General features: G+C 44.4%; 1 protein-coding gene across 1 annotated transcript; it reads left to right on the top strand.

Moving 5' to 3' along the window:
• Positions 1-23065: 23065 nt before the first annotated feature.
• On the top strand, positions 23066-56101 carry ATP1A1 (ATPase Na+/K+ transporting subunit alpha 1). Its single transcript, XM_049879994.1, has 23 exons — positions 23066-23345; positions 33713-33817; positions 34470-34529; positions 36823-37026; positions 37629-37742; positions 38177-38311; positions 38420-38537; positions 38980-39248; positions 39779-39977; positions 40753-40862; positions 44711-44845; positions 45423-45615; positions 47225-47400; positions 48325-48461; positions 49246-49396; positions 49964-50132; positions 50305-50459; positions 50859-50982; positions 52271-52416; positions 52539-52669; positions 52980-53081; positions 55194-55285; positions 55717-56101. The coding sequence occupies exons 1-23, from the start codon at positions 23334-23336 to the stop codon at positions 55743-55745; spliced, it is 3066 nt and encodes a 1021-aa protein (XP_049735951.1). The 5' UTR covers positions 23066-23333; the 3' UTR covers positions 55746-56101.
• The last annotated feature ends 15776 nt before the right edge of the window (positions 56102-71877 follow it).

Genomic DNA, 71877 nt, shown 5'->3' with positions numbered 1-71877 from the left:
TCCCTAATGACTGATGCTGTTGACTATTTTTTCATGTGCTTATTGGCCATTTGTATATCTTTTTAATGTGTATTATTTTTACAACCATTATACTATTTTTTTGTTTGTTTGTTTACCGGCATCTGACCAGCATAGAGTACATTGTTAGTGTGACTTCCTATAACTTACACTCTGTACTTCTACTAATGCAGTCAAAAGGTTGGGCTATTTTTTTGTTTGTTTATTTTTGCAGGCATATTACATCATAGGCTCAATTAAGCCTGCAGTCAACTAAAGCCCCAGCTCCTGTTCACATTGACTGTTGTGGTGCTGGGTTTTTCGCATTCTCTATTTGGGCAATTGATTTTATTGAACCTAGATGCTGGAACTAACATTTATCCCCACTGAATTTTATCTTGTCAGGCACCTAATATTACCACCTGTAAAAATAATATTTTATCTTAATTCTTTTATCTCAACCCCCTTCTGGGCACCAAAAAAATCCAAGGTGAATTTTTAACATTTATATTTTTTATCTTTTCTGAATAAAAATGAATTTCCAGAAGCAACACAAAGACTCAATTATAACACATCACAGTTTGTTAAAAAAATAAACATCCCAAACCCAAAACTAACATGGGAGAACGAAAAAGCTCTATATTTTTTAATGTTGGTAAAAGTAAGCACTGCCATTCAAGTTTACTTTATGGTAATAGCCACTTTTAATGAATTTATATTTTAAAAATGAGATTGATGAGAAAATATATACGATGTCACTGAAATGTAAATATTTTGTATGATTGAAAATTTTTATTATATTTTGATTCTTTCTAATTTTACTTAGTGGGAATTTTTTTCTGCAAATTCTGAAAGTGAATTACTGTCACCTTTTTGTATTAACTACTTTACCCATAACCCATTTCTGTGCTATCTGTTCCTTCTACAGTCTTTTGGGTCTTCCCAAATCACTCCAATTTCCCCCTTGTCATGGATTGAATTGTGTCCCCAAAAAATATGTGTCAACTTGGTTAAGCCATGATTCCCAGTATTGTGTGGTTGTCCTCCATTTTGTGATTGTAATTTTATGCTAAAGAGGATTAGGATGGGATGGTAATACCATCCTTACTCGGGTCACCTCACGGAGCCAATGTAAAGGGAGTTTCCCTGGGGTGAGGCCTGCACCACCTTTTATCTCTCAAGAGATAAAAGAAAAAGGAAGCAAGCAAAGAGACAGGGGGACCTCATATCACCAAGAAAACAGTGCCAGGAGCAGAGCGTGTCCTTTGAACCTGGGATTCCCGAGCAGAGAAGCTCCTAGTCCAGGGGAAGATTGATGAAAAGGCCGACAGAGAGATAAAGCCTTCCAATGGAGCTGACACCCTGAATTTGGACTTTTAATCTACTTTACTGGGAAGAAATAAACTTCTCTTTGTTAAAGCCATCCATTTGTGGCATTTTTTTTTTTTAGTACTAGATAACTAAGACACCCCTTTCCGAAGTTCTTATACAGAACTGAATCTCTCATTCTCCTCCATCCACGGCATACCCTCCCCACCTTGTGCAAGGCAGCTCTTTGTTTTATTTTCTCCCTTTCACCTTCCATCCATGATACCCATTTCCCTCTCTTCTCCAGCACCCACTCTGGGTTATCCAATGCATATCCTTCTAGTCCAAATTGTCTATGTTTTTTAGTTAAGGGTGTATCTATTAAAAGGTGTTTATATGTCCACGTTTTTTTAATTCACATAAATAAGATTGTGCTATAAATCTTATTTAATTTCTTACTTTAGTCTTCCTACACCATGTTTTTGAGAACTCTCCACGTGCTGTATGTACAGCTAGTTTAGTACTCCTCCCTGCCGCATATGAGTCCATCCAACGAGCACACCAAACGTACTCATCCATAGACTTCAGGATGGACCCTCAGATTACCTCCAAAAACACTCCCGTAAACATCCTTGTAAATTTACTGTACTCACACTGTACTCTATGTTGGTCAGAGAAACTTAAAGTTTATCCTTATGGAGAGTTTTTCTGAGATATGTACCCAAAAGAGAGATTGCTGATCATGGGATCATGCACATATAATTTCAATAAAAATCTCCAAATTTCTCCCTGAAATTTGGCTGAAGCAATTTACCTTCCCTTCAGCAGTGCAGAAGGTTTTGTTTCAACCCATTCTCAGTGGCACTTGGTATTATCTGACTTTAGAGTTTTTGCCAGTCTGACAAGTGTGAAGTAAACTCTCAAGGGTGTCCTATTGGGCTTTTCTCTGCTTGCTGATCAGGTCAAACGTAAGTGGTGGCATTTTGTTTCAAACCTTATTCCTCGTTTCTTTCTACCGTTTTTGTCTTTTTTGCATATTTACCATGTTCTTTACTAGCCTCTTTTCCTATATCTCTTCTTTCCTCCTCTAGGACTCCCACTTACCAATTGTCTCGATGAGCGACCTCTGTGTATTGCAGTTTCTTCATCTGTAAAATGGGGCTAATAGTACTTAGTTCATAGAGTTATTGTGAGGAAATGAATTAAAATATGTTAGTGCTTAGAACATTGACTGGCACACAGTAGATAGATGGGTGGATGGGTGGAGGGGTGGAGGGGTAGAAGGGTGGAGGGGTGGGTGCGTTCATGGGTGGGTGGATGGGTGGGGGAGTGGGTGGGTAGATGGATGGGTGGATGGATGGGTGGATGGATGGATGGATGGATGGATGGATGGATGGATGGATGGATGGATGGATGGATGGATGGATGGATGGATGGATGGATGGATGGATGGATGGATGGATGGATGGATGGATGGATGGATGGATGGATGGATGGATGGATGGATGGATGGATGGATGGATGGATGGATGGAAGGATGGATGGAAAGATGGATGGAAAGATGGATGGATGTTGTTGGGTCAACTCCAACTCATGGCAACTTTATGTACAACAGAGCACAACATTGCCATGTCCTGCATCCTCTTTACAATTACTGGCATGTTTGAGCCCATCACTGGAGCCACTGTGCCAATCCATCTCACCAAGGGTCTCCCTCACCTTTCTGGCCCTCTACTTCACCAAACATCAGGTCCTCCTCCAACACTGATCCCTCCCTTCCTGATGTTGTGTCCAAACCAAGCGAGCTATATAATATTCTGTGATTCACAGGGTTCTCATTGACTAATTTTCAGAATTTGATTGTCAGGTCTTTCGTCTTAGCCTGCCTCAGTCTGGAAGCTCCACTGAAACCTCTTCACCCCAGGTGATCCTGCTGTATTTGAAATACCTGTGGCATAGCTTCCAGCATCCCAAGCCTCCACAGTATGACAAGCTGACAGGCGGTACTGGTAACACACAGTAAGTACTGTATAAATGTTTGCTGTTATTAGCCATGTGCCTTTTGCTTGAGCATACCCTCTAAGAGCTCTTTCAAAGACGGCCATTGTAGTATAAACTTCTCTTGACCTTGTAACCAAAAGAGTTTTATTTTGCCCTCACCTTTACACAGTTGTCTAGATGTGGGTATAAAAGTCTATGGTGAAAGAGAAAGCCTCTTGTTTTGCCCCTGGGTATAACCCCACCCTTTGTTTCTCCCCCAAGGAACCTCCTGGTGCCTCCAGTAACTGCCTGGTCCATGGGGTGGACCAGGAGAGGGGACATTCAGGGACCAGGTGGCTGCCTGCGCTCATTACTATGGATTGCAGCACTGTCCTGGAGCTGCATCCCCTGCCTCCTGTTGGCACAGCTGTCTTTCTGCTCAGTGGGGCACCAAGCTGTCAACAATCTGCCTAGGAAAAGTTGGGGCAAGATAAGCACATGGCTGGAAGCTCTTCCTCAGTCCATCCTGGGTCAGTGGTCCCTGGACTTCTCCCACTCATGGTTGCTTTACCCACATCCTAGGGCCCCATCACCATCAGCCTCCCCCATGGGTTCCTCAGAGTTCTTAGGAAGTGCAGAGCATGAATTTAAGATCCATCAACCTCCATATAGTCCTGTGGCCTCTCTAGGGCTATGTTTCAGGAGAGGGAGCCAACAACTGTGGGATTCATCCTCTTGTTTGTAACCATACTTGTTGTTTCAACATACTTTGCTGAAAAGTATAGTAGAAATAAGTAAGAATCACTCTAAATTCCAAACTCATCTCTCCTTTCTGTGATGGAGATACTGGGAGGAAAGATGAGCAGAGAGTGAATTTGTATTCGTAAGAGGTAGAATACATAAGGAATGCGGTGGGGGTCCCTGAAAACCCTTCCCAGTGTACCAAAGTAGAAAGAGTAAAACGAAGGTATTGAGACTAACCTATGAGAATCATGGTACACATAGCTGCTCAGTCAAGTGCCATCTAAAGGAGAACCTTGAATTGATCTGCCTGGAACTTTACCAATGAGAAGAATGGATGTACTTTGGCCCTGACCTGACCTAATCCCTCAGTTCCAGTGAGTCCACACATTCTTGGGGTTATCTTTCAGATAATTAGCATGGAGTCATTTGAGATCTATACAGAACTTATGGCAACAGTCTTGAATGAATGAGTAATACAGTAAGTTACAAAGTTCTTAAAAGCAAGATTGCAGATGGTGGGTGGGGTTGGAGGGAGGATTTATAGAAAGTAGTAGTCAATTGTTAATTTTTTCCTTTGTTCCCACTCCTCTCACTCTATTTTTTGAGAATGAAGAGAACAGGAATGGAAAAGGAGTAGACGTCTAATGAAATTGCAATTTTTTTTTTAAGAAAGTAATAACACTAAAACCTAAGGTGAACCAGTAGGGGGTGTTAAAGATAAAATTACCACTCAGAAGTCAATGGAAATGTAGTTATAGGCAATTATTGTACGTTCTCTGTGTCCCTTGTAAGTGAATTGACCTTTAAAAATAAAATTGCTTGCCCTAAGACACCTTTCTAACATGGAACTGAAGCCATTCCCAGAGACAGCCTTTCAGTCAAACAATAGATAGGACCGCAAAATAAACAATAACACCTAAGAAGAATGAGCTCCTAAGAACAGTTAATTATGTGAGACTATAAAGGCAAAATCTTCCCAAAAGTAAAGACGAGAAGGTAGGAAGAGGTAGGAAAACTGGACGAAAGGTAACAGGGAACCCAGGGCAGAAATGGGAAGAGTGCTGACATATTGAGGGGGCAGCAACCAATGTCTTCAAACATTCTGTGTACAAATGGTTGAATGGGAAACTATTTTGCTCTGTCAACCTTCAGCTAAAGCACAATAACCCCCAGAGCCAGTGCTGTGGAGTCAATTTCGACTCATAGCGACCATATAGGACAGAGTGGAACTGCCCCATAGAGATTCCAAGGAGTGCCTGGCAGATATTAAACTGCCGACCCTTTGGCTGGCAGCCATAGGACATAACCACTACGCCACCAGGGTTTCCAAAGCACAATAAAATATAAAAATAAATAAATAAAATTGCTCTTGATTTTTTTTATTCTCATTTTCTGTGCTTCTGAGATTGTTTCCAACTTTGTCTGCATATTTTTAAAAAATCTCCAAATGCACCATTATAAATAATAATAATAACTAAAATCTCTTGGATTTTTAGCTTTCTCTTATATTTTTTAAAATGTTCATATTGTGTATCTCCCTGTGGAAGCATGAATAAACAAATAACGGCATTGCTATAAAATGGGATATCACGCAGCCATTAAATTGTATGTTTTTAAAGGATATTTTAAGATATGTGGAAATGTTCCTTATATAATCTTATGTTAAAAAACAAACAAGAAACGCAGGAGACAAGACCACACACAGAGAATGCTATTCATTTGTGTTTTATTATATTTAAAATAACTATTGTGGGATTAGAAGTATGATTATGGGTGAGTTTTATTTTCTTCTTTATACTATAAAGCTATTTCTCTATAATTTCCAGATTTTCTTCAATAAATATGCCATTCTTACAATCAGAAAAAAAAAGTATCCAAATGCTCAGATATCTTATCAATAGAAATTAATTTACCTGTTGCTGTTGTTGTTGAGAATACCACAGTAAAACATTCACCGACTCAAGTATTTCTACATACACAATTCAGTGGCATTGATTACATTCTTCAAGTTGTGCAACCATTCTTACCTTCCTTTTCTGAGTTGTTCCTCCCCTATTGACGCAAATTCACAGCCCCCTAAGGTTTCTATCTTTCAAATTGCTGTTGCCAATTTGATTCCATATAGGTAGTTCCTAAAAGAGTATAATGCTCAAGGCAGACCTTTTTCACTAATTAAGCTAAACAAACTATTGTTTGGTTTTAAGAAGATTTCAGGGGATATTTTCAGTTTAAGGTTTAAAGATTATCTCAGGGCAATAGTTTCAATGGTTCATCCAACCTCTATGACTCCAGAAAGTCTAGAGTCCATTAGAATTTGAAATTCTGTTCTGCATTTTCCCCCTTTTGATCAGGATTCTCCTGTAGAATCTTTGATAGAAATGTTCAGTAATGGTAGCCGAGCACCATCCAGTTCTTTTGGCCTTAGGACAAAGGATGTTAAGATATCTTTTTAAGGTAGAAAATAGGTATTACTATTTTATTTAAAGTAGAAATTCTGAAGTATCATGAAATACCCTGCCTCCAATTCTATAATTCATGACAAAGAACTAGAATCTGAAAGAGAAAGCAGCCTTTTGGATTGGCAGGATTTGTCCCCTGCCCTCTCAATGCCCCATTCCAGTTGAACAAACACAGTGAGACATGCATAAGGCCCATCTCTTCTTGGTGCCTCTTGGTCACTTGCTCTCAGAGATTACCTTTCTCTAGCCACCGAATGGAGCCCTGGGTGGCACAAACTGTTAAGCACTCAGCTACTAGCTGAAAGTTTGGAGGTTCAAAGCCTCTCTGAGGTACCTTGGAAGATAGGCCTGGCAATCTGCTTCCAAAAGGTCACTGCCGTGAAAACCCTGTGGAGCAGTTCTACTTTGTACACACAGGGTATCCATGAATGGAATTGACTCGATGGCAACTAACAACAAGAACAAAGCCACTGAATGCACCCAGACAAGGCTCAGAGAGTGAGCCTAAGTCTTCCCGTTCCCTGGTTCAGCTCTCTAGCCTTTTTCCAAGAGAAGGGAAAAATCTGACCTATCATAATTTTCAAATAACTGAATCTATCTGGTTGAGATCACTTCAGATACAAATGCTCTTAGTGCATGGCTATCTTCATATCTTTATATTCTCTCCTTGAACACTTTTTGAGAACAGGGACTGTGTCTATTCTTTTTCAAAGACTCCTAACCACATGCCCAATACAGAGACAGTATACTTGTTGTGGAATCTTCATAAACACTTATCAACTCACTAATCATTTGCTTTAGAACATTGTACCTTGAGGGCACTAGTTCAAGTTCAGACTTGATGGACAATGAATGCAACATGCACCATCTTCTTATCGTGTGAGAAGAATCATTCCTCAATGTGGAATCTTTAAATTTCCATTTGGAACATCAATACATCCGGTCATTTACTTTCAAGCAGCTCTTTTAATTTTTTGAAGTGCCAAATGGCAGCTATTTCTTTCTTTTGGTCATGAGAATCGATAAACAAAAAAATTTGATGACTTGGGTTTACCTATAGAGATTTGGCTTCAACTGGTCCCAAAGGAGGGCCAGTCATTGGTATTTTTTAGAATTTCCTTTGACAATTCTAATGCTCAGCCTAAGTTGAGAACTACTGGTTTAAACTGTGAATCTTTGTCTTTATGATATATTTAGTATCTGTGATTTATTTGATGCCAAATCTTTGGTCAAGAATGTAACATGCAATTATAACACAGATCCCATGGGAAAAAAAGGATCAGTTGTAGGATTTTTCCATGTGGCTTCCAGAAATGTGCTGCAGTGAGAAGCAAGTATCGGTAGATTTTTTTTTTTCCCTAATACCCAGGGGCGGATTACCCAATAACCAAGGTGTGCTTACTTCCTAATCTGTAGTTGACAACTTCCCATCACTACAGATTAGTAAGTAAACACAAGAAAGCCCGTGCTTCCCTTGTTTTCTGGGTTCTTCATCCCTGTCAGGGATTGCAAATTTGAAACAAGGCTTTGATTCTGTAGGAAGGTTCTGTGGGATTGGGAGAGGGACAGATGCCAGCTATACCTAGAAGTAGCATATTTGATGTGGTGAAAGAATGTGAACTTGTTCACTACAGATTAGCAAGTAAGTACAAATAAGCCCATGTTTACCTTGCTTATTGGGTAACCTGCCCCTGCAGTGACACCCCGATACCTTCAAAAGCAGTATCTAGGAGAGACCTGTTTTCTTGATTTAAGTCAGACCCAGAGGTGTCTCAAAAAAAACCAACATTTCATTATCAGTGCGATATGTTTAAGGTAAGAATAGTAGCCTGAAAAAGGAAAATGGGACTACCAAGGGAATCTCTAAAACCTGGCCTGAAAGAGGGAAGAGTTTTACTGCTAAACTAGCAGCCCTCACCCCCGGGGCCCTGAGGCTCATTCACCCCTCCATCCACCCTGCATTACTATCCAGCGACTGGACCCAGAATCAGTACCCTCCACCACCACCCTATTCCAAAGCCTGGGGGTCTGATTTTCTGCACATTAACCATGGATCCAGATGTGGGAGACTGAGCCTAATCTGATCAGAGTTTGTGGAGGAGCCGAGAGGAGAGCCTGTTCTGGTGTCTGTTCTGGGATAGATGGATACTGTGGCAGCAGAGAGAGAAACAAGAGTGGGAGAGGGAACAGATAGTTGGGAGACTGTCCATTTGGCAAAAAAGAAGAGAGTAAAAGAGACGGTAATTTCTCAGAGGCCTGGACAAATGCAGGCTATAAAATGTTAGTGACTCTAGTTCGATATCAAAAGAGCCTGTCAGACAGAAACTAGTTTGGAGGAGGAAATTGGTGAGGCTACTGCTTCAGGACAGGATATTATGGATGGAATAATTTTATGGAAACTCTTCAAATTTAGACAAGTGTTCCTTTACTGGATTAAGAAAAGAAGTCCTGAGGCCAAGGGAACATAGTGAGCCTGCTGGGAGCTGGAATAGGCTACTGAAGGCTGCTTTACCAATCTGGTTGCCATCAAGCCAATTTCAGCTCAGGGAGACCCCATGTGTGCCAGAGTAGAACTGTGTTCCACAGAGTTTTCAATGGTTGATTTTTCAGAAGCAGACCTCCAGGCCTTTCTTCCAAGGTGCCTCTGGGTGGACTCGAACCTCCAACATTATGGTTCGCAGCTGAGCACATTAAGCATTTATATCACTTAAGGAATTCCCCACTCTGTACCTCCATTATCTGCCCAAGGCTAACCCTAGCTCCACACCCAGGCCTGGGCCCCAAGCTGCTGCTCTCCATATTTTCTGTAGAATTCTTCTTCCCCATCTGCTGGCAGAGCAAGGAGAAAAGCCCCAGGGTGTAGGTGCCAACATGATCATGGTATGAGGCTGAACAGTCTCTTCCTGGGGACAGCCCATGCAGGTGTGATGGAGGCCCAGGGACTGCCATTAGAATGAGGTGAGGCTTCCCAGGAAAGAAGTAGGGGGGCTTCCCCTGAGCCTGGGAACCCTGCAAGAGATTTTCCATTGAATTTTTACGTTGACACCATTTTGGAAAAAAGGAAGATGCTTCCTTGAATTCTCTCAGATTCTAAGCTGTTGTGTATGTGTGTGTGTGTGTTCAGATACAGCTGTCTTGAGAAATAACTGAAGAGAGGTTGAGTGAGATTTTTAAGATGAGCCTATATGAGCATCCAGGGCATCGTAGAAAATTCTATTTTTAAGAAGCCCTCCCTTAAAGTATATGTTTTGTATCACACTCATCTTTGTTTCGAAGCAAAACATTTCTGTACTTTCCTAGTGGTCCTAAAGTGAAGGAAACAACATGGGGCAATGGAAAGAGAAGGGGCTGAGGGTCATGATCTGACATTAAGCAGCAGCTCTGTGACCTTGGAGAAATCCCATGCATCCTTTCAGCCTCATTTCCTGGTAAAAGGAGGAGGCTGGGCCAGGTTATTTCTGGTGTGGAATTCTCAGTCCATAAACTCAGTCCTCTGCAAAACCCCAACTGGCTGTGAACAAGATTTCTATCCAATGCACAGCTCCCCTCCCAACTCAACAGTCAAATGTTGCCTGAGGAAGTCTTCTAATTGCACTCAGTTCTGTTGTAGGCATTTCAGATGCATAGAAAATGGACTCAGAGAAAAAGACAGTGGCTTGTTGAAGACCACCCAAGTTCAGAACAGTTCTGTTTCTTCCCATATCAAGTCCTAGCCGACACTCCCTCTTGACGCCAGCTCAGTCCATGCATGTAAACGGGAGATGGACTTGGCCCAGACAGCCCTGCCTGGGGAGTGGCATGCAAAGCTTCTGGCTCCTGATATCTTGACATGTGATGACCTGAGGAACAAGACTGTTGTGTGCCATGAGCTGATTCCAACTCATAGCGACCCCATATGACAGAGCAGAACCACCCCATAGGGTTTTCCTAGGCTGTAATCTTTACAGGAGCAGATTGCCAGGTCTTTTCATCCATGGAGCTGCTGGTGGATTTGAATCACCAACCTTTCTGTAAGCAGCCAAGGGCTTAACCACTGCATCACCAGTAACAAGGCTACACGTCTACAAACCGTAGGTGCTGCCTGATGCTGCCTCCCTTCAGGGAAGACTAGAGGAGTGTCTGGCAACCTGAGAAAGCAGCTAAGAGGGGCAGGATGTAGCATCCATCCCATTGCAGAAGCCCTTGACATTGCTCCCAGGCTGCCCACCCCTCTCTGCACTCTTTGAGGAGCCGGAAACACGAAGCCTCTTGAATCCTCTAGGAGAGCAAGGTGATTTAAGTCACATATTTCTGTGACATGAATGTCCAAACAGGAAGCCAAAGGGAATTGACTTTTCATTTTTTGTTTTTGTTTTTTTTTTTAAGGGAGCATGTGGCTAGGAATAGACAAATCCAACCATCACTGATAGAATTCTAAACGTTTGCAGCCTAAGAAACCTACCATGCGTTGAGGTAACCTGATACAAAACACCCTTCACTGTTTAGAAATAAAGATTTCTGGACTGCTTGTGGAATGTAAGCCTGTGTTTAGAAGTCAGTGCAGGGCCTTAGCTGACACTTCCATACCTGGCAAGAGCTGCTGATGTGAACCAGGTGGCCTGCTTCAAGCAGAATTCAATTACCCAGATGGCAACTGTTTCTTAATTCAAAACTTTAACAGCGCTTCCCCTCCTCCCCCCATTATGATAAATGAGAGGGGGAAGAGAATAGAATGAGTCTGAGCACTACTGGTTTATGAGATTAGAGACAGGAGAGGGAAATGAGCGCCTGGCCTCCGCCAGCACCCTGCAGCTCCAGCCCGCAGCCTGAGCCTGCAGCACACTGCTGGTCTGAGTGACTCGGTTGCTTATTCCCAGAACAGGAGGGAAGGTCCTGAAACTCAGCCTCCTTTTGGGTCTGTTCTTAGGAAGCTGCAATAACTCTCCCTAACTAATTAGCGATTACATTAGCAGACTGTATCTCTTTTTGTATATTGAAGCAAAAAGGAAAAATAAGAAAAGGTTTGAAAGGTTGCAAATTACATTTGAAGATAATGCTTTCTTTCCCCTGGGGAAGTTGTGCTGCCTCAGCCCCTGCAGTCCAGATCACAGATATTCAGGCTTCTTATTCTGCAGGTGGAAATATCTAGGCTGGGCTGAAGTGCGATAATCTTAGTGGGTTTATTTCTCTGGTCCTCACCTGGGGTTTGTAGGTCCCTGGGTGGCTTAAATGGTTTGCACTTGAGTACTAACATAGACGTCGGCAGTTTGAACCCACCCGGTGATGTCACAGAAGAAAGGCCTGGAAGTCTGCTTCTGTCAAAATCGTTGTTGCTGTTAGGTGCCCTGAGTCGATTCCAACTCATAGAGACCCCATAGGGTTTTCTGGGCTCTAATCTTTTCAGGAGCAAATTGTCAGGACTGTCTCCCATGGAGTCACTGGTAGGCTTGAACTGCCAACCTTTCATTTAGATTACAGCCAAGAAAACCCTATGGAGCAGCTCTGCTCTGAAACACATGGGGTTGCCATGAGTTGGAATTGACTTGATGGCAGTGGGTTTAGTTTTTCACCTGGGGTTTGGTAATAACCAGAGCAGCTTGGACAGGTAGAGTGTTGACTGGGCTTTCCTCACTCGCCTCCGTGCACTCAGCTAGCCCTGTGTCAGTAGATGAGACTTTGTTGGATAAAGGAGGTTGGTGGGGGAAGAGGAATGCCAGTAATAAAGCAGATTCTGTTCTCACTCCCTTCTCCTCTAGACAAATTTTGGTGGCTGCCTCGATCCCTCCTTGGGCCTTGTCTCTCTCCCAGGCTGAGCAAGAATTTCTCCTTACACTTTTTGGACAGTTACTTTGTGACAAGCAATATTCTGGCGCTTCAAAATACATTATGTTAATTGATCCTTATATATCCCCTTGATGCAATTACTAATAAAATATAGAAAATGCTTCCCGTGGGAAGTAAAAAATTGTTGCTTGAAGGAGTTATTTGTTTGGTACCCTGTTAACTGATCACTATCATCACTATCAGCCCTCACTACTACCTCCATACCACCACCACCCCCCACCCCCACCTCCAGCACCACCCCCACCCCCACCTTCTCCACCACCTCCTCCAACACCACCTCCATCATCACCTCCACCACCATCACCTCCAACCCCCACCTCCAGCACCACCACGTCCACCATCACCTCCACCACCACTGCCTCCACCATCAACTCCACCACCAGCGCCTCTACCACCACCTCCTCCACCACCACGACCTCTACCACCACCTCTACAACCACCACCACCTCCGTCATCACCTCCACCACCACCTCCACTACCACCACCACCTCCACAGCCACCACCACCACCTCCATCATCACCTCCACCACTACCTCCATCATCACCTCCTCCACCACTACCACCTCCATCATCACCTCCACCACCACCTCCATCATCACCTCCACCACCACCTCCTCCACCACTACCACCTCCATTATCACCTCTACCACCACCACCTCCATCATCACCTCCTCCACCACCACTACCACCTCCATCATCACCTCCACCAAGACCTCCATCATCACCTCCACCACCACCTCCTCTACCACCACCACCTTCATCACTTCTACCACCACCACCACCACCACCTCCACCTCCACCACCACCACCATTCCACCACCACCACCTCCACCTCCACCACCACCACCATTCCACCACCACCTCCACCACCACTACCTCTACAACCTCCTCCACCACCACCACCACCACCTCCACCACCTCCTCCACCACCACTACCACCTCCATTATCACCTCCACCACCACCACCTCCATTATCACCTCCACCACCACCACCTCCTCCACTACCACCACCTCCATTATCACCTCCACCACCACCGCCTCCATCACCACCACCTCCACCACTACTAACTCTATCATCACCTCTGCCACCACCACTTCCACCACCATCACCTATGCCATCATCACCTCTACCACCATCACTGCCAAAACCGAGAAAACCCATTGCCATCGAGTCAATTCTAGCTCAGAGTAACCCTTTAGAATGGTAGAACTTCCCCCATAGGGTTTCGAAGACTGTCTTCTTTATGGAAGCAGACTGCCATGTCTTTCTCCCATGGAGCAGCTGGTGGGTTTGAACTGCCAACCTTCTGGTTAACAGCCAAATGCTTAGCCACTGTGCCACCAGGGCTCCTACCACCTCCACTTTTTTTTTTTTTCTAGTGCCATTGAGTCCAGGTGCCAAATGCCAAACTGACAAGTGCTTGTCAAAAAGCAAGGAGCTGAGATTTGTTGGTGCAGGGCCAACTTTCGTTTTCACTATCTGGACAATTGAAGCTAAACTATTCATTTAACTTGGCCTCTTCCTCCTTTATCTTATATAGTCTCAGTCTTTGTATGTGAGATTGGGAGACAGGTGGCTTAACATTTCTTTAGTCAGTGGAATTGCATCAAGAACTGGTCTCTAAGAGAAGTAGAGCCAAGAAAGTCTTTTGTCTATTAGAGATTTGATTTAGCAAAAAGCATGGGGAAAACTGAATAAAATATCCAAGCCTTCTCAGCAAACTGAACTACCTTTCAGGGCAGGGAGTTGTATGTCAACAAATTCTTAAAATTATGCCCAAATTCCAGTTCTTTTTAATCATATCCATCCATGTGAAATTCTCTTTTTGAGGTAAGCTGAGAATTAAGGCATGCTACATGTATTTGCATAAAAATGAAGAAAATTAGTATGCTATCTTAAGGACATACGGGGAACCACAGATGTTTTGGGGTTTTGAACTCAATAATATGATCAGAGGAGCTTTGATAAACGGACTGCCCGTGAAGGCTTATTTCAGGGCTCTGGCGCTGCCACCGAAATCTTTCCAAAGCACAAATCAGATCATGTCACTCCCTGGCTCCAAACCCTGCAGTGTGTCCCTATGGCCTACAGGATTAAGTCCAAGCCCTTAAAATGGCATCCAAGTCCGCCACAATCTGGACCCCGTTCACCAATTGAAGCTCTTCTCCTGCTGTTCTCCCTCTCACAACCCACACTCTGGCCCTTTTAAACCAGGACTTCAACCTTTTGTTTCCAGTTTGAACCCCTGCTGAGAATTTTCCTTTCCACCCCAGATATACTGAGTCAGAATCTACATTGTAACAAATCCCCAGGTGATTCTTACATCTAACTTCCTGGGAACTTGTTAGAAATGTAAATTCTCAGCAGGGGTTCAAACACAAAAGAAGGGTTACTCAAACCGGAAATGACAGGTTTCTGTGTTTTAAACTACTGGCCAGTCCTCCAACAGGCTGTTTGTTCTTGTTCTGAAGATTTTGCCCATGCTGATTCTTTTGTTTGTACCACCCCTCTGTACCCCCGCACACATACTCACACAAACATGCCGCCCCACTTGATGAACTCACCCATCTTTCAAGATCCACCCAGGTAAGCCTCTCCAGGTCTACAGGCGGAGCTGCCCACTTCTTTATTCGTGCCCCCACGATGCTCTGCATAGAAGTAACATTTCTTACCGTTACTAATGTCTCTTTGCATATGTGTCTTTTACACCAGATAGTGAGCTTTTTCAGGGTAGAGAATGTGCCTTGTCATAAGTATATACTGGCACCAAGCACTGTGCTAGGCTCAGAGTAGAAGCCCAATAGTGGTTATTCTGCTTTTTGCATGAACTAAAAAGTGTATCAGAGTTAGGGGTTGGAGAGGGCTCTTTATGAGATGAGAAGAAAGACAGGGAACCTTTTTGAGGTCCTTATCTGTAAGAGCGTGCATGTGGAGGTCACCCATCAACCAAAATGGCAGCCTCCAGAGTAAAACCCAGCTGTTAAAAAATGAATTGAGTTGGTTACTATTTTTGTCCCTGACCTACTTTGGGGGTACTTTCTACTGCTACTACAAAAACATCCAGACTTTTGCAAATGAACCAAACCACTTTTTAATGGTTTTGTATTCTCTCCTCTTAACGTGACTGTTAACTCTACTGAAAGGAAAATCTCTCCGGTCCCTGAAGCTCAGTGCTAGTGCAGGGGCATCTGTATTCTTAACATGTATTGTTCTTAGTAAGACTGACTTCCACAGAGCTTTCTCAATTGTTTTTCCCTGGAAGATTTTAAGTCCAAGAATAGTAAATCTATCCATCCCAATGATGGCATTTATTTCCTTAGTGCTCAGGGCTGTACTCCCTGAGAACAGGAAGGGTTAGACAACAGTTACCTCCTGCAGCCTCTTCTCTGTGTTGTGCTGGCCCGCACTGGGTCATAAGCGCTCCTGAAGCCATGCCTGCTGTCTGGATGCAGGTAGGACTCTGGCATTAGAATATTTTTCCATCCAAACCCCATCTTGCTTGCCACCTGATTTTTTGTTTGTGATGGCCCAGTAGTTGTTGATTTGTAGAAAATAAACAGTAGAAATCATTTATTTAAGGGTTAAGCTGGCATATCCAAAATATTTTAGTGACTGATTGCAGAGATGGGAAGCCAATAATAACACAGTCATCCATTTGTTGACATTTATTTGATTCACACGATTTTCTAAAAGTTTGAATTTAATTCAGATATCAATGACCAACGCAGAAGTTTATCAACTAAGATAAAATCTTCATTTTCTGATTGGGTGTGTTTTCCAAGGGTGAGTTCTTAAATGCCAGGATACTGTAACATTTATCAGTGTTTTGATTTGGGGTTGAGGGTAATAGAAGCTGGGGTGGGGAGAGAGCGCTAGAAGAGAAGACAGAACCCTGGTTCTTAATTTCAGGATTCAATGTGAAAATACATGGGAAACAACAAAAGAATCCTTTATTGTTGTCTTGTTTACAAAGATTGCTATTAATAAGAGGAAATTATTTAAGTGGCAGTTGTGTTAGAGGGATGCTGAGTAAAAGGCTAAAGAGAAACTACTTGATTATGCTGTGGGTAATAACAGCCTATGACAGGCACCAAATAAAATGCTAACTTTTTCAAATTTCCAGAGGCAAAATTTGCAGTCCCTGCCAGGCCTTTCTTCCAAGGCATCTCTGGGTGGACTCCAACCTCCAACTTTTTAGTCAGCATCTGAGTCTGTTAGCCATTTGTACCACCCAGGGATTCCTCAACAATTATTGTTGTTAGGTACAGTCGAGTTGATTTTTGACTCCCAGCAACCCCACGTGCCATAGAAAAACCACCTCGTAGGGTTTTCTAGGCTGTAGTCTTTACCGATTGTCAGGTCTTTCTCCTGCAGAGCCGCTGGGTGGGTTTAAACCAACAACATTTTGGTTCGCAGCTCAGCGCTTAACCACTGCACAACGATCATTAACAAGACAAAATGGGCTTAGAAGAATATTACCTCAAACCAAACCAAACCTGTTGCCGTCAAGTCGATTCTGACTTACGACAACCCTACAGGGCACAGTAGAACTGCCCCACAGGGTTTATAAGGAGGGGCTGGTGGATGCGAACTGTCGACCTTTCGGTTAGCAGCAGAGCTCTTAACCACTACGCCCCCAGGGCTCCAGAAGAATATCAGAGAGCTTTAAAAGGAATTAAGAGATGAGTGGAAAATTGGGCTTGGGAGGAAAAGTTATCGGAGTCTGAATTAGTTAGCCCAAGAAAACAAAGACATGCTGTGTTCACACTTTCTTTATTCCAGTGTGGTCTGGTAGAGGATTAAAGGGCTGGGAGGCAGAAGAACAAGGTTCTAGGCTGCATCTGACACTGCACAAATTTCATGCCCAGACCTCAGCTTTTCCATCTGTTTTTTTAAAAACATAATATTCAGGTATACTAGTTTTATTAAGAGTTGTTAGGAAATTCAAAAGAAACAAGGGGTACGAAAGTGTTTTAGAGCAAAACAAATTTTAATCCTGTTATCAGCTGACGGATTTCTGATGGTCAGTGATGTGTCTGGAACTGCGCTTTTTAAGCAGGAGGTAGTATATCTGCTGCTGGACAGGATTTTAAAAAAAAAAGGGCTTACCATGGCTGGACAGACATCAGCTAGGAAGAACTTCAGGGTGGTGAGCTGGCTTTCATTCAGAGAGAGCAGCAGCAAAGTACTTCCTGGGGAATAGATAACAGACAAAGATACACGCTTAATCAAGACCCAATTATTTTCTCCTTTCAATTTTTTGTTGCTATCATGCGTTTTCACTAATGGATGGCATGCTGATTAAAAGAACAATTCAGATTTTTATGGATTTTCATACTTATCTGGGATCACATATGTCCATGGGACCATGGATGTCGAGTCAATGATAAAATCTTTTTTTTCAATAAGTATTTTATTTCTTGAAAATTGGTAAAACATGAAGGCACCTGGCAGTGACTGCACATACATTTTATTCTAGTCTCCTTCTTCTTAGCTTTTTTATTATTTTTCATCAAACTTTTCAAAACATGGTACGATGCATTCTTCCTTACTGCAAAAGCAATACTTACAGCCCAAATAAATAAAGCCAAGGGATTTTTTTTTTTTTTTACCTGAGGAAGATTACTACTACACTGTATTCTTCATTACTGCAAAAGAAATACTGGTAGACCAAATAAATAAAACTAAAGGAATTTGTATCTAAAAATTCATTATAACAAAAGCAGTACTGAGAGCTAAGGAGCAGAATCAGCAGTCCTGAATACTGCCCAACTACTCACAGTGGTGCATTCCACCTGCTACACGTGGAGGCTATGACTGGGCCCTAAGATTGAATGCAGGGTAAGAATAACTTACAGGTATTCGAGTCTCTTGAAAAGTACCACTGCAATGCATTACGGCTTATTGCAAAAGGCATTATTTACTGTTCGGAAGCTAGAAAAACAGGGAGCCAGTGACACCTGGCAACAGCGAATGGCATAGGGAGAAAAGAGCTACTATGACTGAATGAAGACTGGGAATAGCTTATTCTTGCAATAAGTACGTTCTCACGAGAACATAGTAACTGGCAAACATAGTGAGGAGGCTTATCTCACAGAAATGAAGGCAAACCTGTCACAAGTTTAGAAAATTCACACATCCAAGAGACATCACCTAAGACAATGCTCAATCTACACAAAAATGAGCCTCCAATTTAGGGTTTTTGAGTTTCATACATTTCAAAAGGCTCCCGCCTTGAGGCTAAATGGGTTAAAATCCAGCTACCCCCTTCCCAAAGAACTCTATTATCCCAAAGAACTCTAGAGGCATCAAAAGTGGTTGGGATATCGTGTGTCCCAGGAGCCAAGAAAGAGTTAAAACTGTTTCCATGCTAACTCTAGTGCAAAAATAGGCCAAAAAAGTTTTCAGTCTTTCATATCCCTAAGCTCATTGATCTCTCAAAGGTTTGTTTCCTACGGAAAATGCTAACTTGGTGTAGGCTCCAACTCAGATTCTAAAGCTCTTAATTGCGATGGTGTGTTTATTCAACTCAGCAAGTACTTACTCCAAGTACTAGCATTCTTGGCTAAAAATACTGATTTGCATGATATTTTTCATACATCTGCTGACTGTTCACAATGACTGGGCCAACCCATAGTTCTGATCAAATCCTCCTAGAAGCCATCCACTCTTGGCAGCCTTAGGGGGTCTGTAAATGCTGAGTCTCTGGGCCAATCAGTTTAATTGTGCCCCAAGCTAGGAGCTTAAAAAAAGGGGTGATTTTATTTTTTTTCTTTTTAAGAAAACAAGCAAATAGAATAGAGAGGAAAAACTTGTGCCATCCTCTTCTGGAAGCCCTGAAATCCCCTGCCAACCATTCCCTGGACCTCAGTTTATTCGTCATAAAATGAGGAGAGTGTTTGCTCTCTAAGGTTCCACTCAAACGTTTTTCCTTCGATGAGGGAAGAAATCTCTTCCAAGAAAAGGACTTTTTCCTCTTTGGTCACCTATGTTCCAAGGTGCCTCTCTTGCATTGGAGACTTCTGCATCTCAGTCCTGGCCATGCCTTCTCTTTTTCTTAATAATTCCACAGAATTATACAGAGGCTCCATCTTTCAAGCAGGCAGGGATTCTTTCCATTACTCTTTTTGCAACTCCTGCTTCTTTCTCATATTTTTACCCTTCACCTCACAAAATAAGTGCTCAACTCCTGGCAATAATCTCTACCCATGAAAACACTCCTGAAGACTTCCCAGAAGTGCCTAAGCCATGGTATTTGGGTGCAGTGTTTAGAGAAAGACCCAACTTCGGAGGAGCAATAGTGAGGCCCTTTCTGACATTCCAAAGTGTTTCTTTTGGTAGGGCTGAAATGGAAAATGGCATTATCAAGCACCCTGAAAATGGAATGGGATTCACCTCCACAGTGGGATCAGGTGGGTCAGAAGGGGCCACTGGAAGGGCACTTCTATAAGATAGATGGCTCTCTACCTTAACACACTTCAGACTGATGAAGGGTGGGAATAAGGACAGGTCTTCTTGGTTATTAAAGAGGAGTGGCATGTGGAAACCTGTGTTTCGGAGGACGGCAACGTTGAAGACCATCATTATTCTCCCACCAGACCTTCCTTTATGCTCTTGTCAGAGACCACACTTTAGAAGTAGGAAGAAAGTTCCTGTTTTGAAATTGTGAGGCCAGTCTCCCCTGATCACTAGCTGAGTGGCTTTGTGAGAAGGTTGCTGATTGTTTCCCGCTTTGTAAAATGAAGTGCAAGCCCTTTACCTTGCAAACTTTGAGACGCCAAGGAGACTGCACATGTAAACATGCTCTGTGGAGACTAAGGTAAAACACAGATTTTAGTTAATGCTTCTTATATTAAAAAAAAAAAAAAAAATTTTTTTTTCTTATATTATTATGCCCTTTCCTCACCTTGGGACACGGCCAGAACTTCGGGGTCCTCCTGGAAGGAACGTCAGCAACTGTCAGCTGCCAAATAAACAGCTCCAGAGACAAAGAGAAATGCCTTGCTCTCTCAGGGTTATATCCTTGAACGAATTGAATTGACAATTTTACTTTGAAGGGAAAAAATGGAGATCAGTTGGCAGGAGAAATCCACATGGTTTAGACTTTTGCTTTATACTTTCATTGTTGCTATTGTTACTGTGGAAACCCTGGTGGCATAGTGGTTAAGTGCTATGGCTGCTAACCAAAAGGTCTGCAGTTAGAAGCCACCAGGTGCTTCCTGGAACCCCTATGGGGCAGTTCTACTCTGTCCTACAGGGTCGCTATGAATTGACTCGACAGCGACGGGATCGTTAGTGCAGTTTTCACATTCTGACCAGGGCCCAAGGAATAATTAATCCTAAGCAAGCGAACAGATCATTTAGCAATCAAGAATCTCTTCCTACAAGTCAGCAGTAACGGGGGCTGTGAAATAACAAAACCAAACAAACAAACCTGTTGTTGAGTCGATTTCAACTCATGGTGACCCCGTGTGTTACAGAGTACAGCAGCTTCATAGGGTTGTCTTGGCTGTAATCTTCATGGAAGCAGATCACCAGGCCTTTCTTCTGTGGCACTTCTGGGTGTTTTGAACCACCAACCTTTAGGTTAGAAGCAGGGCTTCAAACAGGTTTATTTCAGTTCAACCCCCTGCTGAGAATTTGCTTTTCCACCCAGATATACTGAATCGGAATCTACATTTTAATAAGGTCCCCAGGTGATTCTTATAAAGTTCTTATGTATATGTAAGAATTACCTGGGGATCTTGTTGAAATGTAGATTCTGATTCAGTATAAACTGGGGTAAAATGCAAAGTATCTACAAGGGGGTTGAACTGGAATAAATCAGTTCAAAGCACTTTGTGCCACCCAGGGACCTTTAATGGGGGTTATAAAAAACCCACCCAGTGCCGTCTAGTTGATTCCGACTCATAGTCCCTATAGGACAGAGTAGAACTGCCCCATAGAGTTTCCAAGGAGCACCTGGTGGATTCGAACTGCTGACCCTTTAGTTAGTAGCCGTAGCACTTAACCACTACGCCACCAGGGTTTCCTACGGGTGTTATATAAAATAGGGCAGGTAAATGTTATATAAAATAGGGCAGGTAAATAAAGCATTTTCAGGAACTCTAAAGGCAGAGCCTTGATAACACTGGAAATACCTTCTGTTGAATGAACAGTGTTAGGACTCTGTTTTGAATTGGGGGCTCTTTTCCCTAGCAGTCATGATTTTGAATTCAATTCTGCTCTCCAAAGCCCGGACTGATTTAACCAAGCCTGTAGATTTTTTTTTTTTTTTTTTTTGTAGATTACTGGAGGAGGTGCCAGCCCTCAACAATGCATTCTTGGGCAAGAGGAAAAAGGTTCTTGTAAGAAAGAGTTTCTTCTAAAAAGGTTTGAGAATTACCCTAATGATCTAACTGATAATACAATTGCTAGTTTCTCCTCTCTTCCGTCCTTTCTTTCAAGTTTCACATCCTTCTTTGTTCATGTTAAATTATTACTTGAGGTTCATAGGGCTGACTTTAACTTGCTTAGGAAGTTAATATTTTCCTTGCTTCTCTTAGGAATTCTCAGAGACTTGGAGTGACTTTCTCCTGCGAATCTTGTGCTTTCCCAGAGTGTACTTCCTGAAAGCATTGTTATTAATAATAATTTTTCCTTAAATGTTGGAGAATTTTAGCCACTGCAGCCTCTGTTAAGAAGCAGAAGTTATAACGAAGAGAAGCCCTGCTGAGCAGCCGGCATGGGCTCTCTGAGCTATTCCTAGGCCCCTCAGGACACTCCAGCACAGGTCCTATCAGAGCACCCAACGCTGCGCTGGAGTAGGCGCTGCTGTGCCAGCTCGAGAGGCACCACGCAGGACCCCAAACATTTCCTTTTTGAGACAGCCTCTGTTGCTTTTTTCTGTTGCTTAAGAAATGCATTTCTTTGGGTTTCAAGCTTTCCACCCTAAAAATCCCCAAACTGTACTACCAGATTTCATTTGCACAGTAGCATGAACGAATTCATAGGGCACCCTTCAGATTGCCATGTGGACACATGGATGGAAAGCAGGTGTGAGTGCGTGTGTGTGGAGGCGGTAGCAGGCAAGACGTGCTCGGGACCTCTGGTCAGGCCAGCGCAGACCACCTATTCGCCCTGGAACTGAGCGAGAGGTGGATAAAGGGGACCACGGGCCAGAGGAGGCAGCCAGGAGGGCACCAGGAGGCTGGGGAGGCCATGCGAAGGTGGGCGCCGGGGACCGAACTCCGGAGGCAGGCGGAGTCCTTCAGGCAGGCAGCGGCTGCAGTCACACCCTAGACCCCCGGTGTGTCCTTTAGGCCCTGAGGAGCTCCCCGACGCTCTGGAAAAGCCACTCCTCGCAAGGTTTCTGTCCTTGTCTCCAGAGATTCGGGGAGCCCAGTTCCAAGAACATCTTCGCACCACTGCGGACCTTGAGTATCCTGCAACGCAGGCTGGTCACGCAGGGCAGAGGGAGGAGGGGCGCGGGGGCGCCATGGCCTCCGAGTCCCGGCAGCCCGGTCAGTCTGCGCGCCCTGCACCCGCGCTACCGCGGCCTCCCGGGACGTGGCCACCTGCGCCCCGGGCCGGGCGCCCTGCTCCCAGGGGCCGGGACTGGCCGCAGCGGGCACGGCCCGGGCCGGGGACTGGGGCTTGGGGCGGGGGCGGAGCCAGGCCCGGGGCCGGTGTCAGGTTGCTCCGGTAACGGTGACGTGTCGCGGCGTGGGCGGGGCCAGCAAGCAGGTTCATATTTTAGGAAGTGGAGGCGGCGGCGCGGGCCGAGTTGCAGCGGGGTCTGGGGCGCAGCGCAGCGGCGGGAGGAGGCGGACACGTGGCAGTAGCCCCGGCAGAGCAGCAGCGGCGGCGGCGGCGGCGGCATCAGTCCGGGCCCCCGGCCGCTCTCCCTCCCTCCCCGCGGCAGCCCTAGCTCCCTCCTCTCCGCTCTCCAGGCCCCGCTCGCTTGGCCGGGAGCTGCTGCTTTCTTTTCTCTTTGATTCTCAAGCGACAGGACCCGGCGCCGGGCACAGACCACCGCCACCATGGGGAAGGGGGTGAGTGTCCGGGCGCCCGGGGAGGGGACGCGGGGAGCCCCGGAGGGGAGAAGGAGGAAGACGAGGAAGTCAGGAGGGCGCCCGCGGCCAGGACTTGGCGGGGGAGGAGGAAGCAGCGCGGCGCGGAATGGGTTGGCAGAGCAGGGAGGCTTAAAAGACGACGCACTTTGGAAATGGAGGGAGCGCAGTGAGGGGGGCAGGGCGGGGAGGGAGCGCAGAGGGGCCGTGTGTGGACCCCGACAGGGGCTCCGCGGCCCCGGAGAGGGGCTGCAGGCCACTGAGCTGGAGCGCATAGCGGGCCCGGGGCCCCGGCCGCTGGGCTTCCCGAGGAAGCCGCGGGGCCAGGAGGAGAGGAGCGAGCGGCAAACGGGCGGCCGGGGAAGGAGACTGCCGCCGGCGGCATCCCCGAGCCCTTATCCCCTCCCTCCGCCCGCCCTCACCTCCCATCTCTTCTCCTTCCTTTTTCCCTCCGCCCTCCCTGCCCAGAGGAAAGGCGCGCTCCTCCCCTTCCCCTGGGGCGCTCGGCCGCGCCGGTCGGGCCCCCTTCGGGGCTGCCGTTCCCGCCTCGGGCCGGGCGCCGGCGGGGCCCCCGAAGCGGGGGCAGCCGCGGGGTCGAGGTTCCTTCTCTTGGAGGCGCAGGGGTTTAGCCAGCCACCCGCAGAGGCATCCACCCTCCCCCAAAGAAAAAAACTGGCTTTCCTTTACTGCGGAGCCTGTCGAGCGGGCTGGTGCCAGAAAGGGTGTGTCTTCACCGCCCTAAAATGGCCTTTAAGGTATATTTTTGAGAGGTTTAATGAGGCACTTTCCATAAACACAGGATGCTTCCGGAACAACTGGAGTTGTCATCTGAAGCTTTGACAGTGGGGAGGGGCGTGTGGATTTTTTGGAGAGATGAGCCTCGGAGAACAGGCTGACCCACCATGGCCTCTGGGTACAATAAACCCAAAAGAGGACTGGAGGCTGCGGGAAGCCAGGGGCAGTTCCTCTGTACGTGATGGTGGGAATGCCCTTCTCCGTTTCCAGCGCCGACTAACCGAAGAGCCATCCCCAAAAGAAATGAGGGGTCTTGAGGGCAGGAGAGTGGCACGCAGCCCTGTGGGAATACCGTAACAACGCTTTCCTACAGTTGAATATCACGAGCCGTGATATACCTGTAGCCACAGCAGAAGACTACTGGGGCACTAAAGGGGCCAACGTGTAGTTAAGAGAAAACTTACACACAAGATAACCCCCCCCCCCCCGAAGTACCAATTTATCAGATAAAGATGATCAGGTCATGAGAATACTGGTGGCACAGAATCCACGCTGTCATCTTTTGGGCTTAGTACAGTGCCTGGCACTCTATAGGTCTTATGAAGGTCGGTCCTTCAAGGTTCCTCTGTTGTAGATTGTGATGGAGGCAGAAAATGAGGGTGCATTCTTTGGGCGCTGTAATTGGATTTTGGAGGAGGCAGTGAAAAGGCTTGGACCTGATAGGGAGAAGCAGGAATGCACAACTTGTATTGCTTTTAAAAGCACAAGATGTTAAGGTCAGGTAGGTTTAGGGAAAAGACCTGAGTGTGGAGCCTCTCTGCTCCTCACAGTGGGAATCGGGTTAGTGGCCTGTGCCACACCATCAAGCCTTAGGTCAGTCCTGTAAACAGCTCTTTAAAGCTCTTCTCTCTCTCTCTCTCTCAACCTCTCAAAAAAAGCTTCATTTTTTACGAATCCGTAGTTACTGATTGTGGGGGGACTGTAGAGATCATAGATACGTATGTGAGGCCTTGGAAGGTGAAGTGACTTGCTCAAGGTCAAATGACTGGTTAGTGACAGACCAGACATCCCTGATTGCTGAACAGCGGGTGTTCTCACAAACCTGAACATACATTTACTCCTTAACATTGCCTAATATGCGGGACTCTAAAGTTAGTCTTCAGATGAAAATGGGGTACTTGTGATATTGATTTAATGGGCCAGGGAGATGTTTGGGTAACTAAGTTGTGTCCATGTATCTGTCTCTTTCATAACCACACTCATGCACGGTACTGGTAAAGACAGCAAAACACCTGGGTCATAGTGGAGGTTCAACCCAGATTTAGTGGCTAGCAAACACTTAAAACTGAATTATGACTTGTTAACCTGCTATGTAGCTTGTCCAATGGGTTGTATTTAGTATTTGGGATACCTTTATACATTAAACAACTAAGTTGTGTTTGTGTGTGTGTCTGTCGGTCATGATTCTTTATGAAGTTGCCCCTTTTGTCCTCAGTGACTTATTGTGATAGTCCAAATGTTCAGAAGGATATTTTATGCTGAAATGTTGGGATTTTTCCACATGGGGATTAAAATGTGGGTGGAGTGGTGACTAAAGCTCTGCTGATAATTGGTTAACCAGGAAGCCTGTCCCAGCAGCTAATTTTTAAGGTCATTGTTAATGTTTTTTTCTCTTCCCACCTCAGTTTGGGGCCTAGATTTTGATGATATCTCAAATGATTTTTGTATCTCCTTAAAAATCTAGTCCCTAAGCTTTTGATAAGAAAATGAAAGAACAGCTCTTGCTGAATCATTCCTGGATGAAATAGGATTTTGTTGCCCCCCCCCCCTTTTTTTTTATTGGGTGTTTTTGCCGATGATTTGGCCTAAATCCTCAGTGAGGCCTACCACCCACAACTGTTTAGCTCACCAAAGGTACACACTATAACTGTTTAGAAATGCAAGAAACTTTCCGTTTTCTCAAGTTTACAAAAGGTGGGGGAGGGAGAAGTCACCAGATCTTTCATTGCAGGTCTTGATTCAGTGTGAACATTAACTGAGTTACCTAGAAAATAAATCTTAGCCTGTAGGTAGTGATGGGGGGAGGGGGCGGTGGCGTAAATGAGTTGATGACTCCAGGCAATAGGGCTGGGGGAGAAAAGCTTCAGGTGAAGGTTGTGCCAGGGATACACATGTCAGCAGAAATCGTGGTTGTATGGCAACATTATCAGCTGCCGTTTTGGAGCTCAACTTGAAAGTGTGACTAAATATCCCCTGGCTGCTGTAAAGCTAGTACTTTAGACTCAAGGCATTGTAAGGCAGAGTCCTAGGGTGGGTGGTTGCCCGGGGACTGGCCAAGAGCAAGTCGAATCTGACCCGGAAGAACTAGTGACTAGCACAGAGGGGTAAAGAATAGAGTTGGAGGTTACAACACACCCTTTGGCTGTTAATTGTTCAGTGTGTTAAAAGTGTAACAGTTCCCTGCCTCTCAGGTTCTTTTCGTGTTTTTTTTTTTTTTTTAGGAGGGTGTATCCCCTTTTGGTAACTTACTTTTGGTTAATTTATAGTGTTCTGTGCCAGTAAGTTTGTAACACTAGAGTGACTCACCTTTTGGTGGGAGGGTAGGAAAGGGGGAGGCCTGCATCATAAATATGAGTAAGATTGAGGGAGAGAGCTAAACTCAACAGGGGGAAAAAAAATTCCAGGGCTTTCAAAAATCCAGTAAACCGTTTATCCAGACTCCCGGAGTGTTATTCCTAAAATAAAAGGTGAGATTCAACATTATAAAGCATAATAGACTTGGCAACTATCCACACCCCACCCCAGAACTTTTGTAAATCATTCTTTTAGAATCCTGTTTTCCGATTATTTTAGCAACACATTAACAAGTAAGTAACTTTCCGTTAAACTAAGACTCTGTTTTTGAAGATACATTCAGATTCAAGGATGAGAGAGAAGCTTTAACTAAAATAGTTTTTGAAGGCTTTTGTATGGAAAATAAAAATTAGTTTCTTCATTCAAAAACAAAAAGGAAACAAAACAAAAACCCCAAAGCTTCAGGTTCTCATCTAGCCCATGGATAGAATATTCACCCCGAAGATCAAATGCAGTAACTTATGTTCAGTTTAGACTGAGTACAACAGAAATACGAGTTGTTGCTCTTGTGGGTGGGGCTTAGAAAGTAATTGGAACTGAAGAAAAGATGAGTCTTTATAAACCGTGAGTTTGCTGTTCCTCAGTTAGTCTTAAGCTCTTCTAAAACTAGACAGGTTTTTTTTTTTTTTCACCTGAAAACATATTAGGGACTGAAAATAATGAGAAATACTATTATTCTCCAAAGAAAAGCCATGTGAAAGTGTCAGTTGACATGGATGAGAGCTGTAATCTTTACTCAGCACACAGATTTGTTTGATTGCATCGTAGAGCTCATCTCCTTTCACTTTTCAAGTAGAGGACTTTATAATGATTGTTTTTACATTTTTGAAGTCTTTGCAAAAATCTTAAAAAAAATAAAAGGGGTTTTTCAGCCTTACGTGATGGGAGGAGGCCTGGACAGTCAGGCTGTGGTGCCTCCTAGCTCCCCAGGGTTCTCTGCCAGCCAACAGGCCAGAAGAAGAAACATGAGTGTCAGATCAGATGGGCTCACAGTAATCAGAGTGGCTGTATTTGGACAGCAAAACACTGGGCAGAATGTTTCCCCGTCCCTGCCAGAGCTGTCCAGTTTTAGATGATGCTAAAAATATATGTCCACTAAATGATAATGGGAGGGAAAGAGAACTTCAGAATCCACTAACACCATTTTTATATGCTCTCCTTCATTTATGTATTTTTGGAAAAGGAGACGTAACCAAGCTGGGTTTGAACTTTCTCACGTTGCTATGAATTGAGTGGATGAGAGGAAGTGTGTTCTTTGGCTGAAGTCAGAGAGAGAATGTTCTTTGCATATGACTCACCTCATTAGCTGTGCTGAAATCTGTTGCCAGGAATCCACAAGAAATTCTTCACATTGATTTGAGTGATGTTTGGGATAGCAAATTCTGTCGGTGAGAAAAGAGGCCCACTACTGCCACTCCTGTTGGTGCAGTGGTTAAGTGCCGGGCTACTGACCCAGAGATTGGTGGTTTGAGCCTATCAACTGCTCCGCAGGAGAAAGATGTGGCATCCTGCTTCCATAAAGATTACAGCCTCGGAAACTATGGAGCAGTTCTACTCTGTCCTATAGAGTCACTATGAGTCGGAATCAACTCAACACAATGGGTTTGGTTTTTTGTTTTACCATTTGGTTTCATTTGGATCCTGAGCCAATGTTTTTGGCCTATAGACCTCATTCCCTAGTTCCATTGTGCCTTTATATGAAATGGATCTGAACACTGTCTGCATCTTGTTCTTTTCCAACCCTGTTTAGTAACAACTCTTGAATATTTTCTGTTGTTGGTCCCAGAAAGTTGAATTTTGGTGGGCTGACTGTGCTTTATCTTTGTAACTTGTATTTTTTGGGGTCCCTATAAGCAATTTTAACTTGTGTGACTCAGCAGGCCTTGATGTTCATCTTTCCAGTTCGTTAACCATGGTGAAGGCGGGGCCCTGGTACGTCATTCGTCTTTCTTGTGTTTTCTCTTTTACCTTCCACATGATACTTCCATGGCATCATTTTGTTTTATTGTTTTTATTTGGTTTTATTGGTTGGCTTTGTCTTTAGATCACATCCCATTTCTTTAGGGCCTTGTGCAGCCTGGCAGTTTCACTTCCCCACTCCAGGCTCCATTCAGAGCACCAATTGAGGAGTGATGAGACTTTTTGATTCATTTCCTCTGTAAGGGAGCCTATGCCAGTTATTACCCTGTTGTCTCTCAAGCTGACATGCTCTTTTAAGTAGTGCTAGTCAAGGAGCGGTCAGGCAAAATGAAAACGGGCTAGGGGACAGCAAGTGTTAAGAGCAATAGGCAGAAATTTTTACTTCTTCATAACTCAGGTATCTAATGTAAAGGTTGAGTTACCCCATTGAAAAAACTAAGTCCCCCCCTCCCCCCATAACTGGGAAAACAAACCACATTCTTAAGAGGTCGTAAATCTAAAGTATATATTTTAGACGTCTTTGGATGATCCTGGGTGTGTACTAACTGTAGCTGGTGGGGTGGGCTGGCTGGCCCCTTGAGATGAGAAAGGGAGGTTAATTAAGCCTTGTTCGTTTTGAGATGAGGGAAACCTGCTGGCTAGAGCCAAGGCTGTTTTCTTTGTCCCCTGCTGGCTGATGGGCTACAGCCCAAGTTTGGAGATACTGAACTGGGCTGACAAAGGGACCTACTGCTTGACCTTGCTAGATTATGTTCTCCAGCATGCTGCGTGTTTGGGTGAGGGAAGGCAGATGAAGGAATGGCGGTCCCTGGGCCACTTCTCTGCAGAGGAAAGCTCTTCCTTCACTGTCCCCAAATGCTGTTCCTATAGTGAAGGTCTCACTGCTAGGGGGGCTGGAGAGCAGCTGCAGTATTATGACAGTGTGTCCCCCTTCAACCTGGCCATCTTTTAGCCTCAGATCTCTGACTTAGTAATTTAGGAGCAAATGGAGGTGTAATGAACCTGGGCATCATCAATTCTTGACTTATATTTTCTTTGTCTTAATTCATGAGATAAAATAAATACCCAAAAGGAGGTGGGTTTTTTTTTTTTAAAGTTTAAATTGTTCAGAGTAAGGTATGGCAGTAATTAGTGTTTGTTAAAACCAAGTTATAACAATAACCTTTGTAACATTTTGCAGAGTACCTCTATATACATAATTGTTTTTGATAATTATTTATTAGATGATTCAGGAAAATTGGAAAGCACTCCCACCTCCGTTTTTTTTTTTTTTTTTTAAGGAAATAAGAATAATGGACCCATGTTGCACAGACTAGGCAGTGCCCTAGGCAACCAACAAGTTCAGAGGACATCCCCCATCCTCCCTGCTAAGGCCAAATTGAGTTCAGAAGTGACATTTCTACAACTCTCTTGGGAAACTTTGAAATGGGCTACATTCAAGGCCACTTTTACCTTTATTCTAGCTCTTGTTCCTAGTCAAAGGGTTTTGTTCGTTCGTAGGTTTTGAAGCAGTGTAGTTTGGTTTTCATATTTGGTGGCATTCTATCAGAATTCCTTCTCTAGGTTCTTTAACAGTTGTACCAAGCGTAATTCTCATTTTATGAATGAGGAGGCTGAGGTAACTTGTTCAGGGTCATGTAGCTGGCATGCAGCACAGCTAGAATGACTTGGGGCTGACGTAAAAGCAGTGTCAACAGCCCCAGTCTAAAGAGAGTGGGAGTCTCAGCAGAGGTCTTATGGGCTTTTAGGTGCAGTGGGAATTTGAGACGGCGAAGAACTGAGCTTTCTGCTGGCCACGGAAAACGTTGTGCCGATGTGTGGGAACCTGCCAGAAAACCCATAATGTACAATTTAGAAAGCCCTCTGAGCTGCCCTGGTGGACATGAAGGCCGAAGTGGTGTTATTGGTGGTGGGGGTGGTTTGTGCAGATATGAGGTGGCATACTTCTGGATGGAAACTTCTCTCCTAAGACTTTATCCCACGTGTGTGTGTGTGTGTGTGTGTGTGTGTGTGTTTTAACTGCTTATTTCGAGATAATTTTCCATACCTGTCCTGTCCCTGTCCCGTCCTCCCTTTAAAACTGTTTAGTTACTGAAGAAGAAGGAGCATCTTGGCCCTAATAGGTCTTGGGGATGCCTCACCCATCGTGAGGACTTAGTATATATTTATGAGTGTGTGAACCTTGTTACATGTTTTGATCTTGGCACCTTTTGTCAAGGGTTTTCCTATCTCCTGGGCACCGTTTTGTCTACTGCCCAAATCACATGGTAGCAAAACTCATGCATCTTTGAGGGGATGGAGTCCTTGGGAGGTTGTGTCACACTGGGCAAGCTCCTGCCCCTTACTGTGACTTCTCTGTTTCTAAATTAGAATGGGAAGGAAAAAAAAAAACCAACTTCATTTTTACAAGTGGCCGTTTTGAGAAGGGCATAACAGTACTTTGGACTTTGATAGTACCTTTTTCCAGTAGAGCACCATGGGAATTAATCATTCCCAGTCCTCTGTAGGAGCCCTGGGGGTGCAGTGGTTAAGAGCTCAGCTGCTCACCAAAAGGTCTAATCAAAATGTCAGTGGTTTGAATCCACCAGTTGCTCCTTGGAAACCCTATGGGAGTTTTGCTGTGTCCTCTAGGGTCACTAGGAGCCAGAATCGACTTGACAGCAACAAGGTTTGTTTTGCTTCTTAATCCTCTGTAGGGGCGGCAGACGTGATGGGAAACTTCAAATTGAGAAAGTAGGAATGGAGCACTCCATCATGGCATGGTCACTTCAGTCATTGAGGAAATGCCCTTTTCCCTTGCGGTGACTTACTGTTTCTCCTAAATGCTTTTAAAAGAAATAATAGAAGAAAATGTTCTTAACCTGCTTTTATGTCTTACCTCTTTTTATCATTGTTCCCCTGTCCCACCTTCCAACCCTCCCAAACACACTCATTGATTGGTACTTCAGGACCTGATAATTGGTTCCTACCAGGGTAAACTAGTACTATTCCTTTCTTGTGGGGAAAGGACTGAATTATATAAGCTGCCTGGTTGTTCTTCTAAACAGGTGTTGCCTAGTAAAAAATAAACAACTTTGAAGAAAAAGAAATTTCACGTGTTAATACTTCCCGGGTGTCTTTCACAAATGGCCTCGCTTGAAACTATGCCTTATATAGCAGGAATTGATGAAGAAGGCGAAGAGTTATTAGTAAATCTAGATCCCCAGATAACTTTGCTGTTGATAAGTGTGAAACTGTAGGCAAGGCATTTATTTTGTAGATGGGGATAAAACTTTGGAAGTTGACCCGAGGCTGAACTGCTTCAGTAATTCTCTCTCTACTGAAGTGGAAAATATTGGAAGTAGGAGAATAATCAGAGCATACAGATGATGAGGCAGAGCGAGTTTAACTCTGATTTTCATATATTTAAATATATTTTCATGATAACTTGCTTAAGGGTTATTTATGAACAATATTTTAAAAATCAGTACCAACTGGCCACATAAGTGTTTTAGCGACCCTTGACCAATGTCTTTAAAATGATTTTTGAGTATTGTGTTTTCCTATTAAATATCTGAGGGAAATACCACCTTGTAGGAGCCCTGTCTTTTTCTTTTGCCTGTTTCTTTCAGTGTGTGTGGTTATTTTCCACCTTCAGTCTGGCACCAAGCACCCTATGCAAAGAGGCACTTATGAATGTGGTTGCTCCATAGTGGAGAGAATGTGAAGAATGCTGACTATCTTTAGACCTGCTTCATTCTTCACAGATAAGATAGAAACTAAAGAACTTCTGTCTTTGTCAGGGGAAGTTAGTCAAGTAACACTGCAAACATGACCACAGAAGTTGAACAATGTGGATAATAGAACTGTCTCTACTTGTGGGCAATACCAACTGATTTAGAACAAGATTTTTCTTTGGAATCTTGAAGGTGTTTTCAAATTCAAATGGGTATTGTATTTACTTGACAACCATATCAGCTATGACTGAAAACACACCTACTCTTTGCTTTAATTTTATTTTCATTTCAGCGCAATAGGATTTTAACTTGGACACAAGAATTCCTTATTTTTGCTTTAGTAGCTGGTAATATACTTCTGACTGAAAGTTGGACGTGGGTAAGGGTGAGCCAAGAGATGATGCATCCCAGGAGATACACAAAATAACAGTAATAGTGTCATATGGGTCACCCATTTTAAGAAAGTCACTAATATTTACTTTTTTTGCCATTCTTAAGTTGTCATTGTTGTGAGAGGCATCTCATTGGTGCAGTGGGGGTAGTCTGCTAAGGGGCCTCTCTGTGTCACCGAGCTTTGGAGCACCAAGTTCAGGCTTTGTGTCGATTGGCTCAGGCATTTTAAATGGGATGGGGGAGCGGGATGATCTAAATTTGAACTATAGAATCAACATTTTCTTTAAAAATTGTTCCAGTTTTCAAGAAGCGTAGGTGGACCCTGTGAATCGTGTGATAATGCAGATGCTGTTCCTACATCCTGCTTATGTCAAAACATTTTCAGTGACTTTCATTTTGGGAGTTTTATTTTTCAGGCTGCGGATTGGAGTGGAGGCTCTTTTTTGTCTTATTTAAGAAATTTTTAAATAACCATTTTAAATGGTTCCTTTTTTTTTTTTTTTTTAAGCAGATGAAAAGGTCAGTGTTCTTCGATGTGCGCTAAAGATGTTTAGCTTTGATACTTCCTGACTTTTTTGCAAACAAAATATAAATATTAGTACCATACTGTCCCCTAAGTTAATAACATAAAGATAGTTTCATTTTTTCCCGTGGAGGGGTTTGGACAGCACAACTCAGCTAGCCCAATGGAAGCGGCTCTGGCAGGGCCCATTCTGAGGCCTGTCATGACTTTCCCGCTGGTCCTAAGGCCTTTGGGTAGAGATAATAGTATTCTTAGTAGATTGCTTTGTTTACTATGCAGTATAAGCACATACATTTCCGTGAATTATCCCAATGACTGTTCCAAAGGGTGGTTATCTGAAAAACTACCAAAATCCCTTGCTCCAAAATCTTTGGTTTTGAGATGCTGTTCATAATTTACAATCAAACCTTTCCCACGTTCCCCTGTAGGTTGGACGTGATAAATATGAACCCGCAGCCGTTTCAGAGCATGGCGACAAAAAGAAGGCCAAGAAAGAGAGGGACATGGATGAGCTGAAGAAAGAAGTTACTATGGTAAGTACTAGGTGGAAGGCAGCTTTTTGTTCTCCTCAAAAAATTTTGTTTTTTAAATTACATCTTCGAGGACAAGATATTTCCCCCTCTGTCCTTTAGTCAGGGACTTGCTTTATTTTAAAAGTAAAGAAATGATAGCAAGTAAGAGATGAAGATGTCGAGGTTGAAAATTTTCACCTTAAATTAGCTGCTAAGGGGTTGGAAAAATTATTCAGCAACTCTGGCCAGAACCAAAACCCACGGAAGGAACTGTGGTCAATATCATGGACTTTTGGTTTTCCCACTGTGTGGATTATGCTGAATATTGAGAACTTCTGACCTCTCCAGGCTGTGGAGGCTTCCACAGGCTTAACCTCTCTAGAATCTGTTTGATGTTCAAAGATGGCATATGAGGTTTTACTAGATTTCAGAGAGTGCCTGGGTTTCTCTGTAGTGATGAGACAGGTAATGATGGACTTCTGTCACATGGGTCAGCCATCCACAGGGTAAGACTCAATGGTGAAAAGTATACCAGCTTCTGCATGAAGAAAAACTTTCTGAGATTAATGCTGGTATTAATAGTATTAACGAGAGTATTGAATGATGTTGATACTTTCCTATCGTTTTTTATGCTGTACTGTTTAATTCTTCTCTTGTTTTTGTTTTCACTTAGGATGACCATAAACTTAGCCTTGATGAACTTCATCGCAAATATGGAACAGACTTGAGCCGAGTATGTTCTAAGTTGAAACTTCTTTTATAGAATCCTAACTTTCCCCTGCTTTCCCTATCACAGGAGGGCTCTAGGAAGGGGGTGATGACAGCCACCATCTGAGTACCTACTGTGTGACAGGCACAGAGCTTCTGCTTTTACATGCTGCCATTTAATTTTCCCTGAACCTGATCGAAGTAGACATTGTTCTCCCCATTTTATAATAGGCCAGAGTCCATAAGTGCAGTTGCCAGAGTTTGAATTTGAATGGCTCCATGACCTTTTGTTTACAGATCTCTTTATTTTTCTACATCTGTTAAATTGAGTTGAATATTTCAGTTAGTTGAATCATTTGAAGCATTCACATTTTTGCACTTTCCCTAGCTAGATCACTACAGTATGTCAGACGTTGATTATTCTGTCCTTTTTTTTTTTTTTTTGAAGCTTATTTTATACAAAACTCAGAGAACTTTTGATAAGATAATGTGTGTCATGTACACTTATATGAGGAATTTTGGTATTGAATCTGCTACAAACAATATAAAGGTCAGCAGTGGGAAGGGTTCGTTATTTCTACACACTCAGTAAAGCTTGAACACCAAGCTAATACCTAACTGTCGCGTAAGGCATCAAGGGGCTCTGAGAAGGCGGGCTGGCACGAGTACCCTGCAGTCCGAGAGGAGGCTCTGACTCTGCTAAGAACAAGCTAACAGTTACTCACCAAGTGCCAGGCAGCCGCTGAGCACCTAATGTGCACCACCTCACTGGGCTTTCATTAGAATCCTGTGAAGTAGGTTCTCTGTGACCCTAAGCCAGTTATTCAAACGCTGTGAGTCTTTTTTCTTACTTGTAATAAAATGGAGTTAAAATACCCAAAAAGAATTGTCATGAGAACTAAACAAGTTAAAGCTCCTAATGCAGTGTCTGGCATGTAGATTGTGCTCAAGTGTTTCATGGGTGGTTTTTATTTTACCTGGGGATACCAATGAGAACTTGAAGCGGCAGAGGGCCCTAAATAATTCCTTCCCAAAAAACCCATTTGCCATTGAGTTGATTCCGACTCTTAGTAATCCTATAGGACAGAATAAAAAACTGCCCCATAAGGTTTCAAAGGAGCGGCTGGTGGATTCAAACTGCCGACGTCTTGGTTAGCAGCCAAACTCTTAACTACTACGCCACTCTCTTACTGCTTGATTTTTCTTCTCTCTTACCCTATACTCCATAGTTCACTCCAATGTTAAAAATTACACAAACAAAATACCTAGAAGCAAACCTTTTAAGTAAAAAATAAGTCAGGTTTTTGCCCCCCCAGACTTGGTATTTTAGTAGTACGAAAATAAGCATATTTTCACCTTTTAATAGGAGCTGTATTTTCTTCAACTGTCTGCTGTCAGTGACTTTTTTAATTTTATTTTTTGTTGTTGAGAATATACACAGCAAAAGCAAAACATAAACCAATTCAACAGCTCCTGCATGTACAGTTCAGTGACACTGATTACATTCTTCGAGTTGTGCAACCATTCTCACCCTCCTTTTCTGAGTTGTTCTTTCCCTGTTAACGTAAACTCACTGCCCCAAAGGTTCCTATCTAATCTTTCAAGTTCCTGTTGTCAGTTTGATCCCATATAAATAGATCTTAAAACACTGTCTGCGACTCTTGATTTTAAGGCTCATTAGCAAACAGCAAATAGCAGGGCATTAGTCCAGTGGACTTTTCTGGTGACTCCTTTTCACACTTGACAGGTTTACTGGGGGTTAGCTAAAACATGTACATCTGTGAGCCGTTCCTTACCAGATAATGTTCTAATTGCCATCTAAAGTATAAAGCTCTATACTTAAAACTTGGCTGTTAACCCAATAAGAGGTTGGATTCCTGCAGAGATTTTTTTTTTTCTCCTTTGATGTTTGTAGATTTTTCCCCCCTCCCTGCCGGATTTGATACACGGAAAACTCAAAGGTCTTAATTTGAAATACTGAATCAGTGAGTTAAAATATATATCTTTTTGGTAACAATGCAATTTGGTATGGGTTGAGACGAAATTGGAACCAAATTTTTCTGTGTATTGACTTAAAAAAAAATTTATCTGTGTGGGTTCCTCAGAAAACTTGGCGTATTGTTTGCTTCAGCTATGTGGAGGGAATCACGAGAATTGTTCATGAGGAATTTGCCAGGTTTTTACCTTGGCTGTCTAGCCTGGGAAATTTTGTTTCCTCCCTGAATCACCATATTGCAGGTTTCTAGCTATCGGGTACATATATTAGATTGTAAGTGCTGGTGTGCGATGTGTCCTGTTAATATTTGTCTACTTCTCAGGGCTTAACAACTGCCCGAGCTGCAGAGATCCTGGCCCGAGACGGTCCCAATGCCCTCACACCCCCTCCCACTACTCCTGAATGGGTCAAGTTCTGTCGGCAGCTGTTTGGAGGATTCTCTATGTTACTGTGGATTGGAGCGATTCTTTGTTTCCTGGCTTATGGCATCCTAGCTGCCACGGAAGAGGAACTCGAAAACGATAATGTGAGTTATGTAATTCCTAACTTGGACTCTCAGGTACCCATGAGGCAGCCTCTCAGTCTTTGCCTCCCACTGGTTTTTGACGACCAGTAGTTACTTGATGGATATAGACACTGGGAAAGTGTCAGCAACTATTGTCTTCAAGACATCTTATGTGTCTGCCTCTCCCTGTGGATGCTCTTCCAAGCTGGGTCTCTGCAAGTAGCTCTGCTCAGCTCCTGGCCCAAGTCCTGGTGCCACTCACTGGATGGCAGAGCACAGCTTTTAATGCTGGCATGTTGCTCTGTCCAGAGACATTTGGTAGCTATTCCAAAGTCACACATTGTTTGGAAAATATCTTTGTTTTAATAAAGCAGGAAAAATGGGTCTATCTAGAACATTTCCAAAATCAAATCAAATTAGTGACCAAGTGTCTGTGTTACCGACTCCATCTGTGACCCTCCTGTGTATGGTCTCTAGAAAGAGAAATGTGAAGACATGAGTTCTTTATTTCTGAAGACTCAATCGCTGTTAGAAATCTGCCTTTTATTCAGTTAAAATGAACTGCATGTCTCCCAGATCCTCACTAAGACCCACCCAGTCCTAACATGTCTGTTCCCTTTCAGCTCTATCTTGGTGTGGTGCTATCAGCTGTTGTCATCATAACTGGTTGTTTCTCTTACTATCAAGAAGCTAAAAGCTCCAAGATCATGGAGTCCTTCAAAAACATGGTTCCTCAGGTACTGGATGCTTTGTCCTTGCCCTGTGTGTTGACTTGACTGCCCCAAGAACATGAGTTAGTGTGGTGTTAAGGTTTTCCAAGTATGGAATGACTTTGACAGAGAGATGGGTGGGTGCCCCCCCCCTTTTTTTTTAACCCACCTCCAATTCAGACCTGTATTTCTTATAGCCCAGAAAATGAGAGCCTTCATTTTGAGTAAAAACTCTGAAAAGAGGGAGTACAAAATGAGAGGACTTGTCTGTTAGACCACCGGAGCGCCCGTTACACATGCTTTGTAAACTTGGATAGCTCAAAAGATGAACAGTGTCTTTGCTGTGGTACTTAGGGTGATAGATCAGTTTGTAGTTTGAGTTTCTGGTTTTTACACTACCTTCTCCCTGTTGGACTGTTTTTATCCTGTTTAATGGTGAAAATGGTTTTCCCCTTCCAAAGCAAGCCCTTGTGGTTCGAAACGGTGAGAAAATGAGCATCAATGCTGAAGACGTTGTCGTCGGGGATCTGGTGGAAGTGAAAGGAGGAGACCGAATCCCTGCTGATTTGAGAATCATATCTGCAAATGGCTGCAAAGTAGGTGATTGTAAACAGAACCTCTCATAGCTAGCTCTGCCAGTGGAGCTGAGCAGTGTAGTACCCCATGACGAGTCTGATGTATTCACACACTTCTCTCGTGGACAGGTGGATAACTCCTCACTCACTGGAGAGTCAGAACCCCAGACCAGGTCTCCGGATTTCACAAATGAAAACCCCCTGGAGACAAGGAACATTGCCTTTTTTTCAACCAACTGCGTGGAAGGTAGACCATTTTAAGGCAGAATTTAGCATGGTATGGTGTTAGCACTAAAAAAAAAAAAAAAAAAAAAGGAGGAAAACCATAGACGTGATTTTTTTGTTTTATTGACTCCAATTCTGACAACTGCAGTGAAGCCCAGAGAGGTGGCGGTTTGCTTGCTGGCAGGAAAAACCCAGGAAGCCTGGTGGCTGCTTTTCCTCTTTCTCCACCTCCAGTGTGCCTCTGCTGTGGGCAGTGCCAGTCTAGTTTGGGTATTGGAGCTGCTGTCCTCTGGTGGTGGATAGAAATCCCTTTGCCAAAGCCTGAAGCTTAAAACAACAGTATATTCAACCAAAGAGCGGGCCCTAAAAAACGTGTATCTTTTTTTAAACCACGCCATGTAATTATGCATATTGTATGGCTTTTTTACAGTTAAATTTGTATTATTCCCCCTCATTTTTCAAAGGCACTGCACGTGGCATTGTTATATACACTGGGGACCGCACCGTGATGGGGCGTATTGCCACACTTGCTTCTGGACTAGAAGGAGGTCAGACTCCGATTGCTGCAGAAATTGAGCATTTTATCCACATCATCACGGGGGTGGCTGTGTTCCTGGGTGTGTCGTTCTTCATCCTGTCTCTCATCTTGGAATACACCTGGCTTGAGGCTGTCATTTTCCTCATCGGTATCATCGTAGCCAATGTGCCAGAAGGTTTGCTGGCCACTGTCACGGTAAGAGGCTTGGGGAAGGGTGATGGTCACCCTTACTCATACCAGCTTCTGTTAGTGTAGGACTCATCCACTACCCTCTTCTAAAGGGCTGCTGAGTTATGTTTTATTCCATATGTTTGTATATGATTTTTCTACGGAGCAACATGGTAACCATTGACACTCCCTGGGCAGTGAGAAATCCATAGCATAATTTTATAGAGAGTGGTAACTCAGAAGTATATATTTTGTTTTTAAATTTGCAGAGTTAATTCATGATTCAGACCATTGTAATGGAGAAAGGAGAAGAGCTTGGGGGTGCAGTGGTGATAGGGAAACAGAATGTGGTAAATCCTGGCTACTTTTCTTAATATATTGCTTTTTAGGGGGAAGAGTAAAGCCCCATGTACATATTACCATTATTATTTCCTCAGACTTTGGAGGAAAGTTGGAGAGAATTTAGACAGATTTCTTCCATAGGAGAGTATAGTGGGGGGTTGTATAGAATTCCAGTCTAGTTGAGTTTGAAGTAACATTGACCCTGACGTTTTTAGGTGTGTCTGACGCTTACTGCCAAACGCATGGCAAGGAAAAACTGCCTAGTGAAGAACTTAGAAGCAGTGGAGACCTTGGGGTCCACATCCACCATTTGTTCTGATAAAACTGGAACTCTCACTCAGAACAGGATGACAGTTGCCCACATGTGGTTTGACAATCAAATCCATGAAGCTGATACCACAGAGAATCAGAGTGGTAAGACCAGGGGCTGCCTCACACCTGAGCCTCACCTGCTCTTTTGCCTTTTTTTGTTTGTTTGATTGATTTTTAAAGAAATGATAAATGATCATTTAAGCTTATGGCAATTTTTTTTGTTTTTTGATTTTTTAAAACTTGTATCCTTTGGTAAGAAGTAAAGGGTATTTGTTTTAGATTTTTTTGTATGTCAGTAGAAAATTAATTTATCCTGTTAAAAGTGATTGAAAATTTCCCTAAATTTGAGTAGTTTTCGGTAATCTAAAAATGAGATATATCATTTCAGATTTTTTTTATGATTTATTTTTTTGTCATTGAGAATATACCTGGCAAAACATACACCAATTCAATAGTTTCTACATGTACAATTTGGTGACATTTATTATACATTCTTCAAGTTGTGCAGCCATTCTCACCGTCCTTTTTCTGAGTTGTTCCTCCCTTATTAACATAAATCACTGCCCCTTAAGGTTTCCTGTCTAATCCATTGAGTTGCTGTTGTCAGTTTGATCTCGTATGGATAGTTCTTCAAAAGAGTATAATGGACAAGGCAAACATTCCTTCCTAGTTAAGCTAAACTCTATTGTTTGGTTTTAAGAAGCCTTCAGGGGATGTTCTTGGTTTAAAGTTTAAAGATTATCTGAGGGCAGTAGTTCAAGGTCTTTTCAGATTTTTTATGGAACTTTAATAGGAGAACTGAGAGCATAGCATTCAAAGTGGAATACTGGCATTTAAAGTTTCATGGTTATTTTCCTATCTCTCTCTCCTCCCTCAGGTGTCTCATTTGACAAGTCTTCAATCACCTGGCTTGCTCTGTCCAGAATTGCAGGCCTTTGTAACCGGGCAGTGTTTCAGGCTAACCAGGAAAACATACCTATCCTTAAGGTATGCTCAGGAGTTCCTGTTAACTCTCAGGTTGCCTTTGGGAATGTGTAGATGTTGCACAAGAAGGGCCACCTGAGTGTTCTTTTTAAATAGCACATTACTTTTGTAATCTGTAAAACAACTGTTTGTTGTAGAAGGTTGGAATGGTCTTGTGTGATGCTTTACTACGTTTCACTTAAGTTTGTATTGTCTGTAGATCCTAAAGTGCTTAACACCTTGGGGCCTGTATAGGTTGGATAAAAGAGGAGATACAGTAAAAACTGGCCAAAGTGGGAGGAGGGAGTGGGAGGTAATCTTTACTGGTGAAAACCTAATTAAATAAAATCTGTAAGACAGCCAGCACTCCGGGGTGGTGCAAATGATTTACCACTCAACTACTAACCGAAAAGTTGGAGGTTCGAGTCCACCCAGAGGCACCTGGGAGAAAGGCCTGGTGATCTATTCCAGAAAAATCAGCCACCTAACCTTATAGAACACAGTTCCGCTCTGACTCATATGGGATCACCATAAAGGGAATTGACAGCAACTAGGTTTTTTTGTTGTTGTTTTTAGTTGAACTTTAGGTGAAGGTTTACAGAGCAAACTAGTTTCTCATCAGTTAGTATACACATTGTTTTATGACATTGGTTAACAACCCTACGACATGTTAGCACTCCCCTCTCTCAACCCTGGGTTCCTTATTATCAGCTTTCCTGTTCTCTCCTTCCTCCTAGACCCTGCCCCAGGGCTGGTGCATCCCTTTAGTCTTGTTTTGTTCCATAGGCCTGTTCAATCTTTGGCTGAAGGGTGAACCTCAGGAGTGACCTCATTACTGAGCTGAAAGGGTGTCCAGGGGCCATACTCTAAGGGTTTCTCCAGTCTTTGTCAGGCCAGCAAGTCTGGTCTTTCTTTTTCAATTAGAATTTTGTTCTACATTTTTCTCCACCTCTGCCCAGGACCCTCTATTGTGATCCCTGTCAGAGCAGTCAGTGGTGGTAACCAGGCACCATCTAGTTGTATTGGACTCAGTCTGATGGAGGCTGTGGTAGATATGGTCCATTAGTTCTCTGGACTAGTCTTTCCCTTGTGTCTTTAGTTTTCTTCATTATTTCTTGCTCCCAAAGGGTTGAGACCAGTGGAGTATTCTAGATGGCCTCTCAAAGGCTTTTAAAACTCCAGATGCTGCTCACTGAAGTGGAATGTAGAACATTTTTTTTATAAACTGTGTTGTGCCAATTGAGCTAGATGTTCCTCGAGACCGTGGTGCCCACACCTCTCAGCCCAATAATTCAGTCCCACAGGGAGTCTGAATGTGTCTTTGGAGCTACCATGACCTTACCTTGTGCAGGTTGTGCTGGCTTCCCCAGTATTGTATACTGCCCTACCCTTCACCAAAGTTACCACTTACCTATCATCTACTAAGTGTTTTTCCATCCCTACCCCTCCTTTGTAACCATCAAAGATTGTTTCTTTTTGTACATAAACCTTTTCATGAGCTTATACAGTAGCGGTCTCATACAATATTTGCCCGTTTGTGATTGACTTATTTCACTCAGCATAATGCCCTCCAGATTCATCCGTGTTATGAGATGCTTCACAGATTCATCGTTGTTCTTTATCATTGTGTAGTTGTGCGTATGTACCACAGTTTGTTTATGCATTCATTTGTTGATGGGCATCTAGGTTGTTTCCATGTTTTTGCTCTTATGAACAATGCTGCAGCGAACATGGGTGTGCTTATGTCTATTCGCGTGATGCCTCTTATTTCTCTAGGATATATTCCTAGGGGTGGGATTGCTGGATCATATGGTATTTCTATTTCTAGCTTTCTAAGGAAGCACCATATCATTTTCCAAAATGCTTATATCATTTTGCATTCCTAACAGCAGTGCACAAGAGTTCTGATCTCCCCGCAGCCTCTCCAACATTTATTATTTTCTGTTTTATTGATTTGTGCCAGTGATGCCAGGGTGAGATGGTATCTCTTTGTGGTTTTGATTGGCGTTACTCTGGCTAGAGATCAGGAGCATTTCCTCATGTATCTGTTGGCTGCTTGAATGTCTTCTTTGGTGCAGTGTCTGTTTATTTCCTTTGCCCATTTTTTAATTAGATTATTTGTCTTTTTTTTTTTTTTGTAGAAATGTTGAATTTTCTTATAGATTTTAGAGGTTACACCTTTGTCTGATTTGTAATAGCCAAAAATTTTTTCCCAGTCTGTAGGTTCTCTTTTTACTCTTTGGGTGAAGTCTTTTGATGAGCAGCAACCGGTTTTAGAAGAGAGCTGGTATTATTACCTAGCTGATAGAGAGCTACTTTAGTGGCTTGATAATTGCATTTGCATATTAGGATACAGTAGATTCCAGTAAATCCCTTAAGCCATTTATTTTCTTAAAATAGCTCAGCTATTTCTCTTATTTGTCCTTAGCTTGCTTACTAATGATGCAAAAATAAACTCAAGGCAAAAATAAGTTGAGCCTCATAGAAATCTTGTGAATTTTGAAACGGCAGAGGTTTTACCCCGTTGCTCAAGTGAAGACACAGTCAGAAGGGTCATGAGGTGTACAAAGTCCTTTAGAAGGAGGAAGAGCCACGTGAGGCTCTGGGCTCCCTTATTCTGAGTGAAGCTGCGTGCAGTAGTTTGGGTATAGACTGAGTTATCAAGGAAAATCTGACTTCGATGTACCGAGTTGGCTTTTACTGTGAAGATAGGGTTCTTCTTTAAAGGAAATTTTCTTGTCATTGAATTGCTGTTGATTTGAGGATGATGTTTATCTTGATATAAAACTTGAGATGCCTGCTGCGTGTTTTTCCTTACCTCAGTGGAAATTTCCTAAGCTTTGAGAATAGGGACCCACAAGATGTTAGTATCACATTTTTTTTTCTGATTTAGAAGCCCCAGAAAGGTAGCAGAATGCTGTATTCTAAGTGTCTCGGGTTGGGCCATATCAGTGGCATTATTACAAATAAAATGGCCTGCAGCTCTGTTCTGCTTGAATAACTGGCTTTTATTAAAAAGTGATCTTACTTATTTCATGGTTCTTATCTAATCTTTTCACCTTTCTTATTTTACAGGGCTACTATATTTGTAAGTGAGCGCCTGTTTATGCAGCCTTGTAGGTCAAAGTTCTAAAATGGTTATCTGCACCAAAATTGTTTACAACTGGGGAGGTTTTTAGAATATGTGTGTCATAAAATATCATGCAGAATGTGTATACAGCCTGAGATTTGGGCTTTAACTGAAATGCTGCCTGTTATATTATTGTTGGGAACTGATAATAGCTTTCAGTTCTTGTCCTTGGGCCCAGATAATTTTACACAATTGAATTATGTTGGGAATATAAAGTCCCTTTACTTTGCCCGTGACACAGACAGTATGCCTCCAGTCCTGAGAATTTAAGGCATTTTCTTTTAAGTTTCAGGGCAGTGAAAGGCACCACAAATGTTTACTTTCTCACTTGGTATTTTCAAGTTCATAACCTGAAATACGGGGTTGGGAATAGCATTGGCTTTGAGAGACTTTGCAACAGGCCTAGGGAAAGAGAAAAAATAGGCTGAAGTAGCTTAGAAGGGTGTGTTATGATTCTGCCAGGGTAGGTGACCCCTTCACCCGCCCTTTTACGAGGAGCTGACTTGGGCTAGGGGAAGAGGGCTGGCAAAAAGATTGAAGTTGGAGTTGGGCATGCTGTGACCAGCAGTGACTCTGGGCTAGTGACTGCTGTCACCCCCAACGCTGCTTCCTCCTCCCCTATCCTTTCTCCTGCCTCTGACAAGACTGGAATACAGTCTGAGTTGCCTTTCTTGTTTTTTCAGCAGTGCCTGCTCAGTGAAGCTTTTTCAGGTTAATTAACAGATGATGTCTGTGTTCACAGCGGGCAGTTGCAGGAGATGCCTCTGAGTCAGCTCTCTTAAAATGCATTGAGTTGTGCTGTGGTTCTGTGAAGGAGATGAGGGAGCAGTACACCAAGATTGTGGAGATACCCTTCAACTCCACCAACAAGTACCAGGTCTGAAGGTTTGGGGGGGATTGTGAGGCGGGGAACAAAACGGGAAGGAATATAAGCTGTAAGAAAAAGAAATAGCCTCCCCTTTTGAATTTTACAAGCTTAAATGCTTTTAAAAAAATAAGACTATTCAAACTTTTATATAAGCTTTAACATATTTAACCCTTGACCTTTGACCTATGTATAAAAAAATCCTAATGTGTTTGAATGTCAGCAGGATAAATGTAACCTCTTCAGAAATATTGTTGGGGCCTTTCAAATGCTCGTTTGTGGTTCAGGTTGTGGGTGAGTGGGCACAAATGTGCGTGCCAGACCCTTTGTTCCCAGATTTTCTTCAGGAGAATTTAATATGTGACAAGTGTCATAAATTTATAAGTACATCATTATGATCATGATGCTTGTATCTTTTTTTTTTATGTAGCATTCAAAGTATGTTACAAAGTATAAGACACTTCAAAGTTCAGAAATAAGGAAGCTTGTTTTTCCTGTAACAAATCCTAGATATTAAGTCATGGTTTGTGTTCCTCCATGGCCTGCCACATCCAGCCATCGGTGTTTACATCTGCCCGATTCCTTACAGCTGTCTATTCATAAGAACCCGAACACGTCTGAACCCCGGCACCTGTTGGTGATGAAGGGAGCTCCAGAGAGGATCCTGGACCGCTGCAGCTCTATCCTTCTCCACGGCAAGGAGCAGCCACTGGATGAGGAGCTAAAAGATGCCTTTCAGAATGCCTACCTGGAGCTGGGGGGCCTTGGAGAACGAGTGCTAGGTACAGATGATGGGGTGACAGCACCCAGGGCATGCCCCATTTTTAAGTCATCTAGTCTGTTAGACAGTTACAAGTTAATCACATTAATCTCCATGTCCTGCTTACCTTCCTTCACATTAACGTCCATGTCCTGCTTACCTTTCTGTGAGTGCTTCTGGAAGGAGCCGTGGTGGCGCAGTGGTTAGGCACTCGGCTGTTAACTGCAAGGTCGGTGGTTCGAACCCACCAGCAGCTCTGCAGAAGAAAGATGCGGCAGGCCACTTCTGTAAAGATTATAGCCTGAGAAGCCCTATGGGGCAGTTCTGCTCTGTCCTGTAGGGTCATTATGAGTTGGAATTGATTGGATGGCGACAGATTTTAAGCTTTTCTGGGGCAGGCTTCCTCCTCCTTTATCTGCCTCCTAGTGGTTTGAAAACAAGTATTGGAGAAATCTGATAAGTCCTTGTGGTTTACTTCTGAGCTGTACTTAGACTTGGCCTCATGCTGGTCAGTTCTGTTTAAAAAGCATATGTGTGGGAGAAGGGGAGTTTTATTATCTAACGTCTGTTGCTGTGGCCATGATCTGTAAACTTACTTATAGTAAACTTATTTAATAAAAAGTTTTAAATGTTTTTCTTAGTATATCTAGAATTAAATCGTTTACTGGCTGCCATAGAAAGTTGTGAATTTACAGGGGAACTTTTGCAGTCAGCTCATAAATTAAAGACTAGCTTTCAGTCTAGGATACTGTTTTTTCTATCCCGCAAACCACTGAGGTTTTTAGAAATTCTACCCATTTTATAACATAATTGGGAAAGTAGCATTGATTTTATTTTGTAGAAAACTGATATAAATTCATTGTTTATGTAAATCTTCCTATTTTGCCTTAGTTTGTTTGACACAGAACTGATTGTCTGGTCCCTAACTCAGTTCACAACCTTTCCCTCTAACTCCAGGTGTTTTTCTTAGGTATCTAGGCACTTAAAGATGATGCCTGTCTTCATAAATGTTCTTGTTTCTCCCTTCTCCACCACCCTAAAGTAGAAGTGGTCTCTCTTCTTTGAACTTATAGGTACCTTATTCCACCTTTTTAGGGCCATTATACTTGAAAAGGAGTGTCTTGAGTGTCTTGAATTAACTGCAGCGCTAGATGATAAGCTCCTCTGACAGACATGTCTGATTCCCATCTATCTTTGAAGTACTAACACATGCTGCACATGAGAGCTCAGTGATTAGATTTTGGTTAAAATGAACCAATGAGCAGAGATACTGGCCTTGATTTTCCAGATAGGGATGCTGAGACACATGATGACATGACTGGCTCACTCTAAGTAACTTACTGTCAGTGGATAGGTCTAGAGCCCTGATGTGATACCTCAAAATTATCATTCAGTCTTCACATTAAACAATTTCTATTTCTTTGAGATTGGTGATGGGCTCTGTCTCCCCCCACCCCTTTTTCAGTGACTATCATTTATAAACGTTAAAGCCTTAGCTGTGTTGTAAAACTAGACTTTAAAAAATTACTCCAGACAAACCATGCAGTGAAAAGTACACAGAAGGGACAGGCTTCCACCGCATACCCTGCCTACAGTACTGGAACCTCACAGACTCCCTGGCCTTCTTGCAGGTTTTTGCCACCTTTCTCTGCCAGATGAACAGTTTCCTGAAGGGTTTCAGTTTGACACCGATGATGTGAATTTCCCTGTCGATAACCTCTGCTTTGTCGGGCTCATCTCCATGATTGACCCTCCACGTGCTGCTGTTCCCGATGCCGTGGGCAAATGCCGAAGTGCTGGAATTAAGGTAGTGCCCTGTCCGCCGCTGCCTTGGTTTCAGCGCTCACTGTGTGGGGCCCTTTCACTAGCAAACATGGCCGCCAACTGGAGCTCCAGAGACGCAGCTGCTGCTCTCACCTGGAATATTAACTTCTCATCTCCCAAGTCTTAGTTGTCACCAGAGAAGACCAGATAGTATTAAAATGTTGGTGTAAATAGTGGGTCAGGAATGTAAAACAAGACATAAGGAATGTAAAGCACATTTAAAAGCAGGAAAGCCTTGGTGCATTTTTAAGTTTTGAAACAGAGCATTCTACATTACTGTACTTCATGCAATGAATAGCATGTGTTTTGTTTTCAGGTAACATTTGTTATGAAGTGTTTGGCATACTCCATGTACCTGTCTTTTAAGTAGCTGATTCTTACTCAGGTGGACTAGTACAATGTGGTTTGTTTAGTCTCACCTTTTGATGGGGGTTTTATTTGGCTTCACTTTTCCATTCTCCTAAATAATACTGCCCTGAAAAGCTATGTACAAATTATTCCCCCGCTACTTTGGTTATTTCTTTTTAGAGTGTATTATTCCAAGTAGACCAATGGTTCAAAAAGAGCAGTAACAGTTTTATAATTTGTGTAACATAATAGCTCTCCCCAAAACTTGGGCCACTTTGATAGTGTTAACCAGCTGTTTAGGGCACCTGGACTCCCCAGTCCCACCAGCATCAGATTTTTTAAGTCATAGTAAATAGTGTTTTTATATGACTATATAAAAGGAAAAATAGATAGTGGTGGGTGTTGACTTTGTTTTCTTTTCACGAACATACAAGTGTATGTTTTGGCTAGTTAGTGTTTATCAGTTATATAGTTGTATCCATTTCAAGTGTTAAGACTTAGCTAAGTTCATTTTGCTTGGCACTTGCACATAGTAAATTGTCCCGTATCTTGTTAACAGGTCATCATGGTCACAGGAGACCACCCAATCACAGCTAAAGCCATTGCCAAAGGTGTGGGCATCATCTCAGAGGGCAACGAGACAGTGGAAGACATCGCTGCTCGTCTCAACATCCCAGTGAGCCAGGTGAACCCCAGGTACAGCAGGAAGCCCAATACAGACTGCCTTGAGTGTGCCAAATACTGGTAGTTTGAAATCTTTAGCTTGGTTTTATCATTGGTTTGCTTCCTGGCTTGCTCTGAGCAGGGAACACAACTGTATTTCCAGAAAGCAACCGTGTAGCAATTAGGGAGGGTTTTAAGTGAGAATAAATTATATTAACCCACACTTAGATGGTCCTTGTTGTTCTAGCACTCAATAAATTGATTTGCTAAGGTAGATATTCTCCCTTTCCAGAGGGAGAGGCAGCTGAGGCTTAGAGAAGTTCAGAGTATTTGAGAAGTGGTGGGCTCATGTAATGGCTTCCAATTCACGCTGTTGATGACTGAACTATGCTGCCTAGCATGTAGCACCTTGTCAATTTCCAGGTCCAAAGAAAATGAGGAAACAACAGTTGCCCAGGTAGTTCAGGCTGTAATAGGAACCCTCCTTACCCTGCTTTGGTGAGAGAGGGAAGGTTTGGTCCTTCATCAGCTCTGCTATTTTCTGAAGCTTGCTGTATTATTTCAATGTGTTCTTTTATGAAGATGAAGATGGAAGATGACTGACAGGCCAGCCTTGAATGAGATAATATACCTAGAAAACTGCTTTAAACATGAACAATGCTACTCAGATAATAGCTTTGACATGAAGGGAAAATTCCTTCTGATTTTGTTTACAAAGTGTTGTGCAGCAAGTAACTCGCATCCCCTCTGGCAGTGATGAGCATCATGCTGAGAAGGTCACAGATGGCTCTTTTTTGTGTGTGTGTCCTCATTCTAGAGATGCCAAGGCCTGTGTGGTCCATGGAAGTGACCTGAAAGACATGACCCCTGAGCAGCTGGATGACATCCTGAAGTACCACACTGAGATTGTGTTTGCCAGAACCTCCCCTCAGCAGAAGCTCATCATTGTGGAAGGCTGCCAGAGACAGGTCAGGGACTGCCAGAGGGATGGGAGTTCCAGTGAAAACAGTAGCAGCAAGGGAAACAGCACCCAGCTTTTCTCAGGCTCAGTGAACATACGCCAATAAAAGCTAATTTCCTCCCTGGCGGGGTAGGTAGTGAGGATGACTTGTCGTGGTTTAGTAGAGAACAGAACACTTTACAATATAGGTCTCCACAGTAGCCCAGAGTTTGAACCCTCAAGACAATTGTCTGGAATAGCAATATGGGTTCCTAAATTCTACACTGGAAATGTGAACGGCCAGTGGAGACTCTTGTCCCCCACCATGAAAATACGAGGGAGTGTACATAAAGCAGTGAAGTTTTTCCAGAGGTCTCTTCACCAAATCAGTCATTACTTTGAGCAGTCCTTACGAACGATGGGAGAAAATGATTGGTGTCACTTCTCAATTCTTTTATTTATAGCAGCTCTGCAGGTTCTGAGACCACATATAGGCTCAGTGGGAAAGTGGCAGCGTCTGTGATGAGGAGACCAGTGCCCTCACTTCCGTCCCTGGACTAAGCGACTTACTAGCCCGCCTCCCTTTCTCTGGTAGGGTGCAATTGTGGCCGTAACTGGTGATGGCGTAAATGACTCTCCAGCTTTGAAGAAAGCAGACATTGGGGTTGCTATGGGGATTGCTGGCTCAGATGTGTCTAAGCAAGCTGCTGACATGATCCTTTTGGATGACAACTTTGCCTCAATTGTGACTGGAGTAGAGGAAGGTGAGAGCCGTGCATTTAAGGTGTTCACTAAAAACTCTCCCAGATACTGTTCCTCAGTACCTATTTGTGTTTACTCACTGGGTATGTTATTTGTGTTTACTTACTGGATATGTTAAGTTTCTAGACTGCCTATCTGTTTAGCTATACAGTAAGAAAAATCTTGCCTTCATAGGTCGTCTAATCTTTGATAACTTGAAGAAATCCATTGCTTACACCCTAACCAGTAACATTCCAGAGATCACCCCCTTCCTGATATTTATTATTGCAAACATTCCACTACCACTGGGGACCGTCACCATCCTCTGCATTGACTTGGGCACTGACATGGTAAGTGAACCTGTGAACTTCCACACCACAAAGATTGTGAAGGTATAGGCCCTGGTCCCAGCCGCTGGCGTTGGTGCTCACTGCTGTGTTACTGGGATATGTGTGGTCCACATTATGAAAAGAAATTCCCAGTGACAGTATCCGATATGTGTCCCGACTCCATCAAGGAGTTGATACTGTTCTTCAAGGCATCAGTCAAAACCTATTTATCAGATGGGAATCTTCCCCCTTTTGTATAGTTTTGATTTTCTTTTTAAGGACTTGTAATACTGTTTTACGATATGAAAAAGATAGAGGTTTTTTAAAAAGGGAGGGCAAGGCATTTTATCACAGAAGTTCACTATATCAGCTTCCATGTTTTTGGTCACTTTTAAATCCCTTCTTGCTCCCCTCCCTCAGGTTCCCGCCATTTCTCTGGCTTATGAGCAAGCTGAGAGTGACATCATGAAGAGGCAGCCTAGAAACCCCCAAACGGACAAACTAGTTAATGAGCGGCTGATCAGTATGGCATACGGACAGATAGGTAAGCTGCTGCAGCTCCTGGCCTCGAGCAGAAAGCTGGCAGATGGCAGTGATCTGAGGTGATGGCGTCTGCTCAGACCGTATGAGGTCGATCTGAGACTTCAGATCTAGAGTGAGCCAGAACGTCGGGTGAGGCCGGGCTTTTTATGCATCTCTTCCATGTGAGGAGAAATGTTCTGCTGTTTGTCCAGTTAAACTTTTGATAGAAATTGTAGTTCTTTAGACTCTGTACCCTGAGACTGGGCCCCTCCTCATGGAGCCTTCAGAACCACCTTTATGGAGCCTGTTCTTGTGAATGCATGTACTAACTCAAAGTTGACGTTCCCTGGTGGGGGATACGTAATATCTCACTAGTTTGGATAGAGATTTCAGCTTTAAAGAAATTAATACAGCCTTGAAGGTTCGGCTAGTAGGTCACACCTACAAATGGTGACCCTGCAGCCCACCCTCCTGCTCAGTGCTTGATTCCTGCTCCACCAGTTGAGCATGAGGTCTAGGTGTGGGCAGTCAAGTCACACAACATGTTTTGTTCTGAGTCCGTGTCTCATCTGCTTTGAGAGAGCCTTGCGATCCCACCACAAGGAACTCGTTCTTCCAGATCGAGTGTTTGCATGGCTTCGAACCTTTGGGTAAAATGGAGCAATTTTTAACACATGGCGGTTACACTAAAGATTGATTTGATGTTGGCAGTCAACAAAGGAATTAACCAATTAGCCCACCCTGACCTCTGCCCAGGAAACCTAATTTTGAGAGGAAGACTCAGGTCCAGAGCATAGGATGAAATTTCTGCCCTGAGGAACGTAGGGTAGTGTGATTGGATTCGACTCCAGGGGAAAGAATTCCGAAAGTGAGGAAGGGTTGGGCTGGGAGGCGCCACACTTGTCATTTCCGTGAAGTCATCCCTTCCACTGATGTCATCCCTAAAGTAATCAAGATTTCCACGATGGCTGGCAAAATGGCAATGTGTAAAAAAATTGAAAGATAGAAAGAAGTCATGCTTTTTCAGAGATTAAAAGTGGGGAAGCCGACCCCCACCCCCGCCAAGGATATGCCCTGATAGCAGATGATCAAGGAGTAGAGGTGGGTGTTAAAGGGCAAGGCCAATACGTCTTCTCTTTTCCTGCTACAAAAACTAGAGAGGGTGCTGAGCTCTGAGCTGTCCCTGGGGGCTAGCTAAGTGACTGGGCAACTCTCTCCTGTGCCTTATCAATCAGGGATAAAGACCTCCTCCTTACCTACCCACAGGCCTGCTGGGGTGATCAGATAAAGTTGCTTCTCCAACTTCTTAGGTATGATCCAGGCACTGGGAGGCTTCTTCACTTACTTTGTGATTATGGCTGAGAATGGCTTCCTCCCTATTGACCTGCTGGGCCTCCGAGTGGACTGGGATGACCGTTGGATCAATGATGTAGAAGACAGCTACGGGCAGCAGTGGGTGAGTGAGGGCCTCTTGCCTGCCCGATGCTGGAGGTCCGAGGGCCCTGGAGGACTGTGGCCTTGCTGCCACCAGCCACATGGGCAGAGCCAAGGCTCATCTGTGTGCCTTTTGGCTTTCAGACCTATGAGCAGAGGAAAATCGTGGAGTTCACCTGCCACACTGCCTTCTTTGTCAGCATTGTGGTGGTGCAGTGGGCTGACTTGGTCATCTGCAAGACCAGGAGGAATTCAGTATTCCAGCAGGGGATGAAGTGAGTAACGGGGCACGTCACAAGTTCTGGCTCAACGAGGGGACCTGGTGGTTAAACCCTTTGCAGAAAGCCTAGCACCTGACACAGACTACAAAGTGTTTGGAACCTCTAGTTTGGGAGCAATTTAGGAAGGAAAATGTAATTTTTTAGGTTTTCTCATCAGACCCCTAAGCACCTAAGTACAACTAACATATAAAGACATCGGCCTGCCGTTTAATGTTCAGTATTAGAAGATAAGCTTAGGATCTTGGGTGTCGCTGCTGTATTTGCATCTTGTAAGCTTTTTTTCCCCTCCCCCTCTTAATTGTAGGAACAAGATCTTAATTTTTGGCCTCTTTGAAGAGACAGCCCTTGCTGCTTTCCTTTCCTACTGCCCTGGCATGGGTGTGGCCCTGAGGATGTATCCCCTCAAGTAAGTCGATCTTATGGCTCCAAAAAGTGTGAAGTGCTCTATGGCTTTTCCCTCATGACATGCATTAGTATTTATTAGTTTCAGAACTTTGGCTGGTGATGATGTACAAGAATTGCTTTGGATGGAAAAATTTACTGACAAGTTTGACTTGTCAGTAAATCAGACTAGCACATCCAGAGATGGCTATGATTCCAGCCTGTGCTTAGGATTTGGTCTAAGATGGGGCCAGACAGACTCTGGGGAGAGGGAGTTGCTCAGCTGCTTTAAGCCACCCAGGTCTCCACAGCCATAGCCAGGTTGTCACCATAGGTCCACCCAGGGGTATCCTGGGGTTGGGGGACGACCTGGCTTCAATACTTGATTTGTTTAACTAATCACTGTGTGTCCTATGTCAAGCCTTTCTACTTTTCGGGGGCCTCTCAACTCTCTGTTCAAAGGAAGAATGTTGGAGAAGCACATCTGAGGTTAAAGGAAGCAGACCACTAATCTTTTGGTTAGAACCAGACTGGGCTTAAACACAGTGACTGGCTTTGCCATCTCAGCTAGCCTGATGCCATCACCTCCTTCCACTGATGTCACCCCTAAAGTCATTTAAACCCATCGGCCTCTCGTTGACGCCCTAGTGGATATGTGCAGAGGTAGCCTGATATCAGGGTCTTGCCCAGTGTTGTCCTGTCTTTATTGCTTTCTCTTGTACCCATCCAATTCAGTATTCTCTTCCTCTGCCAGTTTGGTTAGGATGCTTCCTCCCACCCACCAGCCCCGATAGCCTTTAAGCTGGTTTTCCTGGAGCTTGTCCCCATGTGTTCTTGCCCTCCCAGACCTGTGCAGCTACACCTCTTATTTGGCGTGGCTTGTTGTCATTTCTGCTCCCCACAAGATTCTAATCTTTAAGTCTTTCTTTTTTTTTTCGGTCTTTGTAGCCCCAATACGCTGCAGAGAGCTGGCATGCAGCAGGGGCAGCCCAAGTCCAGATTAAACTATATCAGCTTGGGCCATTGTTTATCAGGAGGAGGCCAGGATTGGTCACAGGCTTTCCAAAGGGCCGAAATGGAAAAATCACACTAAAATAGGGTAGTGCCTCAGATATTTCTGTTTTCTGGGTCCTTTAATTTCTTGCTGTGACTAGGAAATTTGTTCCTGACAGGTTCCTCCCAACTTGAAAGGTGGTCTAATTACTCTGGTGGCTGAGTCAACTGAGGCCATCTTCTAGCTATTGCACGTATACTGGTTATATGTAGGACAGGAAGAGGAGGAGGGGACTGCCACAGTCCACCCAGGGACAGCCTTCCTAGCGAGTTTACTGCAGGAAACTGGTCGTCAAGAAAGCACCCGTCCCTACAAGGAGGTTGCCCAGAGTCCCCAGGCCAGGGACTCTGAGGCAGCAGCCTCTGGGCTCCTGAAGGCCTTTGTGATCTCTGGGACTCAGCTTTTTTCGTTTCCCAGCTCTAAAACTCCAAACACACAGCTGACTGTCCCAAATCCCACTGTCAGAGACCGAATTTCAGGATGAATAAACTGGTTTTGGCTCACACTGGTTGTTCTTTATCTTCAAATGCCAGGACATTAGACAAACGCACTCAAGAGCTTAAAAACTTTTAAAAAGGGAAGAAAATGTTCAGTCGCTCTGGGACTGTCAACAGAGAATGTACTCATGTCACCCTACAAACTGATTCTTAGGAAAACCAAGCTGAAGATGGGTAGGGATTACTTGATAAAGTCTGCTGTCTGATTTTCCTCTGCCTCTGTAGGCCCTGGGCACTCGAAGCAGCAGTCAGTTTCAGGGGCAGTTTACTTGCTGTAGTGAATGACTGGCGCAGTGGCTAAGCTTGTCTGCTAACTAAAAGGTTGGCAGTTCAAATCCACCAGCCACTCCTTGGAAGCCCTCTGGGTCAGTTCTGCTGTATCCTGTAGGGTTGCTATGAGTTGGAATTGACTCGACGGCAGTGGGTTTGGGTTTTTTTTTTTTAGTGAATGACTCCGTAGTTAGCCATGACTGTACCTGGCTTCTTGCAGGCCAGTTATTTGTCACTGTGGTGATGTGCAGTTTCTCTTTTTTCCTTTGAATGGCATTCATGTGTACAATAAACTGGTACCTGATTCCATTTCCAGACCTACCTGGTGGTTCTGTGCCTTCCCCTACTCCCTTCTCATCTTTGTATATGACGAAGTCCGAAAACTCATCATCAGACGACGCCCCGGCGGTAAGTGCGGGCATTTTAACTTTGTGGGGGGACAGGCACTAGAGAACGGTGCTTTGGCTTTAGTCGTGTTTCCCTTAAGTGCCTGGCTCCCTCAGTGGTCAGTCTGATCACCTAAGGCCACTGAACCAGTGGGCTGTAGACTAACTACAGTCACAGTCACATCTGAATGTAGGTCCCAGTTAAGGCTGAGGAGTCCATCGTATTTGTGACTTGTAAAATAAAAGCTAAATATGTAGTGAAAATGTCAGAAGTCTAAACCATCTTTCCAAATGATAACAGTATTCCTGAAAACATTTAAATAAATAAAAGTGAGGCCCCAAATTGAATTTGAGTATAAGCGCCCTCCCTCCCCCCTCAAGTTGTTGTTCTCCTCTGTCTTGCTGGAGTGGGGCAGCGGGGGGCCTCACGCCAGGGTGTCTTTGTCTCCTCAGGCTGGGTGGAGAAGGAAACCTACTACTAGCCGACCCCCGTCCTGCACGCCTTGGAGAGCCTCATGCCACACTCTGTGTCTATCACCCCCCACCCCACTCGTGTACTTCAGTCTTGGAATTCGGAACTCTACCCCGGTAGGAAAGTGCCGAAGCATGTGGGGGAAGCGAGACATCCCGGAATGAAGCATGTAGCCATATGGGGGGAGGGGGGAGGGCTGCCTGAAAAACATCCACCTGTGGGAATGACAGCGGGGAAGGTTTTCATGTGCCTTTTTGTTTTTGTAAAAAAAAAAAAAAGAAGAAGAAAAGGAAAACCCGGAAAGACTGAAAGAGAATACATTTTATATCTGGATTTTTACAAATAAAGATGGCTATTATAACGGAATTGTTCTTGTGCTCCCGTCACTTCTTCGGGACAGATGTCTGTGTGGGATTTAGATCTGTGGTTCTCAGCATGTTGAGTCTCCAGACCAGCAGCAGCAGCAGCACCTGGGGACTTGTTAGGATGGCAACTCTCTGGCCCACCCTAGACCTACTGAATCAGAACTAATCAGCGGTCTGTTTTTCTGACTAAACTCTTCAGGTGGTTCTGATTCACCTTCAATTGTGAGACCCACAATTAAGGGGAAACGTTGTGAGTAGATGAGCTTACCTGACGATTTTCCTATGTGATGCCTCAGGGTGTGCAGCTGCTGCCTTAACATCTCAGCTTCTTGAAGGGAAAACAACTTACCACCTCACCTGAAGGACTTCCAGACCGCTGGAGTTTGGGGACATAGTAAACTCTAGATGGGTCTCTTCTCTTCTAACCACAGGCCCTCAGGCCTTCTCCTTTAGAAGATTACCACCGCAATACCCCGAAGTGGCTCCAGACCAGGGTTTGTCTGGGAAGCAGAAATATCTATAACGTACAGTCTGTGAGGACATGTTTGTGCAGCTGAAAGTGGTTCACCTTCCATGTAACTTGTTCCTAATTTAGCATCAGATAGCACCATTTCAGAAAGTGGCTGTGTGGCAGAAGGCACTTAAGAAAAAGGTCAAAGAGATCTGTTTACTTAAGGGTCAAGCCTGAGAACACCTCCTGCTTTCACAGAGTTGGTTTAAAAGGCTCCTCTCGGTCTCGGTGGTTCACTAATGCAGTGCTGAGTGTTCTTAACTCACCATGGTTCTCAGAGGCTGTTACTGCCAAGCGGCAGCTTCCAGCAAATAAAATACAAGGGGTTCTTACCTCTGGCACTAAACACTAACCATGATCTAGCAGATGGTTAGAGATGGGGTTCAGTTTTTTCTTTTTTCCTGAAAAACTTTTTATTCCTCATGCCTCTTAAGGGTTGTTCCTTTCCAAGCTGTGCAGGTGGGAGGAGGAAAGCAAGAGCTAAAGAATCCACACGGTTCCACTGCTGCCCCGACCCCTCCAGGGCAGGCTGGAGGACCCCTCCAGGGCAGGCTGGAGGACCCCTCCAGGGCAGGCTGGAGGACCCCTCCAGGGCAGGCTGGAGGACCCCTCCAGGGCAGGCTGGAGGACCCCTCCAGGGCAGGCTGGAGGACCCCTCCAGGGCAGGCTGGAGGACCCCTCCAGGGCAGGCTGGAGGACCCCTCCAGGGCAGGCTGGAGGACCCCTCCAGGGCAGGCTGGAGGACCCCTCCAGGGCAGGCTGGAGGACCCCTCCAGGGCAGGCTGGAGGACCCCTCCAGGGCAGGCTGGAGGACCCCTCCAGGGCAGGCTGGAGGACCCCTCCAGGGCAGGCTGGAGGATCTTGGACCGGCAGGGTGGCCTGCGACTTCTTAGTCTAACCTGCCAGTTCCTCCCTCCTGTCTTGGGACACTTTTCACTGGGGTGATCTCTGCACTCATAGGCAAGTCATCTTTAAAGAGAGCCATTTGTTCAGACCAGCATTCTAGGAAACCAGGGTGAAGTGAAGCTAACAGAATTAACAAAGATCTCAGGATTAGAGAGTTGTGAGACAGGTGGTAACACGGTTCTCCTCGTCTTGCATTTAACTGACTCAACTGTGCCAACACAATGTGACCACCGACACAATGTGGCCACCGTCATGTGCTTAGACTGCACAGCCTCCCCAAAGATTTGTCGAAAATGTTTTTGCTGTCCCCACCACGTCGTGTCTGCTTTCTGGTTACCCTGGAGAGTTGAATACTGAATGTGCTATTGTGATACACAGGTTATGGGTATTCCCTGACCCTGGACTCTAAAGGGGACCCCCAGATAGCTTCTAAGCCAAGGCTTCTCCAAAACATTGCTCTGTGAAGCCCTAGACTTGTGGGGAATGCCCCAGGAGGAGTGGGGGAGGAGGAGGAAAACAAAAGGGATGCTCTGAACCTCCCACACCCATTTCTGCCTTGTTTCTGATAGTCATTCGAATAAAAAATTTTACAGCCGAACATTTGATCTAGACAAAGCAAGTGAATGACCTGCTAGTAAGGGGAAAAGCTGGTACCAAGAGCAGTTCCCCTAATGGGCTGGAGCTGTCCAAGCTTTTTAAAAGAAGCAAGTGCATGTTAGGGTTCTCATTTATACCTCTTCTCAAAGATTGCCCCTTTAGCCCTGTCAGCTAAAAATCACTGCAGAACAATGACAGCTTCTGAATGACAATTCCCTCAGGTTCTGTGTCCTGCAAAGCCCTGCATCTGAACCCGTCCTGATCACCCTTTTTAATACTCTTCTGAGGCCTTTGACTCCCTCAGTATCTGAGCTCTCACTGGTTCCTTGTTAACATTTAGTCTCATCCATCTCTGAAATGCCTTGCCCTCACCTCTTTCTCTAGCTTTGATCATCCTTCATTCCCCTCATGGATGAGCTTCTAAGAGGAGTTACTTCTTCCCTCTTCTTGCTCACCTCCCAAGTCATCCCTCAGCTTCCTTTAGTCTGGCTCCTATTAACACCATTCCACCAAAGTTACCCAGGCTGAGGTCTCCCCTGACCACCTGATGGTTAAATTCAGTGGACACTTCTTGTCCTTCTTCAGCCTCAGCAGCACTTATGCCATTGATCACACTCTGAAACCAGCCTCCTCCTTTCTGGCTCCTTATCTTTCAGTCTCCTCCACTTGCTGCTCGGCTGTCAGTTTCCCCGGGGAAGTCCTTACCCTCTTCTCTCCGCACCCACCATCATACATTACTTGAGGTTTCACAACGTAACATTCTTCAATCTTGTCCACTCTGCTTGTCCCAGACCTATAAATCCAGCTGTCTACTGGACATCTCTGTTCAGAAAGAACATAAAACTCATAAGAAGAATCAACAGTAATGATAAACTTAAGCGTGAGGTCCCTAAAATGAGCATACCCTAGGCAATGGCATCTGTTGCCCTGTTGCCCAAGCCAGAAACCTGGAAGTCAGGTGAGACTTCCCTCTGCCTTACCTGGCTCTGGCCCCCAGCACCACCCAGGCAACCACCAGTCACTGTTGATTCCAGTATGACGATGGCTGAGAACATGGGCTTTGTGTCTTTACCAGCCTAGAGGCAGATGTTAGCCCTGTCACTCTTAACCCATCACTCTTTGCACTTCATTTACTCAAGAGCAAGGATGATGCTTCCGAGTGGTTAAAAGGATTAAGTGAGATTATGTGTATGGAAATTAGCACAGTGGCTGGTGCTCAAGAAATCATTTTCTCTACCTCCACTGCCCTGACACTACCCTTCTCTTTAATTTGGATGTCTATAACAACCTCCTGGCTAGTCTCCTTTTTCCCTTCATCTAATCCAGTGGTTTTCAGTGGGATCCCTGGACCAGCAGCGTCAGCATCAACTAGGAGCATGTTAAAAATGCGAATTCTCAGGCACCACCCCAGGCCTACTGAATCAGAAACTCCGGGGTGGGATCCAGCAATTGGTTTTAATAAACCTTCCAGGTAATTCTTATGGAGCCAGAATTTGAGTGCCACTCCTTAAACCATCGTCCCAGCTCCACTTGGCTCCCTCTCTCCACCATCCATGTTGTTTTCCACCCTCTAACCCAGCACAGAAGCCATCTCTGCTCTGCCATACCAGCTCCTGTGCAGCCTCCTAATGTGGGTACACCCTTTCCTCTGCCAGCCTGCATGTGCCCTTGGCATTCCCCATCCAACCCACCTACCTTGCCCACTTCCATTCACCTGGCTGATTGACTCCTTTCTAGGTACTATTCAAGCTTTTCCTCCTTGGGAAATACTCAGCGGGTCCTCATTTTTGCAGCCTTTACTGTAGTACTTATACCTCTATTTATTTGTGTTTGTTCCCTGATACACTATGAGTCTATCTCCCTAACATCTAACACAATGATTGTTGAATGAATGCATGTTTGTCAACAGACTTTTTTTTCCTGCTGCCCAAGCAACTGTATTTTGAACATTTCACCCTCACCTTGAGGCACTGTTTCTTGGATCTGGGCTGAGCACTTCCCTCAGAGGAACCCCTGCCCAGGCTTGCCAGCTATCTACGAGTAAGGCAATCTTTCTCACTTCCCCCGTCCTCAGACTTTGGAGCTGGGGATTAGAATGTTTAAGAGTGAGCCATGCATCGGTTTGGGTTGTCATGAAGTTGACTGGGACCTGGCAAGCAAATGTAGAGAGGGGTAAAGAAAATGGTCTACAGAGAGGGAAGAACAGAAGAGGTCTCAGAGTGGGGCAGAGATACCAAGGGGGAGACAGGTTCCCAGACCTGCCTGAGTCCCAGAGCATGTCAACCCATGTCCTGGACCTCAGATTACCTCACAAGAAACCCTCCCCACTCTGCCCCACCCCCACCAGGTTGAAATCCCTCATTAGATAGTCAGTTGTTACTCTTCACAGAACACAGTTCTAATGAATTGTATTAATTCTAATGAATCCTAATTCACAATTCTAATAAAGTAACTATATTACTTATGTAGTTATTTAAAATCCTTTTTTTTTTTTTCCTGCTGACCTGTAAGCTTCTTGAGGGCAAGAAACCTGTCTTTTTTTTTTTTTTTTTACCCCTAGTGCCTAACTCAGTGCTTTACCAAGAGGATTTAGCATGTAGCATGGGATTCAATGCCCCCTGTTTAAAGGTGCAAGAGGCAAAGGGACTTCTCCATGAAGTCGTGTAGTTGAGAAGGCAGAGCTCATGGGTCCTCTGTTTCTAACAAGTTATCCTGTCTGCCGCCCTCTTCGCTGCAAACCCCTGCAATCTCCAGAGGTTCTCAGGATGCAGGTGCCTTCTGGTTGGGCTCAGGGTTGGTTGTGGGGCTGCATCGGCCCATAGAAAAGGTGCTGAGTTTCTTTTTCACTCCCCATCCTTCCTCTCACCTTTTATGCCTGGGGGTGGGGGGTGGCAGGCTGGGCACTGCTTTGTGAATCTGGTTACCTCAGCATCTTAAGTGGGAAATTTGGGCAAGTTACTTTCTTCAAGCCTTTCTCTTTATGTTTGTAGAATGGAGGCAATTGCCATGCCTACCCCAGGAGGCTGTTGTGAAGATCAAATGAAGTAAAATACAGAAAGTGCCTGGCACGGGGGCTGCCCCTTGTAAGGTTCATTGAAAGGTACCTCATCTATACCTGCATGCGTGCGCATCCCACCCTAGTTGGGTCCTAGGTGCCTGCCGAAGATAAACCTATGGGGGAATACTTGGTGTTCCCGTGTAATGGAAATAGCTACTTACTGTACAGCAATTGCCAATGCCAGGCAATGTCCTAAATGACAACCGTTTTACAAACGAGAACACCGGGGCCCAGAGAAGTGAAGTGGCTTGCCCAAAATCACACAGCTAATAAGTGGCAGAGGCAAGCGAGTTGGCCTCGAACCCAGACGTGTGGACTCAGAGCCCAGGCACATAAAAGCTCCGGGAAATGTTGGCTGTTGCGGTAGAAAGCTAGTGCAGGGGCCAAGACCAGGAGAAGGGCAATGTTTTTATGGAAAAACAAAGAGCAAGGCAAGTTAGAGTTGGTGTTAAAACATAAGATCATGGAAAGTTTCTTGAAAATTAAGCACATGCTGTTGAACAGTTACTCAAATGGATTTGCCCCCAGGAGCTGTTTGGTGATCAAGCTGCAGCTTGCATAACTGGGAAGCATGAAGGCAGGCCGCTCTAATCCTAGGCATGCTCTGGGCTGCCTCTCCCGTTAGGCTAATGGGCAGATCTGCTTCTCAAACTGTGGCCACCTGTGGACAGGGCTGCAGGTCCCGAGGGCTCTGGGAGCTGAAAGGTGGTGGGTCCCTCACCACTTGCAGGTCACAGACATGCCCTCTGCGTTAATGACGGCTCTTCAGGAATCAGGTTTTAACGCTATCCTTCTCGGCCGTTCTCTATAAAAACCAGGATCCTTCCCCTCCCACATTTAGGACTCTGACTCACAGTAGTTAATTTGTGTTTAGAAAGCAGAACTGTTTAAAGGTTGTTCAGTAATGTGAAGAATCTTTGTAGTATGAATAATTGTTCCATTTAAAACTGGTGGCAAGTTTTTACATTTCTCTTAAAATGACAGACATATGCAGACGTTATTGCCAACTAAATATTGTCCCAGAAATGTCATTCCGTCCTTTACTACAGTGAGAGTCCTTGTGTGGGTTCTCTCCCAAAGAGCCGGAACAACACTCTCAGCCAGCTCTTCATCCATCACACATGCGTGTGTCAGGGGAGAGGCCCAGAGTCCTTGCAGATCACCCACACCAGTTCCAGCTCCCTTTCCTAGGGTGCCAACAGGGCAACGCTTCTAAAGGGAAAGGGCTGGCAGTCATCAAGCATGTACTGTGTGCCTACAGCACTGTCTTTGGGGCTTCATATTTGTTTCATCTAGTCATATGGGGTAGATATTATTCCCACTTTTCAGAGAGGGGAAACTGAGGCTCAGAGAGGTTAGAAACATATAAAAGGTGGTGAGTGACTGAGCAAGAGTTTGAACACATGTCTGCAAACTGTGGGTCTTTCCACCACATCAAGCTGCCTCCCTCCAAGGACATAAAAGCACCCCATGAAGTTATTGGTAGTTTTTACCTCAACATACCTGTTCCAAAACCAGAGACCCACACACACTAACACAGGCATCCAGACAGCTGTGGGCCCACACACCTGGAATCAGTCAAGGTATATTCTTCCAACATAGCAGTAAGGCCCTGAGCAGTGGTCCTCACCTTGGCTGCATGTTGAAACTGGCTGGGAGCTTTAAAAGACCTCCATGCCCAGGCTACATTCTAGACCAATTAGATCAGAATCTCTGGAAGTGGAACCCAGGCATCAGAATTTGTTAAAGCTTCCCAGTTGATTTCAATGTGCAGTAAAAGTTAAGAACTTTTGCTCCAGAGCCAAACCAAAATATCAAACCCATTGCTGTCAAGTCAATTCCAACTCATAGTCCTATAGGACAGAGCAGAACTGCCCCATAGGGTTTCCAAGGAGTGGCTGGTGGACTTAATCTGTCGACTGTTTGGTTAGCAGCTGAGCTTTTAACCACTGCACCACCAGGGCTCCATTGCTTTAGAGCAGTGGTTCTAAAAATGTGTCCCCATCCAACAGCACCTAGGAACTTATTAGAGATACAAATTCTCAGGCCCCACCTAAGACCTACTGAATCAGGAACTCTGGGCAATCTTGTTTTAACAAGCTCTCCAAGTGACTGATGTACCCTGAGTAAGGGGAGCCACAAGACAAAGGAGCCTGGATCCTGAGCTACTGCTTGGAACAGGGCCATGTAGGAGAGTTGCTGTACCAGGAACATCCATGTTGAACTGTTGAATGTGCAAGAAAAAAAATTTATTGTGTTAAGCCATTGATTCAATAGGTAAGCATCTGTAATGGCTTAGGAAAGAATATGGAAGACTTGAATAGAAGCTGGGAACTAAGCAGTGGTGTGTGGGAGCTGGCTCGTACCAGCTCAAGAGAGCTGATAGTTATTTTCAGGAATTCTGCCAGCCAGTTGACGTCATGTTGATAGCTTGAAATTGGCCAAGGTGGGAATATTTACACCATGAAAATCGTCAAATGCTACAAACCAGGGCTTGTTTTCCCAGAGAGCCAGTTGTTAAATATTAACCAACATACCAGGACTAAGCATCAGGGAGTGGGGAGGCAGCAAGGGGCAATGTCCCTGGACTGTAATGAACATCAAACGAAATGCCACCTTGTGAGGCCATCTAAGCCCAGCCAGCGCCCAGGGTTCTCTTGACAATACCTTGTTCTTGCCAAGTCCTTGTCTTATGAGCTTCCAGAAGCTGAGGGAGGAGAGAGTGGGAAGCAGAGGGAGGGGAGTAGTCAGGAGGACTATCTTGCAGGCTAAAAATGGTTGATAGGTTTAGATCAGGGCTTCTCAACACTGGCACTACTGACATTTTGGGCCAGATGATTCTTAGTTGTGGGGGGCTGTCCAGTGCATTGTGGAATGTTTAGCCATATCCCTGGCTCTATTCACTAAAAGACAGTAACCCTCCCCGCCGGGTAGTGACAACCAAAAATGTCTGTTGTCGTTGGGTGCCACTGAATCAATTCTGACTCATAATGACCCTATATGACAAAGTAGCACTGCTTCATAGGGTTTTCTTGGCTGTAATCTTTACTGAAGCAGATTACTGAGTCTTTTTCCCACAGAGCTGCTGGGTGGGTTTAAACCACCAACCTTTTGGTTAGCACACAAGCGCTTATCTGTTGTGCCACCAAACAAAAAAAAAAACCAAGCCCAGTGCCATCAAGTCAATTCTGACTCATAGCGACCCTGTAGGACAGAGTAGAACTGCCCCGTAGAGTTTCCAAGGAGCGCCTGGCGGATCCAAACTGCTGACCCTTTGGTTAGCAGCCGTAGCACTTAACTGCTACGCCTCCAGGGTTTCCGTTGTGCCACCAGGGTTCCTTAAAATGTCTTAAAAAAAAAAAAAAAAAAACCTGTTGCCGATGAGTCCATTCTGACTCATAGCAACCCTATAGGACAGAGTAGAACTGCCCCATAGGCTTCCAAGGAGCGCCCCGTGGATTCCAACTGTCCACCTTTTGGTTAGCAGCCGTAGCTCTTAACCACTATGCCACATTGCCAAATGTCCCCTGGGGGACAAAACCACCCCAGTTGAAAACCACTGATTGAAAACTACCTAGAAGGGAAGACATCCCTATGAGGGAGGGCTAGGCCTCAGCCTGCCATGCTGGCCTCCTGCAGCTGTTTCTATCAGTCTCTTTTCCATGGTTCCCCATCTCCCTGATGACTCCATTCCCTTCTCAACCACACAGCCCCCAGAACCCGTGGCACCACACTTAGCTGTTGGGTTGGGCATGCCTGATGGTATTCCCAAAGTGCTTCAGGTGTGTTAGCTTCTCCCCTCAACCCCAATGGCCTCGATCCATTCCTCAAGGCACTATGACACAGTGATTGAGTACTGATTCCAGTGGCAGATGACCTGACTGCATCCTGGCCTTGCCAACACTTCGGTTGTGTGACTTCAGGATAGTTAGTTATTTAACCTCTGGGCCTCTGCTTCCTTGTCAATCAACTGGGGAAAGTACTACTTCCTACTCCCTAGACTTATCGTGAGGATGAAATTAGATAATGCTCAGGAACCATTGGCTATTGTTTCTCATTAGATAGATTTAGAGAGTGTGCAGACCCTGCACCAAGTGCTGGGGATACAGTACTGAGATGAACACAACACACAGCCCCAGTCCCCATGTCTCACAGTTGTGGGGTGTGGGGAGGTTGGGAACAGTCCAGTAAGCAGGTCATTAAGATGGCTGTGTGGAAAAAGCTCTGGGTGCTGTGGAAACTCATGGAGGGCACCATCCAAGCCTGGGGGCTGGGAGGAGGCTCCTGGGGATAATGAAGGTGGGGCACAATGGAGATCCAGCTGATTGACTGCCAAGTGTACGTGCCCCCACCCCATCCTTACCCACTCTGTGCTCCAGTGGGGGATATCCTGATTCTTCTGGGCCTTCCTGATAGAACACTAAATCTTTTTCTATTTTCTTTTCGTTTTTTTTCATCATACCTTACTCCTTTTCCTGTCTTCCATCCACCTTATGGGCAGCCATTTTAAAGTGTTAATATGTGTCTTTTTTTTTTTTTTAATTGTACTTCAAGTGAAAGTTTACAATTCAAGTCAATTTCTCATACAAAAACTTACACACACATTGTTATATGACCCTAGTGGCTCTCCCCCAAATGTGACAACACACTCCCCCTCTCTACCCTATATTTCCCATGTCTATTCAATAGCTCCTGTCCCCTTTTGCCTTCTTATCTTGCCTCTGGACAGGAGCTGCCCATTTAGTCTCATGTATCTACTTGAGCCAAGAAGCATGCTCTTTACCAGTATCATTTTTTGTCTTATAGTCCATCTAATCTTTGTCTGAAGAGTTGGCTTCAGGAATGGTTTTAGTTCTGGGCTAACAGAGAGTCCAGGGGCAATGTCTTCGGGGGTCCCTCAAGTCTCAGTCAGACCATTAAGTCTGGTCTTTTTACTAGAATTTGAGTCTTGCACCCCATTTTTCTCCCGCTCCATCAGGGCCTCTCTGTTGTGTTCCCTGTCAAGGCAGTCGTTGGTGGTAGCTGGGCACCATCTAGTTCTTCTGGTCTCAGGCTGATGGAGTCTCTGGTTTATGTGGCCCTTTCTGTATCTTTTTATTATGTATTCTTGTAAAATGTGTATTATTTTTTGTGCCTGTATTTTTAAAACTTTACTATGAAAAATTTCTAAGGTACATAAAAATAGAGATGATAATATAATGTACCTCCTTTTATGTACCCATCACCTAGTTTCAACAATTACCAATATTTTGTCACTTTTGTTTCATCTATCCCCCTGCCCCATTTCCCGCATTTTTCCTTCAGTAGTGTTTTAAGATAAATCCCAGACATCACATCATTTCCACCATAAATACTTCAGTATGTATCTCCAACAGAAAAGGACCTTCTAAAAAAATCACAAGCACTGAGTGGATTCTTCTTTCTTCCTCCTTCCATTTTTACAAAACACTTTGCTTTTAAGATCCCACCGACCATGTGGCTATGCGAATATCTAACCCTTCGCTTCTAACTGCTGCCAAGCGCCTTGCTATGTGCCTCCATCACATTCTGACATCTCTCTCAGTGAGGGACCCCCAGGTTGTTGCCAACTCTCCTCCATCACAAGTAAAGCTGCAGCAAACATTGTCCCACATGCCTCCTCATGGCCTTTGTGAGGATGTCCCTGGGACCAGAATTGCTGGGCCACATGGTGTGCATTTACATAACTAGACCAAGAAGGCCAGGATGCCCTCCAGAATGGTGGCGCCAGTCCACGCTCCCACCACAGTTCCCCCCATCCTGACGACAACGGGCATTATCCAGCTTCCAACTGTTGCCAGTCTAATGGGTACAAAGCTGTGTCTTGTTCAAATTCACGTTTCTCTGGTGATTACCAGTGATTCTGAGTGTCTGGTCGTAAGTTGGCTTTTAGGGTTCACTATTTTGTAAATTGCATGTTTGAATCTTTGGCCCATTTTTTTATTGGGGCACTGTCTTTTTCTTGATCTGTGAGAAATTCCTTGTATATTCTATTAGTCCCTTGTCAATTGTAGACGTAAGCATCTTCTATTCTGTCATGCTGTCCATGGTCAGAACCCTACTTGTGATCAGGTATCTACCCTTCCCTCCCACTCAAAGCTCCGGGGGGATATCCTGCTCAGCCTAATCTATTCATGGAACTCATATTCCCCTTGCCAGTAACAGGTTTTTGAATGGGGTTTTGACCCAATTCTGGCTTTGGAGTTGGAGAGGTCAGCTGGTGGACTTCCAGGAAAATGTCCTCCCTCTTAAAAAAGAGGTACGAGAGGAGCCAGTCTCTTGTCCCTGTGAATGTTCTCTGCATGTGGCATGGAGTATGTGTAGCCATCTTGCTACCAGCCCAAGGACAAAGCCACCATGAAGTTTCAGCATCCTTAGTGGCATGATTGAGCCACCATCGACCCTGGGCCTCTCCTGCCTCTAGACTTCCTTTTGAGTGAGATAATTAAATGTCCTTCTTGTGTAAACTAGATGGAACTGTGGTTTCTGATGCTTACAGTGAGAAGGATATGGACAGATGTAGCCTCTAAGCCAGTGGCTTTCATAGTTTTTTGACCATAGTCACCAGTAAGAATTACTTTTGATATCATGATCCAACATACACATAACTAAAACAACACTTGGGATTGCAGCCAATGTCACAGAACAATTCATGTAAGAATCATTGATTGGAAAACTAATTTGCTATGTAAACTTTCACCTAAGCACGATAAAATGGTCAAAAAAAAAAAAAAGAAAGAAAGAAAAAGGAGGAAGCATCTTTTCAACATAAAAAAATAACCTGATAAGAGTTGTTTGCATATTCAGTTGTCTATACAGCTATGACTCAACGATACTAATTGTCTCAAAAAATAAAAATAAAAACAACACCTTTACTACATCTGATGCACTCAGATAGTCTCTATACTATTTCTTTTTTTTTTTAATGTTGGATGTGACCCACGAAATTGATTATACAAACTACTAACGGATCATGCATGACCTGCAGTTTGAAAACGAGGCCTGAAAAAATGATGGGGCATTAGTCCAGTGAGGTGGGGGAGAGGGATGTAAGGGTGGTGAGGAGAGTGTTTTCTCCCAGAGAACACTGTGCAGAGGCCCCCAACAGGTGTGTCCTGGGGAGGAGAGAGGGGGCATCTGATACCTCCCTCCCCCAAGAATGACCACACAGTGAGCCTCTGATAAGCCTTTGCTGATTGCTGGGTGCCCTCCCAGGCACATCTCCTCCTCCCAGGATGCCTTTCTTCAGCCTTGTTCTGTGAATCGAGCAGGCTAGAGCTCTTATCTCACCTCTGCCTGGCCTGCAGGACACTGTGGTCCCTGCAGCCTGCTAATTACAGATGGCTGGGAGGATTACTAGGGCCCTTGTCTGGCAGCAACTCGATGGCAATGGGTTTGTCTGGCAGCAACTCGATGGCAATGGGTTTGTCTGGCAGCTGGGCCCCAGCTCTAAATTCAATATCCAGTGCCCCACAGCATAAGGGCTCACCTTGATAAACCCCCGAGACAAAGCAGGGAGACAGAAACGGTTTGTTCTCAGCACAGCACTCACCCTCTGAATACAGTTTTTGTTTAAGCCCAAGGCTGGGAACATTCCATAGCCAGGCACACTTGCTGTCTCCTCAAGGTCAGTTTTTCCTCAGCACTCCTCTTTGGAAACCATCTCCCACAGCTGCCCCTACTCCTGCCCCCTGGCTTTGGGAGCAGTTATATAACTCTTAGAAAGACCTGGAAATGCAAGCGTATGGTGTCCTCAATTCCCAGCACAGACTGGCTGCTTCACATTCTTAGCTGGCGCTGAGAGACTGACTTTCAAACACAAATGCACATACACGTACGCATCCCTGACTCATAACCACGTATCTGCTGCAGTGTTGCAGAAATGTCTTTTTTTTTTTTTTAATTTAGCATCTGGAGCCACACAAAGGTGACAGCATAGGACATTTTGTCCCAGTAACTTCTGGGGAAGGGGAAATGCATTCGTTAGACCGGGTGGATGGAAAAGTTTCCAAGGGACGGAACCCAAGGAGGCCATAGCATAGTGCCAATCTAGAGCCAGAGGTCCCTGCAGCCCTGGCTTTGACTCTGAGGGTTTGGCAGGGCAGAGGGTAGCTCGCCTCTGAATTCCCTAACCAAAGCTTGCTAAGCATGGTGTCACGCTCACAAACTCAGCACCCATTTATGTGGTTGCAGTGAATAAAAGGTTAGAGAAGGATGCGTGATCTGGGGTGGGGATGGGCGGAGACCTAGAAGATGTGTACTGCAAAATGCTTTATTAGAAGGTCCTATAATTAAGATGCAAGAAGCACTGTATTTAAAGAAGAAAATATGGGTAAACGATAACAGGGGAGTGTAGTTGTGAAGAACACACTGTTTACAGTCAAGATCAACCCAGATCCACATTCTGGATTTGCTGCTTACTAGCTGTAATCTTTGGAAAGTTACTCTTAATCTCTGAGTCTTAGCTTCCCAATCATTAAAATGGATAAAACATTGTGAGGGTGATGGTGAGGGTTAAATTAGATTGCAGAGAATTTAGCACAATACCTGTAGAGAGAAAGGGCTCTATAAATTTAGCGGTATAGTACTACAATTCACTTTACATTCAAGTGAAACACCTTTCATTTGGACAATGGAATAAAGCCTTATGTGGATTTTCCTTTCTCACACTTTTTATAAAGTCTAATTGACTTCAGAGAATGGGGAGGGATTAACCTGGGTAGGTCTCTGAATTTGCTATTTTCAAGGCGCTAACTTCAAAAGGACCAGTCACCTTGGAGGCTGCAGGACATCCCTTGCCAGCAGGCTGGCTTTTGGGGATGCTGCTATTGGTGTGTGCTGCACTTGTTTGCTCAATCAGGACAAGCCATACTTGTGATCTTGGCCTCAGAGACCAGGTGTGGAAACTGATGGGTGAAGCAAATACAAGCAGCCAGCAGTGCAGGTCAGAAAGTAGTCATTGGTGAGAGCCCTGGAACAGTATCATCCTGGACCTGCTGCCTGCCTGGGCTTGGTTGGCCTTCTCTCTGCTCACCTGTACTCATAATAACCAGGTGCTAAGGGTGTGTGTCTCCAACCATGCAGCATTATTGCTGCCATTTCCCAAATCCTAACTATATGCCAGGGTCTCTACCTGTATTTTCTCACTTAGTCTTTGCCACAGTCCTAGCCCTGGTGCCATAGTGGTTAAGAGCTACAGCTGCTAACTGAGAAGGTTGGCAGTTCGAATCCACGAGGCCCTCCTTGGAAACCCTATGGGGCAGTTCCACTCTGTCCTATAGGGTCACTATGAGTCAGAATCAACTCGACGACAACGGGGTTGGGTTTTTTTGTTTACAGTGCTATAAGTTAAGTACTATTAACTCCAGTTTATAAATAAGGAGATCCACCAGAAGGCTGTTGCGGATACCCAGTTGTGAAGGGCAATAGAAGTAGGGAAAATTATTTATTGAGCACCAGCCGGCATGCTAATCCCTTTACCTATTCCCAAAACCCAGTGCCTCATTTAATCCTTTTAGCGACTCTGAAGCCTCATCCTTCTACTAAAGTAACCGGACTTTGGATCTCTTTGTGGAGTCCACACTGTCCCTTGCCCAGTGCCAGGAATGCTGACTTCAAATATTCCTTGGACATAGTCTCCCAGACCTGGATTCATGTGGAAAGCCCTCTTTGGGTTGGAAAGGACACCTGAATTTGTGGGTTGGCTGCTCATATTGAAATTGGGCACTCGCAGACTGCCGGGAACTGTGATAAGCACTTTATTATCGCATATGCATTATTTCCTTTAATTCTCACACAAGCCCATGATGTAGGGACTGCTATACTCCCACTTCACAGGTGGTGAGGAAGCCAAGGTCATAAGACACTGAAGCTGCCTGCCAGCGCGCTCAGGCTGGTTCCAGGGCGCAGCCCGCGTAACCCTAGGAGACCTGGAGCTTAGTCCCCGCGCTACGGCGGCCGCCGAGGATCAGCCCGCACGGTGCCGAGCACTCGGCTCTGCTTTGGGCTGTGGTTGCCTGGAGCTGACCTTGACCTCCAAACCCGCCCTGGCCTCGGGCAGCCTCGGGCCAGCGGGCAGAGCATAGGCTCCTCCAGGCTGTGATCTCCGTCCCCGCGCGGGATGCTTGGGTCACCTCAGCAGCCGCCTGACCGTGGTCGCCTCTGAATTTCCCACCCGCGTCGGGAGTCGTCCTGTGAACGGGTTCATCTGGAGAGCTCTGTGCTCTTCACAACAGCATGCTTAAAACTATAACATGGTTCATTTCAGAAATACTACGGAATCATCACATGGCATTTAGAAAAAATTAAGAGAATAAAAAAATGATTTTAAGAGCACCTCTGATTCTATCACCAAGCAAACCGTTGTTAACATACGCATATTTTTCACTACTTTCTATTCTGTGTATGTACGTATGTTATTAGGTGGCGTTCAGTCAATTTTCAACTCATAGTGATCGCATGTGACAGAGCAAAACTGCCCCATAGGGTTTTCTAGGCTATAATCTTAAGGGAAAAAAAAAAAAAAAAAATCTTAAGGGAGCACATCACCAGGTCTTTCTACCACAGGGGCCCTGGGTGCGTTAAAACGCAACCTTTCATTAGCAGCTGTGTGCCTAAAGTAATTGTGCCTTACCGTGGCTATTATAAAATGCACATACTATGTGACTCCAGGGTTATTTCCACTTAC

This window comes from Elephas maximus, chromosome 3, assembly GCF_024166365.1.
Source record: "Elephas maximus indicus isolate mEleMax1 chromosome 3, mEleMax1 primary haplotype, whole genome shotgun sequence".
Lineage (NCBI taxonomy): Eukaryota > Metazoa > Chordata > Mammalia > Proboscidea > Elephantidae > Elephas > Elephas maximus.
The sequence above is the reverse complement of the archived record's forward strand: the minus strand, read 5'-3'. Positions and strand labels throughout refer to the sequence as shown.

Bases quoted from the DNA above. Each gene is read 5' to 3' on its own strand.
- ATP1A1 (XM_049879994.1), top strand. The intron at 38,538-38,979 runs GTAGACCATTTT...CATTTTTCAAAG, and splicing joins TTCAACCAACTGCGTGGAAG to GCACTGCACGTGGCATTGTT. The intron at 50,133-50,304 runs GTGAGAGCCGTG...TTGCCTTCATAG, and splicing joins TGTGACTGGAGTAGAGGAAG to GTCGTCTAATCTTTGATAAC.